The 69,236-nt window shown below is 48.2% G+C and overlaps 14 protein-coding genes across 14 annotated transcripts in view; 4 read left to right on the top strand and 10 right to left on the bottom strand.

Annotated features, from left to right (window-relative positions):
* Nucleotides 1-148, top strand: part of HOO65_060641 (retrovirus polyprotein) — a gene marked incomplete at both ends in the record, with an annotated part of 3,699 nt that extends 3,551 nt beyond the window's left edge. Inside the window, one exon of the mRNA XM_071001180.1 lies at nucleotides 1-148. This exon is cut by the window's left edge and continues 3,551 nt beyond it. Within this exon, the coding sequence (XP_070857991.1) occupies nucleotides 1-148 (148 nt within the window).
* A 1,636-nt stretch (nucleotides 149-1,784) lies between these two features.
* Nucleotides 1,785-2,488, bottom strand: HOO65_060640 (uncharacterized protein; the record flags this gene model as incomplete). Its single annotated transcript, XM_071004059.1, has 2 exons — nucleotides 1,785-2,356; nucleotides 2,434-2,488. The coding sequence occupies 2 exons, from the start codon at nucleotides 2,486-2,488 to the stop codon at nucleotides 1,785-1,787; spliced, it is 627 nt and encodes a 208-aa protein (XP_070857990.1).
* Nucleotides 2,489-14,557: 12,069 nt separating this feature from the next.
* HOO65_060639 (uncharacterized protein) lies at nucleotides 14,558-14,844 on the bottom strand (the record flags this gene model as incomplete). The annotated part of the gene is made up of 2 exons (XM_071004102.1): nucleotides 14,558-14,649; nucleotides 14,700-14,844. The coding sequence occupies 2 exons, from the start codon at nucleotides 14,842-14,844 to the stop codon at nucleotides 14,558-14,560; spliced, it is 237 nt and encodes a 78-aa protein (XP_070857989.1).
* A 6,640-nt stretch (nucleotides 14,845-21,484) lies between these two features.
* On the bottom strand, nucleotides 21,485-23,284 carry HOO65_060638 (uncharacterized protein; the record flags this gene model as incomplete). The annotated part of the gene is made up of 2 exons (XM_071003804.1): nucleotides 21,485-22,599; nucleotides 22,672-23,284. 2 exons carry the CDS (start codon nucleotides 23,282-23,284, stop codon nucleotides 21,485-21,487), a joined length of 1,728 nt encoding a protein of 575 aa, XP_070857988.1.
* A 2,724-nt stretch (nucleotides 23,285-26,008) lies between these two features.
* On the bottom strand, nucleotides 26,009-27,025 carry HOO65_060637 (putative phosphatase YNL010W; the record flags this gene model as incomplete). Its single annotated transcript, XM_071003987.1, has 2 exons — nucleotides 26,009-26,294; nucleotides 26,544-27,025. 2 exons carry the CDS (start codon nucleotides 27,023-27,025, stop codon nucleotides 26,009-26,011), a joined length of 768 nt encoding a protein of 255 aa, XP_070857987.1.
* A 3,174-nt stretch (nucleotides 27,026-30,199) lies between these two features.
* On the top strand, nucleotides 30,200-31,726 carry HOO65_060636 (Sensitive to high expression protein 9 -like protein, mitochondrial; the record flags this gene model as incomplete). The annotated part of the gene is made up of 1 exon (XM_071001179.1): nucleotides 30,200-31,726. The coding sequence occupies one exon, from the start codon at nucleotides 30,200-30,202 to the stop codon at nucleotides 31,724-31,726; it is 1,527 nt and encodes a 508-aa protein (XP_070857986.1).
* Nucleotides 31,727-35,623: 3,897 nt separating this feature from the next.
* Nucleotides 35,624-39,649, bottom strand: HOO65_060635 (Protein kinase C-like; the record flags this gene model as incomplete). The annotated part of the gene is made up of 7 exons (XM_071003623.1): nucleotides 35,624-35,685; nucleotides 35,754-36,159; nucleotides 36,249-36,450; nucleotides 36,527-37,694; nucleotides 37,773-38,765; nucleotides 38,894-39,160; nucleotides 39,265-39,649. The coding sequence occupies 7 exons, from the start codon at nucleotides 39,647-39,649 to the stop codon at nucleotides 35,624-35,626; spliced, it is 3,483 nt and encodes a 1,160-aa protein (XP_070857985.1).
* A 2,244-nt stretch (nucleotides 39,650-41,893) lies between these two features.
* Nucleotides 41,894-43,783, bottom strand: HOO65_060634 (Zinc finger protein 497; the record flags this gene model as incomplete). The annotated part of the gene is made up of 3 exons (XM_071003792.1): nucleotides 41,894-43,122; nucleotides 43,287-43,368; nucleotides 43,526-43,783. The coding sequence occupies 3 exons, from the start codon at nucleotides 43,781-43,783 to the stop codon at nucleotides 41,894-41,896; spliced, it is 1,569 nt and encodes a 522-aa protein (XP_070857984.1).
* A 697-nt stretch (nucleotides 43,784-44,480) lies between these two features.
* Nucleotides 44,481-46,010, bottom strand: HOO65_060633 (Early growth response protein 1; the record flags this gene model as incomplete). The annotated part of the gene is made up of 1 exon (XM_071001178.1): nucleotides 44,481-46,010. One exon carries the CDS (start codon nucleotides 46,008-46,010, stop codon nucleotides 44,481-44,483), a length of 1,530 nt encoding a protein of 509 aa, XP_070857983.1.
* Nucleotides 46,011-53,653: 7,643 nt separating this feature from the next.
* On the top strand, nucleotides 53,654-58,365 carry HOO65_060632 (C2 domain-containing protein; the record flags this gene model as incomplete). The annotated part of the gene is made up of 2 exons (XM_071003606.1): nucleotides 53,654-53,833; nucleotides 54,130-58,365. The coding sequence occupies 2 exons, from the start codon at nucleotides 53,654-53,656 to the stop codon at nucleotides 58,363-58,365; spliced, it is 4,416 nt and encodes a 1,471-aa protein (XP_070857982.1).
* Nucleotides 58,366-59,118: 753 nt separating this feature from the next.
* On the top strand, nucleotides 59,119-60,134 carry HOO65_060631 (Proteasome subunit beta type-5; the record flags this gene model as incomplete). Its single annotated transcript, XM_071003988.1, has 2 exons — nucleotides 59,119-59,262; nucleotides 59,415-60,134. 2 exons carry the CDS (start codon nucleotides 59,119-59,121, stop codon nucleotides 60,132-60,134), a joined length of 864 nt encoding a protein of 287 aa, XP_070857981.1.
* Nucleotides 60,135-60,412: 278 nt separating this feature from the next.
* HOO65_060630 (glycoprotease pgp1) lies at nucleotides 60,413-61,879 on the bottom strand (the record flags this gene model as incomplete). Its single annotated transcript, XM_071001177.1, has 1 exon — nucleotides 60,413-61,879. One exon carries the CDS (start codon nucleotides 61,877-61,879, stop codon nucleotides 60,413-60,415), a length of 1,467 nt encoding a protein of 488 aa, XP_070857980.1.
* Nucleotides 61,880-62,451: 572 nt separating this feature from the next.
* On the bottom strand, nucleotides 62,452-64,796 carry HOO65_060629 (uncharacterized protein; the record flags this gene model as incomplete). Its single annotated transcript, XM_071003723.1, has 2 exons — nucleotides 62,452-63,147; nucleotides 63,576-64,796. The coding sequence occupies 2 exons, from the start codon at nucleotides 64,794-64,796 to the stop codon at nucleotides 62,452-62,454; spliced, it is 1,917 nt and encodes a 638-aa protein (XP_070857979.1).
* A 1,175-nt stretch (nucleotides 64,797-65,971) lies between these two features.
* HOO65_060628 (Succinate--hydroxymethylglutarate CoA-transferase) lies at nucleotides 65,972-67,715 on the bottom strand (the record flags this gene model as incomplete). The annotated part of the gene is made up of 5 exons (XM_071003816.1): nucleotides 65,972-66,477; nucleotides 66,579-67,083; nucleotides 67,165-67,289; nucleotides 67,349-67,358; nucleotides 67,473-67,715. 5 exons carry the CDS (start codon nucleotides 67,713-67,715, stop codon nucleotides 65,972-65,974), a joined length of 1,389 nt encoding a protein of 462 aa, XP_070857978.1.
* Between the last annotated feature and the right edge of the window lie 1,521 nt (nucleotides 67,716-69,236).

Genomic DNA, 69,236 nt, shown 5'->3' with positions numbered 1-69,236 from the left:
AGAAGCCCTACACAGTTGGGAAGTGAAATGGGGACCAATAACCAAAAACGATGGACCCAAAGAAACTTACCTCACACCGACAGGCCGACTGAAGAGCAAGTGGAAGAAGAAGGAAGGGGAGGAGAAGGAGAATGATATTGCAGTTTAGTACTGAATATGGAAGGCGGTGAAGGTGGGCAGAAACGCGGGGGGTAAGTGAAGTATTTCACCCTGCTCACCAGCACAACCTTCTAGATAGACTCCTTTCCCTCCCCATCAATCAATAAAGATCTTATACGAATCATAGCATTGCGCCTCACCCGTAACAGTTTAGATCAAACACATGCGCCTCGAAAGAAGACTCTTTGTCTGTTATTAACCCTAACGTTTGGGCGAACTGGATCAGGGTCAGCAATCCTGGTCATCCTGACACAGGCCACTGACATGACTCTCGTCTTGGCCCAAGTCCACCATTTTCGATTGGGAGGTAGTTGACGATGACGCTGCAATCAATTCTGCTTTCGACGTCAAAGTAGAAACGACTCTCTGCGAAGGCTGTATCTGAATAGATCTGGAACGTCGAGGCTAGTGTCCTTTGACTCTATTACTAAAAAGCCATCTTTGGGTTGCTGTACATATTCCGGTATGACAAGCAACGGCGCTCAATGTATTTGGTCTAGGCTCGCTGCATATTACAAGGCAATAATGACATGGAATTTCAAATCTGGTCTTGCCTTATTACCGAGCCAAGGAAGCTCTCCCAGAAGTTGCTGATATTTGTTCTTGAGTCTGAGATCACCATTCATCGGCTGAGTTCCTTTAGAGCTGATGATTTCGCATACCCTTTCGTCAAGCAAAAAGAAAATTACACCACCAAAACTCAGCTCTTTCATTTACACAGAATCAAACCAAAATAAAAGTTGTTTGTAAATTTTAAACTCATTTGAGTTTGCCATTGATATATCTATTGAAGCTTAGGTCTTTTGGCTCGTGTCGCAGACCGAGTGGTTCGCTGAGGTGGTATGCTTTCCTCTCTAACTTCAACAACTGAAGCAGCCTCTGATTCTAGCCCTGACTCCTTTGACGAGCTGTCATTCACCACAACAAGCTTCTTTTCGCTTTATTTTTTTGGAAAGGCTTTCTCCAGCCACTAGACCTTCACTTAGAGTCATGAAACGCTTATTGGGATTAGTTAATGCCTTCCTCTTCTTCCCTCTTTTCAGACAGGCCAGTTGCTCCTCTAGACCAGCAATCCTCATAGCATACGCCGTCAACGTCTGCTGCTGCACTTCAAACCCTTTGGCTATCATGTTATACTGTCTCCGCGTCTTTGGTGTTCTATTAAGCCCAAGGTCACGAATGTGGGGGCTAGACTTTGGTGTATCATCTGACCCGAAATATGTCGCCGGCTCTGGAGTTGTCTTCGAACTGTTGCATGACCCCCATGGCCATCTGGAATGGTTAATCTGGAATCAGACTCGTCATTGGGCTTGGTTTGAGGCAAATAGACCCTTTCAAGACATTCAACTCCAATGTGGTCATCAGTCCACCTATTTGGTGAAGTTATGAAATGCCAGTCAGCAATCTTCCTGAATTCGTCAAGAAACCACTGTCTCTGGAGTTCTTTACCATTGAATATTATTCCAAGAGTCAAGGCATGACCATCAGCAGTGATAGCTTCGATGAATGAGGTCCAATTGCGAGTTTGTGGTCCCTTGAGAAGAGCCTTCTACTTCAAGTTCGCGCTTCCGACCACAAGGCTATCTACTCCTAACAAAGAGAGTCCAGTTAGTCAAATTTCAAAATTATAGTGAAAATAGAGTTAGATACTTGCCATAACTAATCATGATGCCTCCTTCATCAACGTTAATAGTGTTCTCAGGCCGGATCCAGCCATACAGGCCCTCCCTGATATCGAAGTACCAGTGAACTGCTTTAGGTGTGGAAGAGTCAAACCTATTGGCTTTCTGACGTCTAGCAATCTTGGTCTTGAGGTCTGAGCGGCGGTGAATTAATCTGGCTACCCAGTTGCGTCCTAATTCCAGTTGGTCGCCTTGTTGTCTTAGCAGGCCCATAACGCAAGCCCGAATCTGGTTGTGGGATGGGGCGTACCCCAGGGACTGTTGGCGAGGGATCCAGAAAGCCAGTTTGTCTTCCTGATTCTTGGATAACCGTTGACTAGGCTGGATTTGCTTTTTCACAGCCGCCTGGCCGTTAAGTCTGTCGATTAGGGTCGTTCGAGGTACCCCCCGTCGCTGAGACGCCTGGGAGGGTGAAAAGCCATTATCGGTGACATCCAATATAGCCTCAGCCATGTCATCTTCTGTATATTTCCAACGAGGCCGAGATAAATGCATTCCGATGGTGCTGTGAGAGGCTATCAGGAATAGTATCGGAAAAGAGTGGCGAGGAAATTAGGGATTGAAGTGGTAATATTTCCTTGCTACTACCCACATATATCGGGTTCCCAACTTCGCAGTTTGAGAATAGAATTAGGAACTCCAATCATTTCGATACTTGATAGAGGAAACTGCCTTTAAATAATCTTTATTCACGTCGAGATGTGTGTGAATGAAAGTGTTGAGTTTTGGTGGGCGACTTTTTTTTTTGAGTGTTCCTATTCGCACCATAACAATTTCCTACTCGCACCTGAAAATTTAATGCCCCACATGACACCAAGTAGCTGAACCAATAACATGCCTAAATTAACAAAAGTCCAGCCAATAATATAGTCGTACTAGCCCCACTTTACAACATCCCTTTCCTCCTCAATTCAAGAAAGTCTATTCTAGGCCTCTTGTGCTGAGTGTTGTATGTAGCCTTGGTCCCTCCTGCAGTGCCTCCTGTGATACCTTCTGTGGTTGAGGCAGTTGTATGGCAGTAGCTTTGGTCAGGAATCGACTGTATAACAGGGGATGGTTATGGGATGATTGTTTGACTTTCGTAGACAGACTGAGATAATGGAAAGACACTTAATTCATCTTCACTAAAGGTTGCAGTGTCAAGTTTGGTTCCACTTTAAAAAGACATATGACTATTTTATTGGGTAGATTATTGTCAAATTGGTTATGTGATTGGTGGTGGGGCATTAAATTTTCAGGTGCGAGTAGGAAATTGTTAAGGTGCGAATAGTAACACTCTTTTTTTTTGCCTGACGAAAGGGTGGGGTTGTGGAAAGGTTGGTGGTGCATGGTAGGACATGTGTCAGTAACCTAAGCTAGGGTTACCAGGATTGCAGACCTGATCCAGCTCGCACAAACGTTAGGGTTAGTATCATCAGACGTAAAGGGTCTTCTTCCAAGGCCACTGTGCTTGATCTAGACATGGTAGTGATGGATATATAAACCGGCTGAGATCCGCTCTTTAGGCAAAGCACGGATATACATAGAACAACTTCAACAATAACTTATTCCTTCTTCTCCTTCTTCATAGGACATTCAGTACGCCTTCCTATTGTCTACTGTTAACATGTCGCTATACGTCTTTTCCGATTTTGTAGATAGATTCTCCAGTTGTTGAATAACGTCCCAATATGTGCATATTGATTTGCTGTGATTCTCCGTTCGAACATATTCTACTTCGAGGTACAACGATAAGGGCCTGCCTTCTGTGAATTCGACGACCAAGCGGATCGCGGCGACCCGGATCGTGACGGCTTGTTCTGTAGCCACCCCGATTGACTCTAGGTCTTTGGCGTGAATTTCTAACTAGCCACCCACCCATACTACAATAAATTGGTTTCCATCCGGACTTGCAAATAGACAGTGGTCTTCCGGTACTGGCTTTAAGCACGTCAATTCCTTAATAATTTTTTTTGAAGAGGGCATCCCATACTGATGGACTTTCTCTGAGGCCAAAGATCGCCTTCTTTATCCAGAGAATGCGATCCTTATGCCCAACGGCATGCATTTTCATGTACATGAGCCTTGGGAGTGTCGGATTCATAAAGGCGTTGGATAGATCCCACTAGATCACACTCTTGTTCTTCTTGAGGGCCAGGACCAGCATCATGTGCGATGATACTATTGACAGTGTAGCGGTGTGTAGTACCGTTTATGGATCTTTCGGTTGTTGGTCGCCTCAAATCGTAAGTCTTGTCTTGCAGCACTTTAAATGCCGTCCCAATTCGTCTGTCTTGTAGGGAAAGGCTAATTTTCTATCAAGGCCCTTTTTCCGCCTGCAGCCTCCTGCTGAGTCAATCTCATGTCATGAGTTCACCTTGGCGTGTGCTCACAGGTGTGCTTCTCATACTCCCGTCCATTCATCTGCCATCTGGCAAGTTGGGAATTCCTTGTAGTGGATGACATTTCTGACATAGGGATCGGATGGGTGTGTTAGTTTCGCCATCTTCCCTTCAAGATCCCCCCTTCCAGTGTCTTGGGGCTAGGGAAAGTCTTTCTCTTTGCCACTTTCTTCGCTTTCTGTGGCTACCACTTGACTGCTGCCATAAGAAAAGGGCTATTCATACTGTTGTTACACACTGCCGTATTTTGTATTCAAATTTCACCCAATTACTGGGTGTCTGATTGAGTGTTAGAAGATGTGCAGTTAGTCCTTCAGCATCGCACATGCTATTTAGTGGCTGGCTGCCTGGAGGGTTGGTGGATGGAGTTGATGCAGCCCGCTGGAAAGGGCTTAGGCGTATATAGATATAGCTAGAGATGATTGGCCTAGTGTGTACAAAAGCCTTTGCTGCAAGACGATGGCAATTATTCTATTGCGGCTTAGATACACTACAGTTCCCATCATCGTTGCTATCCGCAGAGCACTAGTTTGTTCCTAGTAATTCTTGCATGGGACTAGCAATGCGACTTGATTCACCACCTTCTCTTACGGTGGCTACATAAGTAGTTCAAATCTAGACATACTACCGACAAAGAACAGTCGAAGCTTTATTAATAGTTGCAACTATTTCCTGCATTGATCCCGAGGGCCATGGCAATGCATGCCGGTAGTTAGATTTGAGCAAGTGATGCCAGTCAGTGTGAGTGTAGGTGTATCTGGTTATGTTAGGGTCGAGATAGCTAGATGGCTTTATCAAGGAAATGCTTAGTAACAGGGGGGTTTGGCGCAGCAAATCTAAACTAACCTACCGCTCCAGTGTCTCTACGTGAAAGATATATAGTGGCATGCAGCTGCTCGTAGTGAGTCTCTATATAAAAGTAGGGCAAGTTGGTCCAAGACTTGGCCTTTGACATAGTCTTTGGCTGGGACAGTCTACATGGAGCAACAAATGCTGGAAAGAAGCAGCAGTGTTGTGTTTAGTTTTTGCACAAATTTAAATTAGGCTGAGATATTGGCTCTATAATACGGGAGACACCAATTGTTCCACGCCGTGATTTCTTTGGTATTGTGATAACTACTATCTGATGCTACTCTTACTTCCCCTCCATGTCAGCAGCAATGCATACTTATTTACCCTAGATACCAGCAGTATTTTCAGTTAGGAGAGGAATAAAAGACCAAAGATCGATCCAATTATATGAGATTATATTCAGGTTAGAGCAGAAACTAGCTAAAACGCAGTATTCTCCTGATGCGAGAAATTGATATAAAACAACGAATGTCGAGTTGATAGCACCTGCCTGTCCGGCTATCTCAATTGACAGACACCTTCCGGTAGTAAGCATCGCAGTTGTTTTTAGATTCCCGTTCTTCGACGATTACTGGCTCTTTTCGGAGCAAAATTCCTTTTTAGCCACGACACGATTGCCTCTCACGTTGGTACACATGCACACATCAGTGCCGCAATACCAGTCGCAGTCACGATAGCCCGGATTCTCACCCATGTCCATGTCCATGTCGTCCATGTCTACTGCGGGCGACGGAGCTGCCATGACGGCATTCGCTGCGAAAGCGAGAAGTACGCTTGCTGTCCAGAACTTCATGGCTAAAGTGCTTTGGCGGTGGGTGCTGAAGGAGCAAAAATGAGTTTGAAAGGAGGGAGCGGGCGGCTCACGACAATGATGGCGAGTTCGAGGTGAGAGTAGAGTGACTAAAAGATGGAAAGAGGATGACCAGAATGTCAAGCTATACAGAATGAAGGAAGCTGATGTGAGTGTGAAGATGAAAAACCCAAGACCAATCCTCAGCTGGGAGAACTAGTCCTTATATACTATTGTAAATAATCTATCAGATAGCTCAATTTGCTACATTCCCCATGGACTCCAGCTAAAATCAAAAGAATAAGCCGCCATATACAATCGGGGAATCAGGTTTTCCGTCTCTCACAACAGTGCTATGATAACTCATGGAGAATAGCAACATCTACCATAGTGTCAAGGCACGTTAACATGCCAAGATCAAATGGATTTGACCTTGATTTAGAGTTCAAGGCTCAACAGACACATGGAAGCTCTTCCTACGGCGGCCAGATAATTCACCGCTCTATCCATGTGAATTCCATTGTATCGAAAAGTTGCTGCTGTAGAAATGGTTAGCTACTAGGATTCGATGTAGCTTTTCAAGAGCTGCTAAAGTGGGCTTTAGTTTGTCAAGCTCCGTGTTTCTTCCGTGACAAGGGTAGTTCTCATGTATTAGCCCGAAGTCTACAGACCGGTACTGTAGGAGCCAAAAACCCCGATTCTTTGGTAATCAAGGCAGGACTTAAATGAAGACTAGATGGGACCAAAGAAACCACATATTGCGTCCTATTTTATGACCAGCGTCTACTGAACAGTACTCGGCCAACTCTTCAACATCCTCCAAACGTTTGGCAAAGAAGACTTCTCCTAACTCTAGTAGCCTTCGCGTCCATTAACTATCTTGTTCCCTACATTGCAAGTTGGAATAAGGAACTAATATTTGTAGCTAGAGCTCGGTCAAGGCAAAGAAAGACGACATCTACACTACGCATTAGCTGTCCCTCTTGTGATTACACATGGAGACTAGAAAGTGAGGGTTTCAGGCGTCAGAAGACTTGACCGATGTTAGCATAGGGCTCCATCTTGTGTGTGTGGCTGGTGGTATTCTATTCCATGGTTTGACGGCACGCAGACTCGCATCTCTGCAAGGGTTCATCTGCCGATTAGCGTTCCGCTTCTTGTGTCTCTTTAGCTCTTCTAGTATGGCGGCACAAGACACAGTTGCAGGGATACTTGTTTCCGCTATTTTGCGGTATATGGTTTCGCACAAGCATGGAGATCTAACGACTAATCGATTGGCTGACAAAAGATTCACTCTATATTTAACACAAAGGTACAGTTGAATGATATCGGCCTGCACATAGACCTACATTCCATTGCCACTGATGCATAACAGCTCGAGCACGCCTGTACTCGATTTTGCATTTGCACCTATATAGCACATGCATATCGAAATAGCCCCCAACGCAACTGAAACTGCTCTCGGTGCACTGGAATACCATTATTCATCAGAATGGGCTAGTCTAGCCTTGTTCCTTGCCACATTTAGACAATGCACATAAAAACTCGACATAGGGTCAAGGCACATGTGTACATTTTTACGGATCATAATCCTGTCCTTTATTTGTACTGCACATCGCATACGACAAGCATGTCTGTCACACTTTGCTCTAAAGAAGAACGGGATGGCATAACAGATTCACTACTATCATTTGAGGTAGCGCTTGTCTTTTTTCCCACCCGAGATCAAGTAGTTGTCTTTCTTGTGCAAACGACGAGGAGCACAGCACATCAAACGAAAGGCAATATCACGATTACGGAAAGCTACCTAGCCTAGCAGGTGCACTGTGCTACATGACGCAGAAGGTCTGTTCAGGTTGCTGTGTGTAATGCTATCAGTGCTGTACTACAAAAAGAATGGATGTCAGCCACCCTGACCGCCTTTTGTAGAATAGATCTTAAATGTTGAATCAGTTGGTTTATTAAGGGGTTTAAGTCTATGCTACGTCCTGGAACTATTCCTTTTGTATTGTGGTGCCAATCATGTCACGTGATCAGCCACAATAGGTTCTGTTGTGGAGATTCCAGCTCCACTCGGAATAACGTCGGGTAAACATGTTATGTAGATACGTGGCGCACGATGTTGTGAAGAGATTTAGAACTTAGTCCTCAATCAATTCGAATGAAATAGACATATGTCACAACAGGTTCGGATAAGTGGGGCACGTATGGGACGCCACTTAACATATGTACCGCGCCACGCAACACCTTTGGCCATTGAAAAAGTCAGACCAATCAACTAACAGTATTTGTCTCATTTGAATAACATCTACAGCCACATCAGCCACACCGACACAATGTGGCTCAGGACCCACAAAATGGTCACCATGAAGCCACTGAGATGTGAGTGACAAAACTTGGCTTTGGCTATGAAGGAAAAGGGAATGAATAAGTGGCAGTTCGGTTAACTGAGGCTTATCACTGAGCTCGGGAATACCTCCTGGGTTTAAGGTTGATAAAAGAAAGCTGAGGCGTGCTGATTTGTGATGCTCCAAGTGTGGCACTTTTCGATTTTCCTCAGCATGCTATTTGTGAACAGGACGCAGGACTTGGCAAGGAGTCACATCAAGCTCCTAGTTGCTTGTACGGTACGAGCCATCCCAGATATCTTTCTTTAAGGCTTCTGGTGTCTTTGATTGGCAGGGCTTGAACTTTCCATGCATCTTCCATTGGATGATGTATGGCATGTCGGAAGCAATGTCCGATAGAAGCGATGATGCGATTTGGGACTGGATTGGATGTCCTAGCCTACTAATGAGCTAGGTAGCTCCCTCAAGTGCGAGTGTAATACACTAGCAGAAGTGCCCACGACAACAAGGGTTTGTCTTATTTACCCTATTTTTGTGTATGAGTCTACATTGATCACAGCCAAATGCCCCTGACTTTTTCTCAGGCTAGAGCCTACTGCCACTATTGCAGTGTTCTGTTTTCCAATCAAAACTCACTCGCTTTTTTTAGCCCCTGAGCGATGGACACAGCGATCATTGCCTAGATCGTAGACCTGGCTTGAGCATTCAAATGTATTGGTTCGTGAATCATACGGGGAGGGCAAGGACTAGACACAGTAAAATTGCAAGAGCCTGATTAATTCTGGGAGGATGTATAGTCCTTTGGCAACACACCAACGATCCGGTGACTACATTCCTGCAGAGCTGGCCAATGATTGCGAAGTATGGCTCAATGGAAAGAGCCGAGAAAGGACCTGGGAGTGCATGGGCATAGCCAGATATAGCGACTCTACTGTGTGTGAAAACTCTTGCTCCAAGACGGTGATGATGGCTCGATCTATCGGGCTTTATCTATAGCATAGTCCTGGCATTAACTTTATCCACAGAGCGCTATTTTGTCTAGTGCAATCGCTCAGTTCCTCAGGCCTAGAATCAGGAGTAGTATCAGTGAAGGGAGACAACAGCAAGTCAAAGCCTGTGCTAAGTGCGCAAGACTATATTTAGGCTGGGCAAGGAACAAGCTCAAACGCAGCATCCCCGCGATGGTAAGTATCGTCTTTTAAAACAACAAAGAATCAGCTAGCTTTAAAGCGCCGGGCCAGCTATCTTGATTGTCAGCCAGCTGTGGATGTAAAGCATCATGGTGTTCCTGGGATGCTATTTTTCCGATTTTTCCTTATCCAGAAAGTGGCAGCAACTATCGTTAGCTACGACACGAAAGTTTCTTTCGTTATATCACCAGCACTGATTGGCCAGCCGATGGCAATGAGCTGCGGAGCTGCCATAATGGCATTCGCTGTGAACGAGAAATACGCTAGCCGTCCCGAACCGCGAGGAAGCGAGAGCGCAGCGACTGGGACATGGCAAGGAGATGGCTGAAACGCGAAGCTAGGCAGGATGCAGCTTTATGGTGGGATTGCGAAGATGAAGAAACTATGCTCAAGGCGACTTACATTCCACATTCATTTCACAACCTTGGTTTCTAGAACACATGGAAGCTGTTGCTACAGCGTCTGGACGACTCGCCCTTGCATCCAAATACATTACATTTGACTAACAAGCAGTAGTGACAGTAGTTGGCTGCTGCGATGTTGTGTGGCTATATAGCAGCTGTTAAAGTGAACTTTAGTTTTGCCGACTCCGCGTTTCCTCTATACGGTGATAGCTTTCAATTAGCCCGAAGTCCGCAGACTGCCCTTGTGAGATACATAAAAAGAATGCCTCCCAGAGGAACAGGAGGGTTAAAGCTAATAGAAGTACAGGAAGCCAAATACCTGTCTTCTGCCTTATCAGGCGCCCTGGACGTGCCGTAGATGAACTGTTGATCGTTCTCTGGCCTTGCGGAACGCAAAATATTTGCTAACTTTAGAAACTTTAGTCTATTAACTATTCCCCCCTATAAATGAGGAATTGACAAATAGAAATCGCACCTGTAGCCCGAGCTTCGACAACGTGACTAAGTGTGAGCTCCACGCTTTATATTGTTGGTCCCCATTATGTCATTGGCCATGAAGACAACCTCAAGATGTGGGAATATAACAGCATGTAAAGCAAGTCCCCAGCAGCTCACAGTCTGGAGTGCCATAGAAGTACTTGTTTCCACTACATTAGGGTCCATTATTGTGCACAAGCACCGCGATATATCGACGCTACGATCAACTGACAAAGATTCGTTCCATCTTTGTAAGCATAGATGCCATTGAATAACAACGACAAGAATGAACACATTCCTCCTGGTAGTCCCGTCCCAGCCCATCCCATGGCAGCTTCAGTAAAATAGCCTAGCTTTCTATGCACGTTTGTATAATGCATCCATATTCAAACCGCCCCCAACGTAAGCAAAATTACACACCGTGCGCCAAGAAAATATTATCTATCGAATTACACCGGCTCCGTTCTTCCTACATTCATGGTTTTGCATGCAATTCTAGTAAAAACTATATAATAGTGAAAAGGTAGATTGGTTTGAGCACATGGAGGAATACAAGGCTTAACCTTTATTGGCGCTGGTGCTGCATACGATAGCTACGCCTGCTATAGTTGGCCTCGAAGACGAAGAGAATAAGACTCGCCATGACCATTTGAAGTAGTGCATGGTTTTTCTTTTTTTTCGCATCCAAGATCAAAAAGCAGCTTGTCTCATCGGAATGATACCCCGGGAATGAATACTAATATTGGAAAAAGGAAGAGAACAGTATAATGAGCCGGAAGATGTCGTCCTGATGGACGTGGCCAGAAGCGAAGAGACTCTGGGCTTTTCTCAGCTCCCTGTAGTGACGGAACACAATGCATCAAGCAACAAGCAAGCAAGCAATATTAAGGATACAGAAAGATAGATGCTAATCACGTGTGCTAAAGGCGTGTAATAGCTACACTGTACTGCATGGCACGCAAGATCTGTGGTGAAGTTCCCGAGTTACAGTGTGTGATGCTATTGGTGCTGTCAACTGCCCCTATTCTTCATAAAAAGAACGGATTCTAGCCATCTTAACAACAGCATTTGCCTCATCTGGATAACCATAACTAAATGGGTTTGTTGCGTGGCGCACACTAGAAGTGTAAGTTAGTCCTAGATCCAATGTGGTAGGTGTTCACCCGTAGCTATTCCGGCCGGATCGGGCGAGTATGTGATGTAGATGCGTAGCACACTGTGCTGTGAAGACACTTACGACTTAGCCCTTAACTAATTCGAATAACACAACATATGTCACAATGGGTACCTTGGAGCCTTTGGCTACTGCTGAAGCACCCTGGTTGTGCATTCTCAACTTGACAAGAGCTCCAATCACCAGCCACGTCTACATGCAGACACTCAAGTCCTCGCTTTGACCGACGGTGTCAGGCCATGGAAGTTAGACCATGAATAGTTCTTGTCTTGATTTAGGGCTTACATCGTGCAGTATCCAGCACGGCTTACAATCCATGTTGCGCAAGTGCACACTATGCGTAATGATTGTTGATGTGAGCGAAAGCGCGATAGCAGTCTGCCGTGGCCTTCAAAGATGATGTTACCGTGGATAATATGCCATGAAACACTCTTCCCCTCTCCGAGGCAGTCCATACAGTGGAGTCTTGATCGTTATTCAGAATAAAGGGAAGGTTTAGGTGCCGACTCGCAATGTATTTCATCAATACAGGCTGACTAAAGGCCTAAGTAAATTGACGATGAGAGATATATAGCAGGTCTTCAAACTTGATCAGGACATCCTAGCGGGCAGTTCGAAGGTGCCCCGACCCAAGAATTTCACACTTGAGGGACAAAGCTGGTAGGGGGTATATAGGAGGAAAAGCAATTCTCTGTTCTGTTAACCTGGCATTTCTGCAACTAGTATCTGCAAGGCTTTCACTAGCGTAGTGAGGCGAGCCAGCTTCTGTAATCAGCTTATCATGGAATTCCTGTTTGCCCCTTGCTTTCTTCTCTTCCCATACACGCTGAACAAGATGGTCGTTCTTCCAATACAATTTTTCATCCCCATGTCACATAGAGCGGTCCGCTGTTTAAAGTGAAGAGGCAGACTTCTCGGATTCTCAAGAGTGGTGAAGTCTGTGGATACGATCTCACGGTGGCACTGGCTACCGAATTGTCGGGCGGGTCTTTTGTTTCTTCTAGGCATACTAGCGTCTCGACCATAGTGCGTGGTGCTCCTTAAACACAGACTCCACCGAGGACCAAGCCAGCTACAGGGTCTACTTCTCCTCAGCCATTAAGGACTGAGGAGTCTGGAGCTTTAGAGAGGCGAGCCTGTGGATAGAGCCGGAGCCTCGGTCATAATGATAGTTCTCTAGAATTCTATACACCACTGACAGTGGGATGGACCTTGGATGACAGCTGAAAGTTGCTTAGTGAGGACCGAGTTTCTCGCCTCAGTGCCATCGGCACCGGTCTCGCCGGCTCGCAGCTATTTTCAAGGTGCCGCGATTATGGGTCAGTTTTTCACAGCTTCACAACTCTCTACACCTACACAATCATGAATAATACTCTGAATCAGCCTAAATTACTTGGGGCTCTATTTCTAGACACCGCTACTTCGATTTGATATGTTCGTGTGTTATGCCCTGTCTGTCCACAGGCCTTTGCTTCGTTTCTGCCCTCCGCTTCCGACCGCAATTGCAACAGCTGTCTTCTTCTAGCTGTACATTTACATCCTTCTGATCTTGCAAATGCTGCCCTTCAGCTACAGCGAGTCTCCCTCCGTCTCGCAATCGTTTCTTTTGGCCACGGCATCGACCAAGTATCTCATTCTCCTGCTGAAGAATCTAGTACTCCGACCTCAGCAACACCATCTGATGCATGACTCCTTGCATCCACCTTGCCAGTTTCTAGGCTGAGCTAATTTTGCATTGGAACGTCGTTCCGCACCTGCCACGACCATACCTGCCATGATAACTCCCATCATAAAGCCAGTCTCGCCAAACTTGTACATGTCCGACTCTACGATGCCATATTTGGCGATTATGTTCCGCACAAGCGTAAACCAGGCTCGGGTGGCCACTAGATCTTCGCATTTTACTCTTTGGTAGTCATATCTCAGAAAGCAGCGTGTCTTCAGCTTTGGTTCAGGTGGGGAATTGCCCGTATGCTTGTTTTGACCGCGCGCTTATCATGCACGCTACCGCCCCTGTACAGATGTTTAAATGTTTAATCCCTCTTTGCTTTGACTAGCTGTCGGGATCATGTCATTAAGCCAAGGAATACTCGGAGGTTTTGATAATCATGAGTGTTACACGCTGACGAGCTATCTAACCCACTATACCACGGGTTTGCCGTATTTTCTCGCGGTTTTAGAGGCCTAAGCTTGTTTTCACAACTGTCAGATCCCCCCCCCCCCCCTAGTCTAGTCTCCGACCAAAGGCTATTCAGACTGTTGTTACACTCTGTCGTATTTCGTATTCAAATTTCACCCAACTACTGGGTGTCTGATTGAGTGTTGGAAGATCTACAATTAGTCCGTCAGCATCGTACATGCTATTTAGTGACTGGCTGCCTAGAGGGTTGGTGGATGAAGCTAATGCAGCCCGCTGGAAAGGCCTTGGGCGTACATGGACATGGCTAGAGATGATTGGCCTAGCGTGTACGAAAGCCTTTGCTGCAAGACGATGGCAATTATTCTATTGCGGCTTACATACACCACAGTTCCCATCTTCGTCGCTATCCGCAGACCATGGCGATGTATGCCGGCAGCTGCATTTGAGAAAGTGATGTCAGTAGGCGTGAGTGTAGGTGTATCTGGCTATATTAGGGTCGAGCTAGCCAGATGGCTTTATCAAGGAAATGCTTCATAACAAGGGGGCTTGGCGCAGTAAATCTAAACTAACCTACCACTCCAGTGTCTCCACGTAAGCAGCAGTGTTGTGTTTAGTTGTTGCACAAATTTAAATTAGGCCGAGATATTGGCTCTATAATACGGGAGACACCGACTATTCCACGGTTCTGCATGAAGTTGTGCGGCCTTGATTTCTTTGGTATTGTGATAATTACTACTATCTGATACTGCTTTTACTTCTATATCACCAGTAATGCATACTCATTTACCCTAGATACCCGCAGAACTTTCAGTAAGGAGAAATAGAAGACCAAAGATCGATCCTATGATGTGAGATTATATTAAGGTTGGAACAGGCACTAGCTAAAACGGGGTATTCTCCTGATGCGAGAAATCGATATAAAACAACGAATGTCGAGCTGATAGCACCTGTCCGGCTATCTCAATTGACAGACAGCTTCATGTAGTAAGCATCGCGGTTGTTCTTAGATTGCAGTTCTTCGACGATTAGTCGCTCCTTTCGGAGCAAAACTCCTTGGCAACCGCGACACGATTGCCTCTCACATTGGTACACATGCACACACCAGTGTTATAGTACCAGCTGCAGTTATAGTAGCCAGGATTCTCGCCCATGTCGTCCATGTCGTCCATGTCTACTGCGGGCGACGGAGCTGCCATGACGGCATTCGCTGCGAAAGCGAGAAGTACGCTTGCTGTCCAGAACTGCATGGCTAAAGTGCTTTGGCGACGGGTTTTGAAAGAGAAAAAATGAGTTTGAAAGGAGGGAGCGGGAGGCTCGTGGCAATGATGGCGAGTTCGAGGTGAGAGTAGAGTGACTAAAAGATGGAAAGAGGATGACCAGAATGTCAAGCTATACAGAATGAAGGAAGCTGATGTGAGTGTGAAGATGAAAAGCCCAAGACCAATCCTCAGCTGGGAGAGCTGGTCCTTATATATTTCAGAAAACATCCCCTTGGCTAACTCAACCGTCTAAGCTAACCGCTTCTTCTAGCACAAAATAACAACAAGCTATTGTTCGTGAAAGTGTGTCAAGGTTTTCCTCTTCTCGACAAAGCGCTTTCATCTCATGGAAAATAGCAATGTCTACCCTAGTATCAAGGCACATAGCCATGCCCGAGTTGAGATAGTTCTAATCTTGATTTAGAATCCAAGACTTCCAAAAGCTTAACGGATACATGGAAGCTATTCCTACGGCACACAGACTATTCAACGCTGCACCCATATACATTCTTTCTCATCAACGGGCAGTAGTGGCAATAATTGGTTACTACGATGCCATTTAGCCTTCTAGAGCTATAGGAGCAATTAAAGCGAGCTCTATTTTTCCCAACTCCCTGATTCCTTTATGGCTGGGATAATTCTCATTTATTAGCCCGACTTTCCGTTCCGAAGCAAACTAAGACTTGCCCCCAATGGAAGCGTTGAAACTAGTAGGAATAAAAAACTACTTAACCTATCTTCCATTGGTTACCATCAATGTACTCTTGGACAGTGTCTTCGATCAATTTTTGATCATCTCCCAGGTTTTCGGCACAAAAGGTAGTTCCGGACTCCGGCAACCTTAATCCCTTGGACCTCCCTTTCCATGCACTTGAAGCTAAAACGAGTGGCTCGCGTGGGTATCTGCAGCTTGGCTAAAGTAACGAGGGGTGCCCTCTACACTGCGTGTTGCCTTTCTCCCTTATTTCGCCAGTCATGAAGACTTGCCAGTGAGGCTTTCCTCTACGAAGTGGAAGGTCTCATGTCAAAATAGAACTCCATCATGTGTAGCTGGTCACACTCTATGACATTGTTCGACCACAGGCAGATCCAAACCTTAGTAAGGGTTTACGTGACGACTAGCACCTTGGTCACACTCTATAACATTATCTAATCACAAGCAGGCTCAAATCTTAGTAAGGATCTACGGACGATTAACGCCTCGCTTCTTACATCTCTTCAAACCTCCCGATAAGGCAATATCGTATCATATAAGACACACCTATTACACGGACAACTGAATTGTGCCAGCCCTCCGAACGCCTTTCCCGTGTCAGTACTAGCCTATAGGTGCGTGCTTGGTTTTCTATTCACGCTTATATAGTCTATGCGTATTGAAATCGCCCCCAACCCAAGTAACTAACTACCCCTTGCACTCCAAAGGAACCTGTTATTCATCGAAAGAGGTTGGTCTTGCTCCCATCCACTCCCATCGTTCTACTCATAATGTAAATAAGAAGGCCTGGTGTAGTGTAAAAGCACACTCCTTCAAGGACACAGAGGATACGGGGCTTGGCCTTTGCTCGTACTGTATGCTTCACATGACAGTGACGCCTTTTATCCCTGGCCTCAAAGAAGAACATCATGCAAAAACAGAACTCACATCCGAAATTTGAGGTAGCACTCGGAGTTTCTCATTGCCCGGACCGGACGTAAGCGAAAGCTGTCGCCTATCTCATGGGAACGACATCCTAGACAAGAATACCAAGGCTAGAAAGACAAAATAAAAGCGCAAAGAGCCATACAACGCGCTCCTGAAAGAGGTGGTCACAAGAGAATCAACGCCAGAGATTTCTTAGCCCCTAGGAGAGAGACGAGGCACGTATTAAAGAGGAGGCGGTGTCATGGTTGCAGAAAGATAACCATTAGTCGTATGTGCCAAAGGCGCCTAACGGCTACGCTGTGCTACATAGCGCCTAAAATACGTAGTGCAGCTATGTAACAAACACTATTAGCGCTGTCAGCGCCCTGTCTGTCCTTCGTAATTCAAGGGCTTCAGGTATCTTTACCGCCTTTGGCGCTAAAAAGAGTTGGGCCAATCAACTAACAGCATTTGCCCCACAAAACTAAATGAGCTTACACCAGCTCCCCCGTGGCCCGTGGAGGCACTGGGGACAACTAAACAAGGCATGACTTGAATTGGTAAGCTAAGAGGATGGATGGTAAGTGGATTTGAGCCCCCAAGCTCTGCCCTTCTATACGGACACCGCACGGTCGACGTTTAAGTCTATGCTACGTCCTGGAACTATTCCTTTTGTGTAAAAATTGGTCCTTAAAGTTTATGTATTAAGTTAGGTAAAAAATCGTTTACCCCTCTCTCCATTTATCTTCGTCTCCTTTCCACAGATAAGAACCCAGTCTTATCTATTTACCCGAACTTTCTCCGGAGCACTCGTGGACGTTTTCTCAACATTTTGCATTGTGATCCTGAATTCATGATAGGGTGTCAATACTGTCACGTGTTCAGCCACAATAGGTTCGGATAAGTGGGGCACGGCACGTATGGGACGCCACTTAACATATATACCGCGCCACGCAACAACGGGTCCCTAAGAGCGAAGCGGGGCACGCCAGACTCGAAAATCCGATCAGAGATAATAAATACAGCAACATCAGCAACAACAGCAACAACAGCAACAAATAGCTCGACGCTCTGTACTTAAGTCGGCTGCTGCTGCTGAAGACCTGTAAACTAGCCATTGCCCTACCATGAAGCCCCTAACGGACATAGGAGTGATGAAACTTGGCCATGAGGGAAAAGCGGACATGGCACATTTCAATGCATTTGACACCTATGACAGGGCTCCGGATAGCCTCCTCAGTTTGTATGTAATAAAAGAAAGGCAAGCCAGCCATGTTGCTTCGTAGAGCTGCTATTATAACAAGATCGCAAAAGTGAAGACCGCTCCCTTGGGCGCTTCTCTCTTTTCTCTATCATTCCATTATGAACGGGACACAAATTGTGCTAAGCCAATGGATACAACTTGGAAGGGCTGCTCTCCGATTTGAAACTGGCTGCATTTACCCTACAACCATCTGGCTCTCTCTTGCTGCCATTGCAGTTCTCGAGGCTGGATATCTAAATATCTGATGAAGGGGGGATTGGCTTACTGGCATCAATCATGAGTCTACAACCTATTCCCTCGTTGTATCAATAAGGACTTAGCTTATGCAACATGATTAGCCTGGACGTTATGGGTGCATTATCCTCCCACAATCGAGAAAGTGCTACATCCCGCTCTGTCATTTTGTAAGTACTGCGGACATTTAATAGTCTTGGGCCAGATAACTATGCCATATAGGAATGGCACTTTGTTATCCGTAGCTCATAGTAGCCTCATGTGAGAAGACGTCTTGGCACTCAGATGTTCTAGTCTGGACCGTGATGTTTTGGCTGGGCATCTTTTTCCTGAAGCTAACAAACACTGCACATCTTCGACCAGCATCTCCATCTGATATATGATTCTTCCCCGCATTTGTGACGCCCGCGGACGTTCTCTATTCATGGCAGATATCTTTCCTGCGCTTGCAGAATACTGCGACAGCACCCATTTCAAAAGCGAAGAATACTACCGCGATATAGACTTACACAGCTACTATATACATCGGACAAAATAAAAAGAAGCTTGGTGATGATACTGATAGATCATAACCGCGGCAAACTAAGGTAACCCTAACATGTAGCGTGCTTCATGAGCGAGTGGGCCTTCTACCACTACTTATTGTGGAGAATCTACCCATATTAGCCGATGTTCTACCGAATAGGGGGGGGTAGATTCTCCACAACGTATCTCATAGTCGACATACTCGAGGCTTGACGAGGGAGAGAGTGAGGGAGGGAATATAAGCAATTCTACAGCACATTACAAAACTAAAAAGTAAGTATAATTGCATTGGACCCAGATGCCAGATGCATTACAAAATTATATAGTCTATTGTCAGGCACGTGCATTGTGGCCAGTCTTGCCGCAAACACCACTGCATCGCGCCTTCATGCGCCGCTTCTCAGCACAATCACTACTCCCCTGTGTTACCTCCGTTTCTTGTTTGCCCGCAGACTTATGATGCATCAAGTCCTGTGGACCTTCCACAGTAAGTGATTCTCTCAGTTGCACCTGTGTTTTTTTAACTCTCTGGCGTTTGCCGAGAGCTTCATTGGGTTTTCGTAGCGAACCAATCTCTGCTTCCAACAGGGACTCTCGGTGCACTCTTGCCTTTGCGCTTTTCGCAAACTGGCTAACAGCGTGGAGCATATATGCGCTGTTTTGGTAGTTGGAGATACGAGTTTTAATCAACTCTGGCTGCGATTTGGCTTCCAAAGGGTTCTGTGGTGTCTTAGGGATCCAAAGGTCGACTAAAGTTGAGGGGGTCCTAGTAGGTGTTGGAGTCAGTATCCACACCTCTAGTTCAGAAAGAACCCTTTCTAGGTTGTATGGCACAAGTCCAGCTCCCATACATCCGGTGGCTGAAGGTATTGAGAAGAATGAAAAGGCATGCAAAGTGTAGCAATGTTGCGTTCTTTGCAGTAGAGCTCGGGTATAGCAGAATGGTGGCTCTCATGACCGCCAAACATCAACAGTCGATGGGTGCCTTCCATACGGCTCGCTGTATGCTTGTTGAAGTGCTTGATCCAATCTAGGCCTACTTTTTTGGTAGCCCAATCATTGTCAGTTGCTGTAATAACCCAATCTGTCGGAAGATTTCTCTCCGTGTACCAGCTGGCCAGATGGTACCGCTCAGCCAAGATGATGAATGGTGGGATAGCCCAGGCTCGAGCATTCACTCCTTGGATCACAGTTGTCTACTCTCGGTTGCCAGGCTGAGTCAATTTAGTCTTGCTATAGCCGTCTGAGATAGTGACCACTATACGTGCGAAGATGATTTCCATCATAAACCCAGTCTCGTCGAAGTTGCAGGCGTCCTCATGCAGTATGCCATACTAGGCTTTAATGTTCCGTATGAGCGCAAACTACCCATCGGTAACTTCTGGGTCTTCCCACTTTGCTCGCTGATGATCAAATTTGCAAGAAAAACGTGTGCGAAGTTCTGGCCGGCGCTTGACGAAGTTAGAAGACCAGTTCTTGCCAACAGCCGGCGCGTCGCGTGCATGTAGCAGTTGGTTGGTCATATCTTCCATACCACGCAATCTAGGTGGGAAAGATCGCCCACATAGCTCAAGTACGTACTGAACAACAGCTTCCTCGTCTCATTCGATCAGCTTACGCGAGTTTGGCAAGGTATCGGGTCGTGCAGTCCGGCCAGCGGAACGGCGGGATAGCATTGTACGAGTAACGTTGCAGATATTTACTGCGGCTCGAATGCTTAGCTTGCCGTCATTTTTCATAGCTTTGAGGGCTAAAATAACCCTAGCTTCAGCTGGAAGCAAGTCCGCAGATTCATTTAGAGGAATTTGGTATTGAACACGAAAGACGCGTGATGGGACAGAAGTGGCCCGCTCGCTTATGAAGTACGTTATGTATATATGTAAATAGCATAGGCCTTGGCAAAACTGATTCATCCAATTCTTCAGCAGCACCGCGACACATGGGCTATATTTACTGCACTCCAAACAGAAAAGACTTGGAACTCATGTACTTCACACATAGTAACTATGCTTGCCCAGACAGATCATAGCTCATTGGCTGTAGTGAGCCTCCCCCCCATTACACAAGCATTCAACCTGCGGCAACACCGCCATATTGCAAAAACGAACTTACAGACAATAGGGAGTAGATGAGCTTTTGCCTCTGGCAGGATGAAACCATCCGGTCTTTTAATGAGCCCATGTGTAATGCGCTTTGTTAGAAATCCGCCTTCAAGCCACCGAGGTGCATGACTTTTACTTTTCAAGCAGGAGCCGGCGATGGTATGGCTTAAAAAGCAATAGTACTTGGGGACCACAACTGCGCATTCATACATTTATACAGCATTACTCTCAGATATCCGCCAAAACATTTCGGAGTCTGGTCTTGGCATCAAAGATAAGCTATTCAAAAAGCCCAGCCAGCCAGCATATCGATCTGCATGGTAAAGCGACTTCACAGCCCTTATCTAGCCAGGCGTGCCAAGTATCTAGATACTAGATGTAGCTGGCAACCAAGGCCGTGTTTCACTAGCCCTCTCCTAGCAGAGAGATGAGGTGTAAAAAGGCACTTAAATCATCGGCGGAGATAACCTCATGCATCGGTATACAGACAACCCTGGTGGCAGGCTAAATTCGATTAATAGTTCCAAAAGAAAAGATACGAAACATGCTGCACCCGCTTTCTCTTACAGATCTTCTCCTGCCTAGGGCTTGCATCACAGTCCTACCGACATTGTGAATCTTTACGCAAATCAATTGATTCCCTCATGATTTCACATTTCCTCAGCTCGTTTTTCTTTATCAATACACTTAAAGCGAACCTAGCAGAATAGAGCTCAGAGTGGTGTCAGAGGTTGATTAAATGAAACTTGGGGAGCATGGCTGCTCTTCATTAATAGGCAAAGCCTAGATAATCATCTATAAAAGTTCCCGTACGTTAAGGTATCACTTTCCCGCCTGGTATCATTTCGTCTATTTTTCACCCCCCCCCCCCCCCACACAAGTCTATCTCTCCCCCTCGCCATCGCCCAATCCCATGGGAGTGACACTGGATGATGACATCTCCGCAGTTAGGTGGGGCGCGAGGGGCGCTGAAAGCTGTGCGAGGCTCTGTTCAGAGTCAGAACTGCATTGATCAAAGCACTCGATCTGCCTGTCTTCCTCTTCCTCCTTCTTCTCCTCCGGCTGCTGCTGCTGCTGTTGCGGATGCTGCTCGCCACCCTCCCCTTCCATCTCTTCTTCCTCCTCCTGCTGCTGCTGCTGCTGCTGCTGTTGCTGCTGCAGCTGCTGCCTCTCCTCCCACTCTCCCTCATCCCCATGTTGTAGGTACTCCCCCTCACCCTCATCCTCTTCCTCCCACTCTCCCACCTCCTCCTCCTCCTCCTCCCACTCTCCCACCTCCTCCTCCTCCCGCTCCTCCCCCTCTTCATCCCATCTTTCATTCTCCTCCCACTCCTCCCCCTCTTCATACTGTTCCCCCCACTCCACCGACTCGTCTTTCTCCCCCTCTTTGACCTCTTCCATAACCCCCGTCTCGTCTCCCCCGTCAGTATAGCTACCCTCCTTTGACGTACTCCAACTCTGATCTGTGTACTCTTCGTAGCTGCTCTCCTGCTTCTCATCAGTGCATGCGTCGCTGCAACTGTCGTGTTTAATGTTATTTTCGAAATCATCGTCAACGTAATCTTCATCGTTATACTGATCCTCATCTTCAATAACGCCGTTACCACGCATAGACTTGCAGTTATTGGGGTACAGATGGCAAACACGCACAGCGTCTGTGACAGAAGGGAACAGGGAGGTGTAATTGGGGAGCTCAATTCCTCCCTTAGGGATGAGAGGGTTGCCGTCCGCGGCCGGGTCTTTGTAGGCGTTGGGACTGATTTGCATGACCGAGTAAAAGTCATACGAGCCCTCGGTTAGTAGGCCTAAGTCTGTAGGGTCAAGGGGAGTGAAGTTGCAACCATAGCCTGTGCAGGTTTCAGGGTCACAGTTGGCAGGCTGATAACCAGCAACCTGCCCATCGGCATCCACGACTGTGGTAGGTTTAATGCGATCGCAGAAAAGATCAAAGTTTTCGTTTCTGTCAAGGCGCTGGTGCTCATGAGTAAGACCGAGAACTGTGTTGAAAAGGTAGAGTTAGTAAAGAAAGATGACAACCGGCCATCGACTTGGGGGAGGGTGAATATTACCGTGTCCAATCTGGTGAACATAATCGAGAAGATTGTCGGTCTCGCCCAGAAGCAAGTAGTTGCCCTCCGGCCGGGCGGAGTGGCCAATGCTGCTAGCGGAAAGCTTCCCGGGAACGGCCTTGATAGTCAAAGGACCAAGTCCCCAGCTGCCCTTTCTATAGCCTCTCTTGATGAACTTCAGCCAAGGCAGTTTAGATTGCCAGATCTCAATAGCATCATTGAGCATTCTGCCTCTAGCTCTCTCGCTCTCCCTATCATACCAGAAGAAGTATATCTTGCCGTTAGGCCATAGGCTGTGCTTTCCCTTTTCAACTGATAGAGAACGACTCTCATGTTTGCCTTCGACGATTGCAGCCTTCATATTTTTCATGCTGTCATAGATCTCGTCACCGTTAATTATGGCACGACCGTCATACTCGAAGTATGCGACGCGGCGGTAGGCCGTGTAGCTGGGCTGGTTGTTCAGCTCGAACGGGTTAAGAATGTATTTCATTGTGACAGTTTCAGCAAATTCCGAGGGGTCCAGAGACCGGTCGTCACTGGGGAAAGCAGCCGCATTAGCCTTAGCCTTAGAAATGGCGGCAGCGACGGCAATCGCATACGTGAGTAGCATCGGGAGGCGAGAGTTTGTAAGTGAAGCTTCAAGATAGTATTACGATTCATATATGGTTTTATAAGCCCGCAGCGCTCGGCCTGGCAAGGGCCAGACAAATTAAAATGAATAATGAATAGAAAAAAAGGGGGAAAAAAAAGCAAGTGAGCCGATAGAGATGCCAGAGGAAACGGGGAGAAGACGAAGAAGCGCAGACGCAGATTCAGAAGTGGTGGCAGACGGAGTAGCGTGACAAACAATGGCTCAACCATTATATAAGTATAGCATGAGTCCATAAGCCACCGTCATCCAAGACCCTGCTCGCATCAAGTCGCCATGCCGAATACATGGCCTTTCCCAGAAATCAAAGAACAGCGGCTTTCGAGAGTCGGGAAATAAGTGCACGGTGGTCTTCATAAGTGCACCGATGAAGTGCAATGTGCCCTTGTCGGCCAGAGCCTAAGGTTCTGCTGACATATAACCCTTGTCTAGTGAGCAGTTTGCTATTTTGATACAACACCCATGCCCTATTATTACGCTTTACCATGTTATTTGTAGAGCAAAACGTTTTATGGCATTGCCGAAAGCGTTGACGAGTACTAACACTAACTAGAGGGGAAGGAGAAGATGCAGTCAAGTCCCGAAGAAGAACACAGCAAGAATATCACGAAGCCCATCGCGTCATTACCGCGAAGGAGGAAAAACAAAAAGAAGACAGTAAAAAAGACAAGAGCAAAAACAAAAACGAATACCTCAGTCACGCAACCAACCTTGTTTCAGCGCCTGGTGGGAAAACCCCAAAGTGGTCGACCGACCCAAGTCGCCAGGGAGAGGAAGAAAGGCCCTCCCTCTATCTTAGCCCACGATCCTAACCAACTGCCGTCTACTTATTATAACTCACTCTGCTTTAGTTTAACCCATGTTTATTCTGGGATAGCATTTTAGAGATCATCCTACACTCTCGTGAACGTCGTACTAGCTAGTCGGCTAGCAGTTACCAAGACTCATATTGGACCTAGCAATGCCACAGCATAAGCAGCGGACTGAACAAGAGACCAGTGGACCCGAAATCGGGTTTGGTTCAAATTCCGCAGCACAAGAGATGGGATCCAAGGTGCCAAAGCTATGTCAAAACTTAAAATTTCTATGGGACTTTGGTGTTTTCGGCCGTCTTCTGCCGACAGGACTTCCAGATGAAGCCAGGATCGTTCAAGAACACGGGTACCGAGAACGGCACTTTGGAAAGAACTTGTTTGCGCGTTTCTACTCGCTTATTTAAAGAACTCGCGGCACAAGAAAACGTGGGAGGTGTCAGAGTTAGAGAGCAGAACCCAGATAACTGGAATCTAGGGTTAGGATATCTGTGGGTTAGGGAGCCAAGGTTTTATTTTATTATCACTATAGAGCAAGGATGGTACAGTATATATTAAATACCAATTAGGCAGCTGCACACTGGTATTTACTGATCTTGGCACTTGCTATTTAGATGGATGACCGCCTACCACAGGCAGGACAAAGAAGGAGCCAATCAGGCAACACGCAGCCTTATCTTAGACCATTTCTCACAGCGGACAAAGTATACACAATGGCAGTTAAGTTGCGTCTTGCTGGGCAGCGTCCTTGGCAAGCGCAGAGACATGGGCGACTCTAGCGACAGCCCTCGCCAAGTTACGTATTGATATTTCCGATGAAAAAGTTCATGCTTGGGAATGCCAAGAGACACAGCAAATCCTCAAGAGCCTTATCTTTGATTTCATGTCAAATGCAGCACAGCTCGCTCGCCTACCTTGCATTTATCCAAGTCAGCCCAAATTCCTCCTAGGCCAAAAAGGTAGTTGCAAGCTCGATCGTGTAGTAGACGTAATAAATCAAATCAAAGCTCGATGGCAGGCACCTAGCGAGTTGGTTATGAGTGGGGCAATCAGTATTCTTTGATTGGCCAGCTGTCTTACTAACCAGAGGCGGTGAAAGCTGTCTAAATAGTAAAAATCTGGGCCCAAATTGGTAATAATAGGGCCTGGCGAAAAATAAAATTCTGATTCGAATAATTAGTAACTATTATTAACCACAAGACACCATGGTGCAAAATACAAGCAACACCCGATGGATTGGCTATGCATCCACGCTGTTGCAACCAGGCTCTTTCTAGGGAGATGCAAACACTTGCACACGATGGGGTATTGGTTCTACGATACACTGGCCTTCTGTAGGAGCCTGGAATGGATATTGGGCGCTCTCTAGCTCACCCTGTACTGATAGATGCCGCCTTTGACGATGGTGGCTTCACCCGACACTAGAGCCACCCAATCTCTTCTCATCACATCATATCCACACAAATAGCAACACGAGAATATTTGTTATTTTTGAAGAAAAGGTTCCATTTTCGTTATTCGGCGCCCGTTTTCGCCTTTGAAAAATGCCAGCAAATTGTTCCTGGCTTTTTTCTTTTTCGTATGCGCATGCACTATGCTAATCTATACGAAGCTCTAAAACCAAAATTGAAAAAGAAGGAAAGAAAAAGAAGAAGAAGAAAAAAAAAAAGGGACGAAGGGAAACACAATAGGCAGGAAACCCCCATGATGGATGTGGAGGTTGATGAGGAAGTTCAAGTGGTATCATCAACAATGTGTCAACAGGCCTGTGTGAGATGGGGAGAAAGCAAAAGGAGAAGAAGAAAAAAAACAAAACAAAAAAACAAAAGAGCTAGAGCTGCACTACATGAAATCCACGGCCATGTGTGCAGATTTAGTAGATGCGGCCCTTGGCCTCAAGCTTGACGTTGGTCTTGCCCTCCAGGACCTTCTGGACAGTGGCTTGGATATCAGCCCAGTCACGGAAGTTGACAAAGGGAATCTGCTCACGCTCGCAGTAAGTAACCAGATCTCTGTCGATCTTGGCGAACAGTAGGTCGGTCTCGCGGGCAGCGCACTGGTCAGAGACACCGTCGCCAGCGTACATCATGATGGGGCGCTGATCAGCGGGGATGGAGTTGTACTTGCGCAGCTCAATGCTCTTGTCGTGACCCTCGATGCTGCAAAAAGCTAGTGTTAGTGCATGTGGCCGATTAAAGTTGCATGGAGGGGCGGATAATTTCGCGCGACAAAGGGCTCGGAGCCCAATGCAGAAGCGAGCGACGAAGGAGGAGGGGGTGCCAGGCGAAGGCAGACAAAACGTGGGGGGAGGGGGAAGGGAAAGGAAGAGGTGGTGGGGGAGGATCGTGACGTTTAGACCCATTGTTGGGCAAGGGGCCGAGGGAAATAAGTTTATCGTCTTAGCTTACCTGTCGTCGCGGAACTTCAGCGACCAGCCATCGGCATCGTTGATGTTGCAGCCGGGCTTGGCCTGGATGTCGTTGGAGATGATCTCAATCTCATCGACAAACTCCTCGCCAATGGCCTTGGCCAGCAGAGCGCGGATAATGGGCTTCATGCCGCCGGACAGGACAACAACGGGAACGTTGTTGGCACGAGCCCAGCGGAAGAAGACGGGGAACTGAGGGTCCAGCTTGGTGTTGTCTAGCAACCACTGCTGAGCCTCAGAGAAGGGGGTCTGGACGCTGTCCATCATCTCGTTGAAGGCGTCGCGGAACGAGCGCTCGCCGTTGAGAACGGCATCGTTGGCAGCACAGCGCTTCTCCTTTCCGTAACCGATGGCATCGCACATCATGTAGTTGGAGTCAGAGGTGGTGACAGTGCCGTCAAAGTCAGTGAAGAAGATAACCTTGGGGTCGGTCTTCATAGCGGGGGGGATGATGATAGCCATTGTGACGGTGTAGGAGAGCAAATTTGCAAAGATGTATGTATGTGTGAAGTTGGTTGGACTAGTCTGAGCTGCAAAGACAAATATAAAAAGGAGAGGGGAGAGTTAACAACAGAAGTCAGGGCAGGATGTAGATGGGGCGGTTGCAATGATAGAGAAGTAGGAGAAAAACAAAAGATCAGAAGAGAAGAAGACTCATGCTCTTATACTCCACTGGCTTCATGTCGAGCTGGCTTGTTTTGCTGACTACAAGATCAACGTATAGCAAAAAAAGCAAAGCCCGCGCCACTCCCTCCTTCTCTTCACCATGCCAGATGAAATGGGGGTTGGTTGATGTTACCAAACAAAGGACACACCGGGACCAAGCGTTAAACTCGGACTCCTCCCAGCCAGTGTGCCTGGTCACCAAGCGCTGGGTACATGGAAATATGGTGTAGATCTATCTATCCACCTTTCAACTTGTCTATTCTTGCTGCTTTGCTGGCTTAGCTGTAACGCCGGAAGATCCAATCCAATCCAAAAAAAGAGAAAAAAAGAAAAAAAAAGTGTCAAAAGTGTGGACGCACTTCCGAGGTTGACAAGTTACAAGTTGCTTCCTTCGCGCTGATTTAGCTTCATGGCCCACCCGAAAAGCTGGCAGAAGCGCAGGAGTGGACCCCTGTGATGCGGCTCCGAGAGAGCCCCGCCCCTCTTCGGCGCAACTCTAGCCCAGTATTAATGTGCCTACATGGTTGCGTGTTTGTGCCAGCCAGTGCAGACGCAGAATGGGTGCGGTGCGGTGCTGTAGGGACAGGCATGCGATAAGCAGCGTGCACATATACACGTATGTAGGTATGTATGTGTGTACGCATGTAGGCATGTATGCACCTATCTCTACTCCCTAAATAGTATAGCATGTGTATATGTGTATAGACACACCGCCGAGAGATGGCCACACCAGGACATGAACACCAGGGTGCAAAGTCCAGAGCATGAGCACGTTCTCAAGCAAAAGACATCACATCATCATGACAATGCAAACTGTACGCAGCCTGCTAGAAGGAATCAAAGAGGAAGTGAACTGAGCCAGCCCGTTGCGCCTATAACGTCATACCGCCCCACCCACGCCTGCCGCTGCCCTGTAAATAGCAGCACAAAAGTTTTCAGCGTCCGCACTATCTGGCTTCCCTTTCCTCCTCCTCCTCCTTCTTCTCCTCTCCTCCTCCTCCTTCCCCTCCTCTGTCTCCTGCCCCTTTGTCTTGCTACGCACAACTAAAAACCCCCGAGTCTGGGCTCGGATTCTTCTGGTGAAGCAGAGCTGCGGCTGCTCTAGTAAAGGCCCTATGAAGTAAGTGCATGAAGGGATTTATCTGAGGCTCCATTGAGGCTCCATTGAGGCTCCATTGAGGCTCCATGAGGCTCCAGTAATAGACCCACTTAGCGCATCCTTCAGCACACAACCCACAGCCAACGACGGGAAAAAGGAATTTACAAATTTTATAAAAAAATATGCTACGCTATAGGGCGAAACACGCAAACTTGGCAACTACTAACGCGGGCTTTCCTGGTCCCAAACAGCACCTTCCACAGACCCGGGCTGCTGTGCCCAGCATAACGTTTTAAGGGGAGAAGGGAGAAGAGGAGAGCCAGGAGAGGCCGGAGGAGCACCGATCGCAATTCAGGGTTGTTCTCTTTCTCTCGTTTCCATCGACAACCTGATGCGCCCCCGTTCTAGTGCGCCCGTCTTGTTTGATACCACAGGATACGGGAAAGGGCTCTCGGACACCTTGGCGAGATATCTGCAGGCGCGTTTGAGTTCTTTTGACAACTCCCCCCTCCCCAGCCTCCGCTTAGCTACTTTTCATTTTACATCTCCTTTATTCGCCAGAGACCGCCATAACACCATCCACACAACACACGCGGCATCATCACACTACGCACACATGAACACAAACAAACAAACAACCCCGTTGGTATATACTCGCTCTTTTTGTCTCCCTTCCCCCTTCTTTTGCACGTAAAACACTGGGGCCAATGACGTTGCTTCCATACCCCCCCCCCTGGAAGAAGGCTGTTTGCTGCTCAGATGAGGATGTCGAAGCCGGCGCAACTAAGTGGGGACTTGTGCATAGAGCTAAGATAGAGCCGCAAGATAAGGGTCCTCTTCAGGAACGTGCTGAACTTAGGGTCTTACACTAGGCAGGTGGCAAAAAACCTCGCTAATTAATACTGCACTTTTACTACTTAGCCCGCTTAATTCAGGAGTGTGAAAATTTTAGAAAAAAAGGTGGAAAACTCTGCTTCCTATGGCAATCGTCAACGAAAAGCCATGGCTGGACTACCACTATGACATATATCAAAATACACTTCTAGAAAAGAATATGAAGCAGCTAGTCGCTCCGCGAGACAAAAAAAGAACAGGAAGTTAAAAGTTAAAAAAAAAACTTGAACCGTTAGTCTAGAAGCCAAAAAAGAAACACCAAAAAAAAGGTGCCCTCACTAATATCCGGCCGAGACAGTGGGGTGGGGGCTCCTGACAAAAAGTCGATCATGTCGGGATCTTGAGCTTGTTTTGAGCCGCATTTGCAAGATAAGATAAGCACAAGACTGCAACCATAGGCGGCAAGTTCGGCGCCGCTACTAGGGTTTCGCTGCATCAAGGGTTTGACAGTCGACGAAGGAAACTATCCCAATGCGCTTAACCCTAACATAAACTCTCAGCCTCAAAGGCGGTGCAGCGGGTTCTCCTGTCCACCTTTACAAGCTGGCAGAACACACAGGCGGTGGCAGATTTTAGAGAACCCCAAAAGCGGGGCCATCAATGTTTACAAGCCGGCAGAACACAAAGGCGGTGGCAGATTTTAGAGAAACCCAAAAGCGGGGCCATCAATGCTGCTACCATTCATTGCAGTATCAAGCAAAGCCGAGTCTGCCCGCAAAACTGAGGAGCTATGCCATAGCTCTGACAGAACAACCAAGGCTGTTGTTTTGGCACTGGAAAGCCACTGCAAGCTGCTAAGCAACATCTTGATTTGTACCAAAGGGGACTCCAACGTAAACAGCCTTGGTGCTTGGCCCTGTGTCACCCGCACCCTCAACAGCGGGATTCGCCACTAGAGTCTGGAGAAACTTCCAGATCCCCAGCTACCTTGATCTTCCATTTCCTACCTACTCCAGATCTACTTACGTCTTTGCCTGATGCACGCACTGCTGAGGCCGGGCTTCCGGCTTTCCCTCGGTGCCATCCGGGCTGCCAATGGGAGCAGCGGCATGCAGCCCAGCCGCATAGCTTCCTCGGCAACCCGAGCCCAGCTGGCTCGATCGGCTCTTTGCATGCGGTTGTACTCTAGCCAAAAGCCACCGTCAGACTCGGACTTTGATATTGAAAATTCCCCATTTGCTCATTTGCTGAAGAAGCCTGCAAAGTCGCCAGCCTCCTCCGAGACGCCTGCAACACCCCCCGCAACACCCACAGACGCCGCTACCGCCGATAATTCGAACCCAAAGGCGACGGCTTCATCGCAGCCCACGACATCCTATGAGCCCCAAAACGCATCTTCGCCAACCCCTTCTTCCTCATCTACTGCCTCCAGCTCTGATGACTCGACCTCTCTACCCTTCAATAAGGATCAGATCCACAGGAACCTCCAAGATACACGCAAGGTTCTTTCTGAGCGCTTTAGCGTTTTTATGGACAATGTCCAAAGCCGCGTGGTACATGCTAGCGAAACCCTGAATGTCCTCACGGGGTACACGCCGATCGAAGCTATAAAAATGGCTAATGCCCAGCTAGAAAAGTCGCTTGCTGAGGCGCAGAGCCAGGTGCGTGCCTGCCGCACCCAGTACAAAACCATGCATGCCCGGCGGGCTGCCACCCAGCGCGAAGTCACCACCCTCCTTGCCCGAAAAGACGCCTGGTCACCGACGGACCTTGAACGCTTCACTCAACTCTACCGGACAGACCACGAGATGGAGAGCCAGGTTTCCCAGGCTTCTGAAAGCCTGACTGAGGCTGAGGCCGAGGAACAAAGCCTTAGCACAAGACTCAACCAGGGCATCCTGCGCCGCTATCATGAAGAGCAGATTTGGAGCGATCGTATCCGCCGTGCAAGTACCTGGGGCACCTGGGGTCTGATGGGTGTCAACATCCTGCTCTTCCTTGGGCTTCAATTCATTGCTGAGCCATGGAAGCGCAACCGTCTCGTTAAGGGCGTTGTGGCAGAGGAAAAGGCTGTTCTTGAAGAGGTCCGTGACCGACTCGACCACGTTATGAAGACCATGGAGGAAAACCTGGCGACTGCGCATGCTCTCGCATATCCCCCCACGCCTGCTCCCGTCGCGGAGGCCGTGCCAGAGGCTGCGCCGGAACGGGCAACTCTTGCCCAAGAGTCTAATGGCGATGATACCGTGATAGCCGATGAACCAAGCGAGAATCAACGCCCCCTATCGCCGTCGTACACTACTAGCGGGCCGATCCAGCTCTATTTCCCCATGCCCGCCAATGTCGACTGGTCCTGGGAAGAATTCCTTAGATCGCCAAAACTGTGGCGCAACCTGGCGGAAGACTTTTATTCTGACCGCAGGATTGACATGCGCATGCGGGATTCTGCCACACTGGTTCTTGAAGGAATGGCCGTTGGAACCGTGATTACGGCCGCCGTCACAGCACTAGTAATGGGTGCCGGCACCGGCTTCCCCTGGAACCTGCTTGCTGTATTCACCTAGCCTGTCCCTGCGAGCTGTGTTTATTACAGGCCGCTCTTGGTCTTGCGCAATTTATCCATTATTGTATCAAGTGGCATTATGTTCGTTCTTTCTTCATCTCTTCATGGGCTGTCTTCTTTTCTTTTTCTCATTTGTTCCTCGCGGCATGGCTTGGTTAGGCTGTATTATGTTACATGGCTACTTCATTTCCATTTACTTTTTTGCTTTATTTATTTTACATTTCTTTCCCCTTTTCTTTTCGCCAGTGCATGGTAGGTGGTGCTGTGCCATGCTGTTGTTTCGTTCAGTCTTGCGCCAAGCATGACAGCACTTTGCTTGTTTTATTTCTCCTTCTTTTTCTTTCTTTCTATAAGCCCGATTTAACTTATAGATTCCCATTGTTGTATGTATGGCATAGGGGCATCTCATCTGTGCCACCATCTCGTTTGTAGTCTATTTGCCCATTTATCATCTTCTCCTCATGATGTTCATTGTATAGGTTTCCTCGTCGTGTCAAAGCCCTCCTCTCAACTCACATCCCAGGATGCTGCCCAATTCGCTTGATTCCGTTTAAAACGCTCGTCTGCATTCTACCATTTTAGCCACGAAAATGAAACGATCTATTCGCTCCTCCGCTTGCTTGATTTATTTCGTCTCTATCCAGCACAGTGCACTTCGTCAAAGTTGGGAAACCGTGCTGCTTTTTGTATAACTTATGTGGCGATGCTCTTGGTGTATTCCTAATGGCGCTGACTAATCATCACAGAGTTTGTAGTAGGATGGAAGTCTGAGAACAGAAAGGCCGATGAAACGAGGCCCTGACTTAGCCCTAATTGAATTAACCGCAAAAGATTTAGCAGTTTAAATATTAACAGTCTGTATAAAATAGGCCAGAGAGGTGCTTTAGAGTTATCACGCTACTAGTCTAAGCCAAGTTCTTACGAACCATGGGCATGTAACGGACTAGCACATTTTATATTTAGACATCCTTCATCACAGCCCATAAGAAACGTCAGTCTATACAATATTATTACTATAGGGTTGTTACAAAGAAGAGATGGCGGAGCTACTCTATAATAGACCGAGAAATACAAGTCTAGGGCACACCAGAGACGATGTGGTTACACAGGCGTGCTTACCCAAGCCATCTTATATGATCATGCATGACAATAACTGCCATATATCGTTCATAATCTTGAAATCAGTAAATGACGAGATACAACGAATTGTGGGAACAGGTGTTTACGGCTCTTTGGCGAGTGTCTCCTGCGAATTTCTGCAATAGCCGCCCCGTGTCCTGATCCATATATCCCAGCATTGTCCCATAGAAAGCGAGCATAAGCATTCCGATGGAATAAAAGGATATGCAGTGATGGTCGGTGACAATTCGAGATAGGAAACTTCCATTAGGCAGGATTAGATGATAATGCATCAGCGGTATTTTACCGCAAGTAAAAGCAAAAAATAACACAGGCGCAAACTAGGGTAGTAGCAAGCAGGCTAACTAATGACTGGACAGCAAGATCAAGGGGCTGTATATATTAGGGTCTCCAAAAAGAGACTTTTTTAGTAGCCAGCATGGTTTACTACTAGATGAGCGTAAGGGGTTGGCGAGTAATGGGTGAAGACAGAGAGAGACACAGAGCAAATGCGCCTCCACAACAAAAGAGCCCAATAGCGTGGTTTTGCTATGGAAGAGACCACTTGTCTGCTCACATCACCCTACTTATGTGATATCCGAAGTCTTGGTGCTGTGCTATCAACATAATCATGCATGCTTTAGTTGACTTGGGCTAGCAGCCATGCCTACAGAAGAACAGAAACACTGCGCAAGCCAACAGTGATGGAAAAAAGTGAGAGGAGGGGTGGTGCCCTGTAGTCCCCAAATAAAGGAGTGTTCTAAAAGTGACTCAACCTAAACCTCGAATCTGTTGTATCTAGTAGCGGAAGTCTTACTAGCCGGACGGCAGATATAAAACAGCTCGAAAGCCAGGTGACTTCATGCAAACGTACAATCCCGGGTATCTCACGATGTCTACACATCGGGAGGTGACAGGTTGATATATTAAAAGCACGAAGTGAGCTCAGTGGAAAGTAGTTACAAAACAATCACAACAACAGTTTCAAGGTCAGTCTCCTGAAGTATATTCATTGTTTTGCTACTTGTTGAGTTATGTGTATGATTATTCTGACATTATTTCAAAGAAGCTGCAGTCTTTCTTGGGCTCAAAAGGCCCAAGTTTGTATTCCCGGTCCGGCAATAATTGCTGGCTGGCTATCAGGGCCTCAACATTGAAAGAATTAAGAACTGGCGTCCTATTGTCCTAAACTCTTAGGCCTTTACCAAAGGCGGAACGGAACGTTCGTCTTCTCTTGATGAAATGTCGGTCCAGAACTGCACGTGTGTAGCTCAGAGGGATGCTTGGGAGAAAGCCTTTAGAATCTACCCAGGATTGCTAAAGACGTCGGAAATGTCGGCCCGGGGGCCTTCCTGGCTCCTTGCCAAAGGCACATGATGTGCTCCCCTAAGAGGGTTTAAAGTAGTTTGCTCGAATGACCTTCCTGTTTTTGATTATTCTTTGTCAGATGTTGCTATATCTGATGTCCATTCTTATCCCTAGCTATCAAATGATCACTATCAAAACGCCGTACGAGGTCCGGCAACAAGTACTAATTAGCAGTCATTCTTCATCCAGACTTGCCTCTGCCCTGAAACCTTTTGTCACTAGAACAGCAAGTCTAGTCGTATTTCTCGGGTTCTCCACGTTCCATAGCGTAGTTGTACAAGCATGCTGTAGCATGTCTTTTCTCGTAGCTGGTGGACAAAGGGACCACTTGTACAGCTCTTCATAGAATCCTTTCTGACACCAAGCTTCCCATCCAGTTATCACCGGCCCTTCTAACTCCCCCCCCCCCCCCCCCGTTCGCCCTGAATTCATTAATTTTCACTCGAAGAGTCTACCTACTCTTGCTTTTCTCTAGCTTCTAGGTTGCCCCAGGGCGTCACCCACCCGTATTTCAGCGGAGCTCAAGGGGGGGCGCTCTGAGCAAGACCTAGGCGGTTTTGGCGCGGACTCAAACCATTGTCTCTCCTAGAAGAACTTGAGATCGTTCTTGACATAGCACACTAATGACAGGAAGCGTTGCGTGTGTACTTTTAGAAACCTATTCGCGAGCCTCTAACTACATGGCCTCAGCACAAGTGAGCCGTTTCATTTTCATCAACTGCAGAACACGGCCGGCTCAGTAGGGACACCAACTTCGAGCGGACGGTATCCTATCCTTTCTAATACTTCTACCATTTCCTCATAGTTGAGGATCAAACGACGCCGTACTGGCTACAGAATTAATCCTCTGCAAGGTTCACTATAGAGTTTCCCCCCCACATGTCCCAGCCTTATATACGCGCTTAAGTCGACATTTCTTCCGTCAATACTTGAATTGGGGCAATGGCGCAGTTGGGAGCGCGTTAGACTGAAGCGCAACTTCAGTGGTTCTGTTATCTAAAGGTCACTGGTTCAATCCCGGTTTGCCCCAATCCGGCTGAGTCGGCCCCGCACGGCTCAGTAACCCTTGGTCTTGTGGTCTAGTGGTATGATTCTCGCTTAGGGTTAACCCTACAGCATCGCTTGCGAGAGGTCCCGTGTTCGATCCACGGCAAGACCCTTTCCTTTTTTCTACCGTTTTGCCCATGATCGTCACAAAATACGGGACAAGTTCTTTGTTAGCTAACGTCCGCACTAAAAATATAAACATGGTATAGAAAGCAACACCCAGAAAGCTAGACAACAAGAAAACAAGCAAGGGAAAATAACATTATGACAGTCAAGCATCAAATCTGCGATAAAAGCAATAGACGCCCAAGCACCCAAGAGCCATAGCACAGTTTCTTTTTTGAAATTAAGAACATAAAAGAGATTAGTCGAAGTCCGCGGTGTACGAGAAGCCACGGAATTCCTCCTGCATAGCCTGGGAGAGCACTGTACGAGATATAATGCGTTAGTATATGATGGCTTGCAACGATAAGTATATTCAGACCATGGCTTACCAGACTGTACGGGTGTAAGGACAGGTGTGACGCTTGTAAATTCGGAATCGAAATTGCTGGTATCCGTTGCACTCTTGATCTGCGGAATGAATGGGGGAGGGACACGTTTGTGGTAAATGTCATCCCAGTTAATAGAGCGGAAGAATGGCTGGCTCATAATTTCCTGGGCATCAGTTGGGCCACTACCCAAACGTTGGTCAGGCTCACGGGTGAGTAGCTTCTGCAGGATGGATACCGAATCGCGAGGCATCTGTACAGGATAAAGAGGCTCGTCGGACAGAATAGCGTCGTAGATTTCGTCTTCATCCTCACCGCGGAAGGGACTCTGCTGAAGAAGCATTTGGTAAATCAAAACGCCAAAAGCCCACCAATCAACGGCCCGGCCGTACTTCTTATCCAACAAGATCTGTTTTTTTTTTTCGAAAAGAGAATAGTTAGAGATAAGTATGAGGACAATAAGGGGGGAATCAATAGTTAGATGGGGGTAAAACAAACCTCGGGAGCCATGAACTCAGGGGTACCACAGAAAGTGCTGGTGGTCGAACCGTACCACATGTCTTCTTTGCAAAGACCATAATCGGCAATCTTAACATGACCATCTAGAGACAGCAAAATGTTGTCTAGCTTCAGATCACGGTAGATAACGCCATTTTCATGGAAGTACTTAAGGGCTAGGCAGACCTCCGCGGCATAGAACCTATCAATTATGTTAGTTAGAGAGCCCCTAATGATTTATTAAGATAATAAAAAAAAATGGGACAGTAGAAACTTACTGAGCACGTTTGGTACCAAACTGAGTACGTTGAATGTGTAACATCAAATCACCACCACTAACGTATTCCATGACAAAGTACACACGCGTTTCAGTCTGGAAACAGGCATGCAGATTGGTCAAGAAGGGATGTCTTTCGCGGTTGGCAATCAAGAATACACGCTTCTCCGATCGAATACTCTCCACTTCGTCGTTTTCGATGATGAACTCTTTCTTGAGCACCTTGATAGCATATAGACGCTTGGAGCGTTTTGTCTCAGCCAACATAACTTTACCAAAGTTACCCTTACCCAAGACTGCTAAGAAATTGAAATGGTCTAGACCAATACGCTGGCCAGTGCCAGGGTCGGTAGCAGAAGGCAAAGGCTTGCGCTGATGCACGGGGATTCCGCTTGCTCCGGCAACAGCAGATGGGGAGATAGCACCGTGCTGGTGTTCGGGCTTGACCATTTGCTGCTGCAAGGGCTGGTTTCCATAGCCACTGGACATATCAGGAGACGGTTGCTGGTGAGGCTGGATAAGAGGAGCCTGCTGCGAGATTTGGGGTAGATGTTGCTGAGAGGGAGCATGCATAGGGTGGTGTTGCTGTTGCTGTTGTTGTTGTTGCTGCTGGTGGTGCTGCTGGTGGTGCTGCTGCTGCTGCTGAGGTGCGGGGCGGTTCCCATAGGCGTCAATATTGGCATAATCGGCAGGGTTGTACTTGGCTTGGGTAGGTTGCTGGACGGGTAGTTGTTGATGCTGATGCTGGTGCTGATGCTGTTGGTGTTGATGCTGGTGCGAACCACCATACTGGCTATAAGGATCATCAGGTGTCTGGACAGAGTATCCAGGATCAGCGCCACCAGGATAGCCACCGTAGCCTTGCTGAGGGCGTTGCTGTTGTTGGCCAATAGATGTGAGAGAAGCTGCAGAGCTAGAAGATGGTACTGTTGTTGACACCGGGCGCTTTTGCGGCTGAGGAGATTGGGGAGAAGCAAGTCCATAGGCAGAAGATGAGGAGCTTCTTAGATCCGTTGACTGAGAGGGCCTATGTGTCTTCTCGCCGATAACGGAAGTCTTCTTCTTCTGCGTCCGAATGCTGTCCAGAATCTGGTTGGCAACAGCCATTGACATACCGCAGAAATCGGGCACGAGATGCTGGCACTGTGCGTGGCAGTAAAGCCCACATTCTATAGAGACGGAACATAGTTAGTATAGATGCACACATAGATAGATCCAAGCCAGATGGATATTAAATCTGCGCTTACCCGCACATCTCCGGCTGTTCTTCTTGCTACCAAAGGGCAGGATGTAACCACAATGGCAGCACCAAGCTCCCGTCATGTTGGAGAAGGGCTGGAAGCGATGGGGAATGCGATGGTTGATCTTCTCCTCATCGGGATCAGTCTCGGCATTACTCTTGCTAATACACTTGGTGACCACGTTGGTGTAGCATTTGGTGTGGCAAAAGTACTTGCAATCTTCGCACTGCATGCCAGTTGAGTACTTGACGTAGTCGCCGCAAAGAGCGCAGCGCATGACGCTGTAAAAGTTCTGCTGCACAAACTTGTGACCATGCATTTCATGCACCTCCTCCTTGCGTTGACGGACGGCGGCTCTTCTGCCCAGACCAGCAAAGTCGGCAGGGCGTCTGTTCTGCTTGACAAAGCTAAGCTCCAGCTGTATTTCACCGCTAGGCTCAAGGATGAACCAGTCGGTGATGGGCTGATTAGCTATCTGGGGCTGGGGCTGGCCACTGGTGTTTTGGCCAGGGCCTCCTCCATGAGGGCCGCCAACCAGGCTACCCATAGAAGACGAAGTGTTGAATTGCCCCTGGGAGTCCATGGGGAATTGAGAAGGAGGCTGGTTGTTATGTTGGCCCATCCGGTCAGCAGAAACCCAGCCAGCGTTGTACAGTTCGGCCTCGTTTCTTTTGCGACGCATTTCTTCGACGATGTCAGACAGACGAACCCACAGCATAGCAATGGGCATGGGGTATTCTCCAGATTTGTCATAAACGGTCAGTTCGACCTCGTTAGCGTTGTCGATATCAACGACGTGGTGTTCAGCCTCCCATCGATCGTTTCTGGAGCTTCGGGTTCTGACGACAACGGAATCCTCGATCTTGACAGCCACAAAAGTTTCAGGGCCACGGGAAAATCGAGCGGTGGTTGTATGGGTAACGTCACGAACAGCCATGACCTTGATCGAGAGTTGGCCGGACAGAGGCTTGCGCATGTTGGTAGCATTGATGGATTCATCTAGTAGTAAGATGTTAGTCAACTTTCTTTGGTTTTAGATACCGCTATGTAGGGAAGAAAGGAAAGTAGTGGGACAGAGAAACGCAGGTAGTTAGCTGCAGGGTAGTTTTTTTTTTTTTTATCCTTACCATCGTGAGCATCAGCAGCTTCGGAGTCGATGTTGAGCTCTTCATACCGCTTGAAAGCTTGCTTTAGCAATATCATTTTCTGCTTGCTTTCTACGCGCCGCGCCGCAGCATCTGCCCTGCTCTTGCGATCGCCATCCATGCTATAAAGCTGGACCATCTTCTCGACACCCTTGAGGTACTGCTCCTCAACGTATAGCTTGAACTGCAGCTGCCCAAGCATCATCTGGATGCGGGGACCGAGGTAAGGATTGTCATATTTGATGATGTCTAGAACGAAGAAACGCGGCATAACAAATTAGCAGATAGATACATAAGTGTGTTTAAGTGGGACCAATATGGGTGTGATGTAGTGCGAGTGAGGGCGATATTACCCAGTTTGCTGAAGTTCTGTCTGGCCTTTGGCTGAGCCTGGTTAGAACTGGGAGATGTCGAGTAATCTTGGCCAGCAGCTGCAGAATGATCGCCAGAGGGCCATGAGCTATCCTTGGGCGGGGGAGCCGGGAGGTTATGGTCAGAACTGAGAGGGCGATTGGGCGAAGACAGGCTCATGTTCTCTACGCCCCGACGGGCTTCAAGCTCCATGAGCTTGTCCTGGAAAAACTGAACATTTCTGCGGGCATCGCGAATCTGCGAGTCCAGACGTGAACGAACAGCTTCGTTGGTTGTCTGTGCCCGCATGGCATTAGCGGCGTTGATCAGGGCATTTTCGCGCTGGATCTTGGCTTGAATCGATTGGATCTTGTCTTCGTCGTTCATGATTGAGGGATGTTGAGAAGCGATCGCCGCGAGGCTGCGCTGTTGTCAAGTGATCGAATGTAAATGGCTGCTCCAGCGACGTGGTACGTAGAGACGTGGAATTTTTAGAGAGGGGGAGGGGGAGAGGATTCGATGAAGCGAGAAGGGCTCGAACACCGCGGCCTCAGTTCGTCGAAATGGCTGATTGGATGCAGATTGGGGGATAAAAAGATAAAGAACAATAAAAGATGGATGGTATATAAGGTTGTGTTTTTGCAGGATAGGAAGAAAACAGAGGAGACCAAAAAGCTCGAAGCCTTGTGTTATGTAGCGAAGGAAGCACACAAACTCTCAATTCGCAACACACAAAAGCAGCCGCACAGGCAAATGCACAAGTGCGAGCAAAGCAAAGCACGTACACCTCTGCAGGTAGAGCAAAGGACAGAAAAATGCGGGTTGAGCGACAAGTAAAATGGGAGCTGAACGAGAGAAAGAGAGGGGAGAGTGAAGTGAGGAGGGAGGGGTCCGATTTTGGGCAAGGTCAAGTCGATAATGGAGGGGTTTGTTCCTATTTTTTTCCTTGTACCTTGCTATATACAATAAAAAGAAGAAAAAACAAAGCAGCAAAGAGAAAGAAAAAGCAATCAAAAGACCAAGCGCAGTTTTATGATACTTGTCTCCTCTGACACCCAGCAGGCCTAGAATAAATAAAGGAAAGAAAAAAAGAAAAAAAGAAAAAAAAGCAAAATACAAGCCGAAGAGATAGAGAACAAGGTTTTTTGGTGGAGGCGGGCAGAGAAGAAGGAGGGGAAACAGAGGAAGGAGCAGGCAAAGGAGAGGAAAGAAAGCGGGAAAATCCCCAGGCCCCAGTACTGCACTGCTACCTGTTATGGAGGGGAAGGTACCGATTGTCTTGGCTTTCAGTGCTGGGAAAGAACAAGAGAAAATAGCTTGCAAACAAACTAACCCGAGCACTGCAATTATGGAGGGAAGGGCCGCTATTTCTCGCAAGAATGGGCAGGATCTAGCTTTTAATCTAGAGTAGTTGCGTCGCGCCTTGCTGCGCTTCTTTCCTCGGCTCAGACATCAGAAAAGAGGCAAGCCCAGACAAGGCAACGAGGACAAGGCTGTGAATCCATCCATACAAAAGCCAGCCAGCCAAATAGACAGCTTATCTAGACGGGGCAGAACATACAACATCTCAAGATTCAATTCAGGCCTCAATAAGTGCTTGGGCATTAGTTATATGCAATTGCACCAGCCACTAATCTGCGGACATACTCTCACACGGATGGCTACTTAGTTGGTACGTAGTAACCCTTCTCCACCGAAACCACAATCAACAGTGCACATACGCTGTGCTATGTATTAATGATGTGAATTTTCTTCCATACAACAGCCCCAAGACCGTTTTACATTATCGCATGTTACCTTCAATCCTTAGCTTTTGGTTTCTTTTTTTTTACGTCAACCTTGCGGGGTAGCAGTATAGCATAGGTCTGATATGTACACATCATATCAACCCTTTTCCATCTTCGTCTTTTCTCAGGAACAGACGCCCCCTACTATCTAGTTATGTGTATGTACTACTACTAAAGCCGAGTCACAAAAAACCGCACAACCTGCAAATAGTGTGCCAAACACCGTTTCCTTTGTTTTTGTTGTTCGGAATGCTATTCCTAGAGAGGGGCGCGCAATCTAGCCAGCCAAGCACACAATCTTATCCTCATAGGTCTGCCTTAGCTAAGACAAGGCAATGGAAAGAGGAGGGAACGAAAACAAAGAGTCTTCTTTTTCATAGCTGCATGGAACTTTTTTTTTTCCTCATGTTGAAAAGAGCCCGGCTGCCAGTCCCCCTTGTTCTCCTTCTCCTTCTCTTCCCTCCCCATAACTGACGCGAGACTTGGACTTGGTGTGTACGTGTTTAAGCTGGCTAATGTGGTGAAAAATCCACGCCCTTCCCCAGCGACCTGTTGTGGATTTTCGTTTGAAACGCAAGGCATGTCGGCGGATGTGTCAGAATCTGTCATTGTTCACATGGTGAGGCAGAAGAATGTCACAAGGTTTGGGGAAGCTTGGTGAGACGAGGCAATGCATGGCCCCGTTGCAACATTTGGCCTGGGTTCTTCGCTATTCATTCTATTTTACATTTGCAAATATAGCCCGTCATGAGAGACACAAAAAAAATGAGCTTGCCACTAAATCGTATTATATCTTCGCCCTTCTTCTGCCAGTGTGCCCATTTGTATCATCTCTCATTGCTCGTTAAGAGTGCACCCGGGCTGCGATAGCACTCAATCGCTTCATCATGTTGGTCATATTATACACCAGCAGCGGCACCTTTCCAACATCCCACCCAAAATTATCCATCATTATGTTGTATAACAGGCCTACGCAGGCACACGGATCCTCGGGTGATGCCTGTAACATAGCATTGCTGTTACTGTCACCGCCGCCTGGGTTCCGTGGGGCTGGTCCGCGGATAAACGGCTGGCCTTGTCCCATACTCAGGTACCGCATAACCGCCGTGTTGTTCTCGCCATCCAGGAAAAGCGGCTCATTCACGTAGCAGCCCGGGATGTGAGGCACAAAGTTATCCCGAATTCCCATGTCACGATCTTCCAGATGGACAGCGCTATTGCTGCCAGTGTGATTTTCTTGCGGCTTCTTAGATGCTTTAGTAATAATACCATGCACCCAAAATGCCAAGGCAGCCTGAACGATCGCAATGCACCAAAAGTCTTTCATGGTCCCAGGAGGTAGCATTTTTGCGTAACGCAGCGTTTGTCCTGCATGCCATAGGGCTTCACGAGCTTCAGGGCTTCTAGTCCATTGTCGCAGAATAACGTACGAGTTCCGGACCTGATCTTCTCCCTCCCGGCCAGTGAACAGATACACATCGTTTATTGATACATGCAGTTGCATCAGCTGCAAATGGAGCATTACTTTCTGCTGTATCAGGAGGGCATTCTGGGGGCCCCATTGAAATGGCATTTGTTGGAAATCCCGAAGCTCTTTGCAGAGCTCTTGGTGTCTTTCGTTCAGCAAGTTGTGAGACCTCCCGGCAAGGTTCCGGGTCACAAACGGGCGGCTACACTGGATGCCACTTAATTGGTGATACTGGTGACTCAAGGTTGCTGAACCAGAAAGATATATAGACATAGAGAGCTGTACATCTAACCGGTCAATGTGGTTTGTAAGCAAAGACACATCTTTCAGGAGATCAACTGCAGAAGGCAGCTTGCTTGTTTGACCGCTCCAGCATTTAAGATAAAGTTCTTTCCATTCGGTCGCGGTTTTGGCAAGCCATAGATCTTTTGACTCGGGTAGTGGAAGATTCAACTCTTCATATGACACCCGAGGGGTCGTCGTAGCCATGAGCGAAACTTCGGCATCTTTGATGACATAATGATACACAAGTCTCTTCCAAGACTCCTGCTGTGACCATTGCCTCCATTTGCCCTCGAGGACCTTGCCATGGTCATCAGGATGCACTAAAATTATGGGGTACGATAGGCGCTGGTACTTCCTTTGGTAGCGCAGAATCTTTGTTGCATGTCAATGTTAGTTGGGGGTAAAGGACAATGGGTTTTACAGTAACATACAGAAACAGGAAAGGTAATATGTGACTCAGCTGCCGACATTTTAGCCCGATTACCGCTCCACATTCCGAGGTCCTGAAGGATAACTGTAGCCTGGAATAAGTCGAGATCAAGAGATTTGTTAATTTTGCTTTCGACCTAGAACATATTGTTAGTAACGGAATAGAGGCTGCATACACTAATACTAAGCTACAGGCCTGGACCATGAGCTATACCAAGACAAATAAATAAGACAACAAGCCGTGACTTTAGTTTGGCAAGTTCGTTAAGGACATTTTAGAAAAGAAAGACTCACCAATATTCCGTTAGTGATACGAACAGACTCTTGGACTGCAAAGCCGAACCGTCTAATTGTTGGCAACGGTGTAAGCACTGCCCCATAAGCAATGATAGAAGCTATCCAGTGTGGAGATTGGGAGCTGAACTTGAGCGTCGGGAAGTGAATGAAGTTAGATAGTGAATGAAGACATTCGGCTAGATATATATAGGCAAAGCCCTCTAGAGCTTCGAGAGATGGGAATGATGTGGACATCTTCCGAAAGGTATCTTGCATCTTGTGACCCTGGGAAAGCAAGGACATAACTGCATCTCGACATTCTGATGATATTTTATCAGAAAAGACAGAACCAAGTTTCTTGCGGCTTTCTTCAACTAAGAGTAGAGAGTTATTATTCTGGCATCTCTGGTCCAGCTGGGACGGATCATCTCCCCAACAACTATGTCCTGGGTCAGAACAATTTCCAGAAAAGTCACAGGACCATAAAAAGTTGAATTCATGGCGAAATTTGATGAGATTAAGGCCCTCTTCTTGCGAGCAGGAATTTTCGTTATTCGGCACAGATTCCATATCGAAATTTAAAGAATTAATAAGACCGTAGTCTGTTTCGCTAAGGTCAAGATTAATATCGCTGTAAAAGTCGAGGGCTGGGAAAACAGAAGAGTCTATTGCATTGTGCATGTCCATCTGGGATTCGTATATCATATCTCGCAGGAAGTCAGAAAATGACGTATGGGCGACGTCGGATATAGACTGAGAGATACCAGACTCTGCCATTTCTTGGGATACATCCATTTGACAAGACAATCTGGGCATTGATGTAATTTCATCCGGGGGTACACTCGACTGAGGCATGACCATGGTACTTGACGATAGAACTGAAGCCGCCATAGCGAATCATTAGGTTGTTAGCAAAGGGTGGCCAACATTCCAGCACGCAAGGGATCAAAGCGAGGGCAAGGAAAATAAACTTCTAGACCACTATCTCCTTACCTTGTGATTGGAAATCTTGAGCGCTTTGTGTTAAAAACTCGCTTGGACTCTGCTGAATTGGATGGGCTCTTTGGTATGAAGGTGCACTTGCATAGCCTAATTCAAGTCTAGATTCAAGTGATGCCACTTGGGTGCCAGGTATCTCTCTCGTGTTGGCATTATTACTAGCTTCGGGACAGTAAAAGTCTGACCCTGGAAGGTTCATGCTAGAAAAGGGCATTTCAGGTTGTCTGAGTTGAAATAACACAGAGTCGGACGGTTGCGCTAGGTTTTGCTGCTGTTGTTGTTGAGCTTGTTTCTGGGACTGTTGCTGGGCCTGCTGCTGCGAATTTGCAAGCGGGATGGAGTTTTCTAGAGTTTCTACAGGTATTGGGAGTAGTCTACCTGATGGGTTTTCTAACCCATCGGGGGCTCGCATTGGCGATACCGACGAAGACGCCTGAGCACCAGGCTTAAGTGTAGATTTGGAACCAGAAATAAGCTCAGGCATGGATCGAGGTGCAGGTTCCAATGTAGATTCTTCAATTTCGCCTTCACGCTCCCCTGCCAACGGCTGCCTGAGTGAGGACCTGGCCGTAGTCGCAAGGCCACCGGGGGTTGAAGCTTTAAGATGTGGATTGTAGAGAGCTAACGCAGCTTCATTCGCATTGTATTCGCAAGTCAGATTACGGAGTCGACAACGTGTGCACGGTTTAGCTTCCTCGCACTTGACACGAGCCGTGGAGCATTGCTTGCAGGCATGAGAAACGCGGCCAGCTCTGGGAGCGCCTGCGCCAGTCCGGCGTCTCTTAGAGCCATCCTCATTTTTGTGGCTCTGTGCATGTCGCCGTAGCAAGTCTGTTCGTGCAAATGCCTTGCCACAGTCGGGACACTGGAAGCGCTTGCCAAGCGTGTGTGACTGGATGTGGCGAGCAAGATGTTCCGATCGTGAGTATTGGCGTTGGCAGTCCGGGCACACGTGGGGCCCGGAACTAGTAGGGGCGCGAGCATCGGTTTTGCTTCTAGTAGTTGAATGTCGGCCAGGAGACGGAGTAAAGCTAGTAGGGGGGGTAGGGGAGACCGCAACCGTTGTTGAGAAGGCATTAGCTGTATCGCTAGCAGGGGCAGAAGATCCCCTCAAAGATGCAGCCAGAACACTATCATAGGAGACAGATGGAAATTCGACTGTGGATTTGGGTAGCACAGTGTCGATCATGGAATGCTGTGTGATCGAGATTGAGGCCGAGACTCTGGATTCGGATTGGGGCCCAGGACCGTGGGGTTGATTTTGCAGTTGCGATTTTGGCTGTGACTGTGACTGTGACTGTGACTTCGATGGCAATGGCGATGGTGATTGCGATTGTGATTGCGATTGTGACCTGCGGTCTTGTGGCTGCTGCTGAGATTGGTCTTGCGTAAGGTTGGGTGTCGGTTCTTGGGATCTTTCTTTTTTTTGAGAGGTGCGGTCTAGGGGGTTGCTGGCGTCCAACAGGTTTAACGATAATGATGACGATGACGATAATTGGGGCATATTGAGATTCCCAAAACGGTCTATGGTGGGCTGTTGTTCGGCCTTTAGTTTGTCTCCGTTCCGTGTCTTCCGCAATCTCATCTTCTGGTTTTCTTTCCCCTTGTTGGCTGGCGTGCAAGCCTTGCGGGTTTGTTGTAGGCTTGGCCGCTTGAGTTTTATATAATTGTAGGTATGCTACGTGCTACATAATGCATTCAAGGGCGCGTGCGCAAAAAAAATAGGTCGGCGATCGTAGTATTAATAGCAATAAGGTAAAATCTAGCCTTGGCTAATGAAGATAGGAGTGGGAATGCAAATTACACATTATATCGCCACTAAGGTGAAGCTGGTTCCTCGAGAAGTTACAAACACTCACCACAACAGAGGGAGAAGGCCATGCTACTTTGCTCACAAGGCTTTCTTTCCTAGTGGGCGAAGCTATGGTTTTCAAGACAGTGCGTCATGGCGTCTAAAGAACAACAAAGCGAATGATCCATTCACAACGCTAAGTACGCACAGTACAGCGTTCATTCCAGTTGTTAGGTTTGTCGACGATTCGGGATCAGCTCTCTCCAGAGTATCACCATCAATCATAGTTCTTCGACAAGGGTCCCGGGTCCTGTAACTGTGAAGGTTCTTCTTCGTCTGGAAACCCAGAACGTTGGCGCTTCATAAGTGGAAGCATGGGCAGTCCAGGAGCTGGAGGATTGTTTATCGTGCAAGCATAAATTTTCTAGGCTTCTTCTGCTCTTCCTTCTCCCCTTTTCTTATTCCTCCTTAGTTAGATAGCGCATCACATGACCCCATCAATAGTAGTGCATTTTAGTGAATTAAGGGGTGTACGCCTGTCTGGAGCGGGGCCGGTTCTTATCAAGGGGTATGATAAGGCGATAAGGATAGCTCACCAAACCAAGATCAATGACGAATAGCCAACCACACGATCCAGCCTGGTTGGCTACAAAGGTTTCCACGAAGCAGAACAAGAATCAGTTTTTTCTCCTTCTCGGAGGGGCCTGCAGAATCCCCATCTTCATCCTTACCTCATACCTATCCATATCGATATCATTTCCGTGTTACCAGACAGATATTGATATTTTGGCTGCTGGACATTGTGGCTTCCTATCTCCACCCTGTGGCCAACGTCATGTGTAGCTCGCCCAAAACGAATCCCTTGTGAGAGAAATATTTCATCTTTGGTTTTGATCATCTGTACCAACTAAGGAATCTGCTTTGCGTTTTTGTCGTCTCTTTGTTTGAACTGCCGGCTAAGAAAGTCCGCATTTAAATGAACCGCTATCCTTCCTAGAATAATTGTGCGCTTTCCGGCCTCCACCTCCGCTCAGGCGCAGGTTCACACAAGCTATGGCGTCCGTCTCTGCATCCCAGCTTATATCCACCCCTCTTGATATACATACAGCAGTCTCTGGAACGACGCCCATTGGACATACTGAATCTTTCCCAATCCCGAGTGATCCCGAAACCCCAACGGGTGGCTCTGAGAGCCCGGCTCCCCATGAACAAAATCCAGAAGATCACCCTGATAGCCGGGCTTTAGGCTCTTCTAATTGTCTACTTGATTCCACATCTTGCCCTCAAACAAGCAATCAAAATGGATCAGATGGTGATGAAGCAGGGCCATCTGTCGAGCGAGTAGCAAGCATACCTGCTGCCACAGAGGTTGTGCAACGAATAACCAAAGACCAAAGTACGCAGCCAATCGTTGGCCAGACCACTTCGATTACTCCGTCATCCCCTCCTAATACTAGTTCTGCGGGGTCTTCTGCTTCCCCCATGCCTATAAATGAACCTTTAGACGCAACATCAGATCAAACATCGACAGAGGTACCTGAAATACCCTCCCCAAACCGGCTAGCCAACATTTCGACGACTGAACCATCTACATCTCTGCAACCTGAACTGCGGGTCTCGACACTCCCGAGTCACCCCAGGCGTGCAGCACCAGCTTCTTCCAGTGACCCAGCCTCAGGTGCTATGTCGCGACAACAGGTTATACCAACTTGGGAAGCTCCGAACGATGAACCCTCGGCCTCAGATGCACCCCTCGCTATCGAGTCTTTGCAGTCGCCCGAATCGACTCCGACTCGTTGGCAACCAGACGCCGAGGCAACATACTGTCCCATTTGTTCCGGCCAGTTTAATATATTTGTCCGGAAACACCATTGCAGGTTCGTCGCGCTAACAGCCTGAATAGCAGATTTATAAGATGTATATAGTAGCTGACGACTATGCTGTGTCCCGATAGAAAATGTGGGCGGGTTGTATGCAATTCTTGTTCGCCACATCGGATAATCATTCCACACCAGTACATTGTACGACCCCCAGGCCAAGCCGCGCCGCTCTGGGGCCCGAGTGATTTATCGCCTGTTATCCACGGAGGGGAACGCGTGCGTTTGTGCAACCCTTGCGTGCCGGACCCGAACACAGCACCACCTCTGCCCGCGCCCCAGTCGCCAAACCAACTGTCGCCCCGAACACACCATCGTTCATACAGCGGAGCTGGCGGCAGTAGGGTTTATTCTCCGGGGCCTTCTGGAATCGAAGGCTCTCGTAGTCGTAGTGCCACTATGGTGAGTTTTCTCGCCGCCTTTCACTGGGTGAACAAGGCGGAGCGATATAATCACCGACAGACCAACTTAGTAACTCTGCCTGCATCATAGCATACGCCCCAAAGAGACGCTATTCCGTCCCGCCCTTACCCATCCTATGGCTCCTCCTACCAGTCCACCTCCACGATGCATTCTTCCCGCAGATACCAGTCTCTCATTGACAGTAGCGGCCCTTCATCCTCATTCGCGTCGCACTATCACCATCGCAGCTTACCACCTCCCCCACCTCTTGCCGAAGAAGACGAATGTCCAGTATGCCATCTTGAGCTCCCCTCTCGCCATCTTGCTAATTTTGAGTCCTTGCGCGAGGCACACATCACGCAATGCATAATATCACACAGTGCTTCTCGCAGCTCACCATCCACCGGTCCTGGTGTGAATTCAGGTACTGGAAGTGTTGGTACAGACGGCAGCCAGACATCTGCCAATACAAGCGGGCACTCGAGAATAATCCGCCGTACTGGTATGTTTCCGTACTTTGCTACAGAAAAGGACTGTGTTGATTCTGCAGAGTGCACGATTTGTTTGGAGGAATTCGAGACTGGCGAGCAGATGGCTCGACTAGAGTGCCTGTGCCGATTCCATCTACGGTGTATTCGAGCATGGTTCCAAAAGCATCCGGGCCGTTGTCCAGTACATCAACACGATAGTTTTGGTTACTAGGGTTAGTTGCTGCGGGTGCAAAAGAACGCGAGTGATAGCCACATCGGCCTACATGGAAGTAATGTTTGTCCGCCGTATCCCATGACAACATTCGACTTTCTACATGCACCCTTTCTTTTTCTCGTACCTGTTGCTCTGGGCGTCATTATGTTTTCTGAAATAACTGCTCTCTTTTAGTTTCCGTCCCCTGCTGTTTTGCTTTAGTAGCCTTTCTATACCCGCCTGATTTCCTATGGCCTTTGTCTTGTTGATTTTCCGTACGCATCGCCACCCAAGAATCACGCGGCTGAAGGATTTTTGTAGTTTCCGTAGTTGTATCTCTAGTTCATTCTTTAAATAGTGCAGTATTTTTTGCGCTTTGGTGAGGACCATAGGTGACATGGTGAAAATGGCCGCCGTTCTTTATACATATTACACTGAAGTATAGGCAGTTTGCATGGAGTGTAAAGATTGTCACCTCAGTTTCAAACCCTTTTCTTTTTTGGGAAGGGGTGTCTGTGATGTCATTCATTTTATTGCTGATCGAAGAAAGACGCTGGCTATTATCCCAGGTGGCTGTGCTTTGTTGTATTGGCCATTTATTAGCATAAGGCCCTTGACTTTACCAAGTTGCTGCTACTACATAGCTACGCTACGCTACATAGGCCTTCCCTGAAGAGCTGAAGGGCCGGTTCGCTAACCTATTCTTGGCTGCCTCTCGATCCGCATCGCATATCTGGCTTGCCAGTAATTACCATTTCGTATCGCTCACTTCGTCTCTACACGTACATACATGCATGCGTCGTCTGCTTGTAAATCATCCCATTGCCGACTTGCAGTACACACTTGCAAACTACGCATCAGATTAAAAAATTTTCGCCTTTGCCACTTTAGCGCTCACAGGCGCGTCTTTCATGTAAGCAGGCTGACGCGTTCATGAAAGGGTCAGGCTAGGCGGAACACTAAGCTAATACAAAGAGGTTCAAGGGATCAGACTACAGCGTACTGCATACAAGGTGACGCGATGAAAGGGCCTTATTCAGTAGTCCAATAGAGCAAGCCCTACCATGGAGGGAACTTTGAGAGGGCTGTTGAGACAACTAGGAGGCAAACATGAAAGGCAACCCCTCGCTGACTTTCATTATTGGGGTAAAACAAGGCGCGAGTATAATACGTGATCTACAAAATATTAGTAGGCTGCTCACTCTTTCATCCTTGGATAAGACATGGGAAATATTTGAGCCCTTCCAGCTCGTCTTGTATTTCACGTGTAACATAGTCAACCCCTCAATGAAATGAGTGGTCTTGAAACTTTGGAATAGGGAGCTGGACAGCACAAGCCACTTTGATTTCTGGGGTTTCTTGCTTCTACAGCATGGCCAGGATAGATCCTGCTGAATGTTTTGCATCCGCATCTAAAGCGCCGTGAGCAATCTAGGAGCCGAGGATGCAGAGCGAGGAGCAGAACAGAAATAAGACCAAATCCACGCACGAGACAGAGCGGCACGCTGCTTGAAAAACATATAGGCAGAGCGAGACACACAGCCATACGCTGAGAAAAACAAGAACAAAGAAAGAAGGCAAGGTTTAAATGCGGCAAGGTCAAGCATCCCTGCCCACCTGAACTATGGAGCCCTGCAGCCCAGCCCATCCTAGCTTCGTGAATTCACGAAATGTGACGATCTGGGGCAGAGATTGGAGGGTAGAGAGAGAAGAGAAGAGGGTATAAAACCCTACTATGTGCATTGAGACTCCATGCAATAAGCCCGTCAGATACTGCAGAGTCCTCGCACTTGGCGAGCTAGCCTGAGGCAATTGCTACCTAAAGATGCAAAACCAGCAACTCAAGCATACATACATCCTCTTGTATAACTGCATGAATCATACATACAGGACACACGAGCCACTTCACACCGCTAGCGCGTCAGTATGGTCTTGCACACTATATGGCTTGCAAACGTAGCGTAGGGTTGTTATTATTGCCAGGATGTTGGGCGACTTACATCAGTAATTTGATAACCTAGAGAGACTTAAAACAAGTACCGCACACTGGCCTGTATAGCAAATTACAGGTTATCGAAAGAGGCCGCCTGGCGAAGATTGAAATAATCCATCCAGAAGTTGGACGAGCCACAGAAGGAGCATTGATATTGGAAGACAGGTGGAACAGGAAATGTGGTATTACCTGATGTGTGAGGTCCTCGTCTAACATTCCTCGCGGTCCTTGGGCTTGAAAGGGATTGGCATTTAGACTCTAGCATGCGTCTTCAGAATACCAGGCCCGTCTGTGGCTGACCAGTGTGTAGATCGGCTGGTGATGCACAACATGTTTGTCTGTATTGCGTTTTGCACTTTGTCTCATATTCCTAAACTATGATCTGTCATCATCAACATGTTCAGGAGTAAGAAGCAAGTGCTCAACAGTAAAACAAAATAAAAAGCGCAAAATTTATGGGAGAGAGAGAGGATGTCAATCTGAATCAACATCAGTCCGCATATCAGCATCGTCCCGGCCACGGGCTAGCCAGTAACATATATCAACTTTAGGCGCCTGTTAAATGCCCGTTCAGCTGGTATCCCGTTGCGAGTTGGGGGTACCGGCAAGCACGGCACGAGATAAGACGCACGCCATGCGCCTGCTGATCTTGACAAATGGGCTTCCTGTGCCCGGCGTGTTTGTTCGAATGCCGACACCTGTCGCTTTGGCCTGGCCGATAAACGAGGATAGACTCACACGTATGTACTTACATATATGTACGCACAATACACACTTGCAGCAGCCACACCAGCACATCATTAGCTGGCCTGCGCGCCTCGCCTCCCCTTTCTTTCTCGATCCATCTCTAGCCTTCCCTGTCCTTTTTCTCACGGGTTTCCTTTTTCGTTCCACGGTCTCGTGTGTTGTAGCGCTGTGCGAAGGAGCAGGAAGAAGGGAAGAAAAGGCAGGGTGCTTGTTTGTGTACGTTATTTTCGTCTTTGATGTTGTCGCCGCTGTCGTCTGCCTGCCCTTTTTTCAGGCCTTCCTTGCAAGATCTCCATCCCAAGCCAAGTATGCCCGTTGCAGGAAGGCCTTGCTGGATTTGTCTTGCGCCGCATCCACTAACTATCAAGCCAGCCGCCAATATAGCACAGCTCCTGATTTCATTTTCCAACTCCTGTGGCTCGGGCTATCGTTCTCGTAGCCCGGGCTCATTACCAGGAGGGATGCCCTAACGACTAGGCCAGCTGGATAGATGCAGGAAGTCTATTCTTGACTTGGGGAGGAAAATTTTGTAGTTGGATAAAATGGGAAAACCAAGCCCTTTAGTAGCCTCTACTAAATACTTGGCTTCCTTGATTTCACCGCCAGCGTAGCTAGCGTGCAACTGGGACCGGGTCATCCCATCTCATCCCCCATCCCACAGCCATTCCCGCCTGGGAGCTTGACGGGGTGGGGCAGGCGTTAGGCTTCGACTTGGGGGGCTTTGGGCCTATCTGTGGCTTGCTGTGTATTGCTGTTGTCCTTCAGCTTTCTCGACTGACTAGTAAAAAAATAAGAAATAAAAAAAGAAAAGGAACATTGACATGGACATGGACATGAAAATAAAAATTCTGTGCTTGCCTTCTTTGAGTTCTTGCCTTGGTTAATGTCCATTTACATCTTTTGGCAGTTTCCTTTATTTGATAAACTACCCCATCCCCCGCCGTAACTTGTCATCTTCCTGCCTTCTTTCTCTTTCTTTTCCCTTCTTGCTCTCCTCCCCTTCCTGTATTAATTTTTTTTTCCCTTCGTTGATCTTGGTTCTGCCTTTTGTCGCCCAAGGCTTGCTCTGTTTTGCTTTGCTGCTTGTTGCTTGTTGCCTGTTGCTGTTCTCCATTCCAGGCCAAGCTTGACATTTGAGATTAAGCCTGCCTGAGCTGAACCTAGTTGACTGAGCTTCTTGTCTTGTTTCTGCATCCCTTCTGTGTCCCTCGCCTGCACTCATCCCCGTCTTGGAACGAAACAAAACGGCGCCAGTTAGCTTTATTTCCATGTCTTTCTTCTAATCATCAGCCTCTGCTGCTTGTCCTTTTTTCACCCATCCGCTTTGCAACTCGTCCCCGCCCAGCCATTGCTTTCGCTTTGCATGGTATCATCGCTTGGCCCAATCTCGACCTGCGGATACTGATATATTCGCGTGTCGTAATTCGATCCGTGGTCTGCATTATTCCACATCGTAATTTTTGCAACCCAGCCCGAAATCAATAGGGGCTCCTGACATCTGATTTGCTTTTCCTGCCTGGGCACTATCCTCGAGCATTGGTCCCATTCGACAACGTCTTCCAGACCGTGTTCATAAATCGCACGTCACTCGCAATACCCGAAAGAGGCATTACCTACACCATACGGCTCTTGGTTGAGCTTTATCGCCCACCATGGACCACCATGAAGCTCGGCAGCAGAATGCTATTCAGGCCGCTCAGAACCCCAACAGCAATGTCTCCGCTGATGATGCGCAAAAGGCTATCGTTGACGCTTCTACCAACGCGAACATCCCCGCCTTTAGCTTCGATCCCAATGCAAGCATAGAGGAAAAACGCGCCCAGGTTCAACAGGTATGTTGTGTTGATTCCCGATTACCGCCTTTTTTTTTTTTTTTTCGTTTCGTCTCCTTGATTTTCTGCGGTTCATTGCTTCTCTGCTTTGTCTCATTTCCCCCTCTCCCAAAATCGTGCAATGGGAACTTGAAAGCTCCAATCAAGCTCGACCCTTCAGCTTGTTCTCAGCTTCTGTAATGAGTTGGGTAAAAGATGGGCCGAATTGGACGTGCACCCCATATATACCCACTTTATATTATACCCACAGTCATCTTAACCACTACACGAAGGCTAACCCGTAGTGTAACCTCTAGGCTATCCCTGATGGTCTGAAGCGCAACAAAGGAACTGCGCTTGTGAGCGATGTGAATGACGATGGCTCTGCCCCAGTGGCAGATCTTCCCGAACCTACTACCGAGGGCGCCATTGAAAGCACGAAAGAAGAGACTGAGGCTGAGGAGCCCTATACCCGCACTGGCTGGGCACCTCGCTTTGGCTGGCCCTCGGATAATGGAGAGGAGGACGACCTCCTTGATCACCAGACCTTGCTTGAAAGCCATCTAGATGATAAATACTACGGCGACTGGTACTATAATGCCGCTGTAATCATCTTCGCCTGCCTTAGCTCGTGGGTTGTTGCTGTTCTGGGAGGCAGCATTGGATGGGTCCTGATTATTATGGCTATCTGCTCTACGTACTATCGGACATCGGTTCGCCGCGTGCGTCGCAACTTCCGCGACGACATCGTTCGTGAGATGGCTTTGAAGCGTCTTGAGACTGATACCGAATCTCTTGAGTGGATCAACTCGTTTCTCGTCAAGTTTTGGCCCATATACCAACCCGTCCTGGCCCAGACCATCATCAACTCTGTCGATCAGGTTCTCAGTTCCGCCACTCCTGCGTTCCTTGACAGCCTTAAGCTAAAGACCTTCACCCTAGGATCCAAACCCCCTCGTATGGAACACGTCAAAACTTATCCCAAGGTCGAAGATGACCTGGTCATTATGGACTGGCGCTTTAGCTTTACCCCCAATGATACCGCTGATATGACGGCTCGCCAGCTGAAGAACAAGACCAACCCCAAAGTTGTGCTTGAGATCCGTGTAGGCAAGGCCATGATCAGCAAGGGTCTTGATGTTATCGTTGAAGACATGGCTTTCTCGGGTATCATGCGTCTTAAGATCAAGCTCCAGCTCCCTTTCCCCCACGTTGAGAAAATTGAAATGTGCTTCCTGGAACGTCCTACTATCGACTATGTTTGCAAGCCTCTTGGTGGCGAGATGTTTGGTTTTGACATCAACTTTATCCCTGGTCTTGAGTCCTTTATCCTCGAACAGATCCACGGAAACCTGGCTCCTATGATGTACGCCCCCAATGTTTTCCCTATCGAAGTCGCCAAGATGCTCGCTGGTACTCCCGTCGATCAGGCTGTTGGTGTTGTTGCCATCACCTTGCACCGTGGCTTTGGGCTCAAAAACTCAGATAACTTTGGCGGCACTATGGACCCCTACTGTAGCATTAGCCTTAACAAACGCCAAGAGCTTGCTCGTACCAAGGTCGCTCACGATACCTCCGATCCCCGCTGGAATGAGACTCACTTCATCATCATCTCGTCCTTCAACGATTCGCTGGATGTGTCTATTTTCGACCACAACGATATCCGCAAGCACAAGCAGATCGGTACTGCTTCATTTGCCTTGGAAACTCTTCAGGAGCTGACTGTTCACGAAAACCAGCGCTTGGAGGTTCGCCACGATGGAAAGGCTCGTGGTGCTATCTCCTGTGACATCCGTTTCTTCCCCGTGCTCGAGCCGATCAAGAATGCTGAGGGCAAGGAAGAATATCCTGAGTCTACTCAGGGTATTTTGCGCTTCACCGTTGAACAAGCCAAGGAGCTGGATGGAACCAAGTCTTTAGTTGGTGCCCTGAACCCATACGCTGTTCTGCATCTCAATGGCCGTGATATCCACCAAACTAAGAAGCTGAAGCGTACCAACAACCCTATCTGGGACAATGGGTCCAAGGAAATCCTCATTACTGATCGCAAGCATGCTAAGATGGGACTGACTGTCAAGGACGAGCGTGATCTTTCGGGCGACCAGGTTCTAGGCAAATACCAGATCAAGCTAGACGATTTGCTCAAATGCATGGAAGAAGGCAAGGATTGGTTTCACCTCTCCGGCGCCCAAACCGGCCGTGTCAAGATTCGTGCTCAGTGGCGTCCTGTTCAAATTTCTGGCGTTCTTAGTGGTACTGGTGGTTACATGACTCCTATTGGTGTTATGCGTCTCCATTTCAAGCGTGCTACTGATCTTCGCAACTTCGAGGCTCTTGGTAAATCAGATCCCTATGTCCGTGTCCTACTCACTGGTATTGAAAGAGCTCGCACTGTTACCTTTCTTAATGACCTGAACCCTGAGTTCAACGAGATTCTATACGTCCCTGTTCACTCTGCCCGCGAGCGCCTGACTCTTGAGGTTATGGACGCTGAGAAAATGGGCAAGGATCGCAGCTTGGGCCTAGTTGAAATCAGCACTAGTGACTTTATTTCTCAGGATGAGTCTGGCGAATACCTGGTTCATGATCTCAAGCAGGAGGTTAGCGGCGGTTTGAAGTTGCACGGCAAGGGCATTGTCAAGGGTAACCTGATCTACACTGCTTCCTTTTTCCCTTGCCTCAACGTTGCTGACCCCGAGGAAGAGGAGGAGGAGGAGAAGAAGAAGCGTGCTGAGGCCCAAGCTGCAGAGGCCAATGGAGCTCCCACTAACGGTACTGAGGGCGCCATCAGCACCACCACCCTTGAGGTTGCTGTTCGTCCCTCTCTTGATGTATCTTCTCCAAACACACCCATGACTCCTACTTCGCCCGGCCGACCCGAGGGCCCTCCCAAGGTTCATCTCACTCCTCAGGAGCTCCTTCGGTACCAGTCCGGCCTGGTAATTTTCCGTCTTATGGATGCCGAGTTGCCTTGTGCCAACACACGCTTGCAAGTTTTCGTTGATGATATGGCATTTCCTTCGTACACTTCATCAACCGCACGCAGCAAGAGCATTACCTTTGAGGAAATCGGTGACTGTGTCGTGCGTGAGCTTGATTTTTCCCGCCTCACACTGCGCGTGATTGAGAAGAATGACACGGATGGGGAGGTTGACCACGAAGATACTTTATCTCAGCTCACTGGAAACACTATGGATACATTGAAGCAATGCCTCAACAACCCTACAACACTCAAGTTGAAGGATGAAGACGGCAAGATCAGTACTGTCCGTATCAGCCTCAAGTACATTCCCATCAAGATGGATCTAGACCCCCAAGAGAGCATCAACAATATGGGAACTATGCGTATCGATCTTGTCAGTGGTCACGACTTGCCTGCAGCTGATCGCAACGGCAAGAGCGATCCATTTGCTAAGTTTGAGATGAATGGCCTGGAGCTCTTCAAGAGCAAGACCATCAAGAAGACCCTGAACCCTGTTTGGAATGAGAACTTTGAGTGCAATGTGATGGACCGTATTGGCTGTGATTTTATCATCAACGTTTTCGATTACGACTTTGCAGACAAGCCTGACTTCCTGGGTGCGGGCAAAATTGACCTGTCTGATCTTGAGCCCTTCCGGCCGGCGCAGAAGAAGATCCTACTTGACGGCACTAAAGGTCATATTATCGTTCGGATTCTTTTCCGTCCCGCCTACATTACTCGTACCCGCCAGGGCACATCCACATTTGCGGGCACTATGATTGGTGCTCCCACTAGAATCCTTACTGGTGTTGGCGGTGTGCCCATCAAGGCTGTTGGAGCTGTTGGTAATGGCGTGGTCTCAGGAGTTGGAAAAGGCGCTTCCTTTATTAAACGTGGCTTCCGTTCAAAGCGCGAAGATGACTCCATGTCTAGCCAGCCTGGTATTCCTGACGTTCCTGCGCTTGTTATGCCTGGAGACGAGACACCTAGGGATTCCGGGAACACAACGGCAGCTACCTCTCGTGATACCTTAGAAAATGGACAGCGACCGGTTACCCCTGGTGGTAGCTTGGCTAAGAACGGCGCCTTGGGTCACACCCGTACTAAGAGTATTGGTGCAGCCTCTGTTGCCAGCACCATGCCTGCAGGTGCTGGACTCGCTACCTTCAACATCGTTTCAGCTTCTGGCTATGAGTCTGGCCAGGATGTGTACGTGACCATTGTGCAAACCAACTCTAAGAATAAGGTGGTTGGCAGAACTAAGCATCGTGCTCCTTCTGGCGGACTGATTAAATGGGACGAGTCTTTCAAGTTCTCATGTGCGCCTGACGCAGCCTTCCAGATCCAAGTCAAGGAACACCACACGTTTTCCTCTGATACCGATCTAGGTGAAGCTCTATACTTTGTTGACGAGACTAATTCGGACGTGGCGAAGGAAATTCCCGTTAAGAATGCTATTATCACAGTAAAGAGCAGCTTTGTTCCTAGTGAGCCTCCAGCTGAGTCACCTCGCTCACAGCTTCGCCGCAGTTTTCTGAGTAAGCGCAGTGTCTCTAGGCCAGGCACTAGCCGGGAGACAACCCCTGCCTGAGGGACATCTATGCACCAAAGCTATCGTTTGGGTATCTTTTCCTTTGTTTAGGGGTTTTTCATCTGCGATTGGATAACGTCATGATTTCTTTTTTTGTCATTTTGGCTGGGTTTTCTTTTGTCTTTCTTCTTCTCAATATTTTGTGTTTATACTACGTGCTTTTTCTTCCGTTTTCTATTCATGTTCTTTACAAACAGAGATATGGCCTGAGTCGTGTCTGGATGGATAATGCTTGATTTTGTGTCTTTGTGTCAGGAGGTCGAGGCTTCCAATAGCGACTTGTGAGTGCTTTTATAAGCTCATATAATATATACTGCGAGCTTGCTTCCTACAAGCGTATTCGACTACATGTGTTCTGCTGAAGGTTAATATCCACAAGCCCATAGGCGCCACACAGCCACCCCTATATTAACGCCACATACTGGCAAAAATAACCCCGCTATTTAGATGGAATCTAGTTACTAGGTGCTGTTTTTTAAACCTAAAGTCTAGGTAGTTTAGTCTAGCTGGGACGCGAAGGCAGAGCTGCCTGCCTTGTTAACTTGGGCTAAGCTCATGCATTGAACGTCAGCCTTTCAGCCTCCAAATCGAACCAAAGCTTGGAAGCTCAATCGAAAATCACTAAAAAGAAGCCATTGTTCTTCTCAACAACTGCAATAAACTACGTAATCTGCTCTTCTTTGCCTTCTTTCACTCCGCCCCATATTGCTCTTTGTCTCCCCATTCACGACACACCAATACATCGCATACATAATGGACGCCCTGGTGGCTAAATACAGCAAGCCCGCCGCTATGCGGGAGGACGACCTTCAGCTCGATGAGGACATGCAGTTGATGGAACTCGATGCTCCTGTTCCCGGCCTCTCGCTGAAGTTCGCAATGCCTCCTGTTGCTAACGTAAGTGTCTGTCTACTGATGGTATCTCTAATGGCCTAAAGATAGCAACCTTCGCCCCCTCCCCCTCATGCTCCGGGCCTTGTTGCTATCACACCACACACCAATTTCAAGACTTTATCTGGCTAACGTTTCTTATTCACCCTCTTCCGTAGCCTGATGCCTGGCTCCGTGCCATGACCGATGATCGCGCGAATCCCCAATGCCCTATTAAGATTGCTCACGGTACCACAACCCTTGCCTTCCGCTTCCAGGGTGGTATCATCGCAGCCACTGACTCGCGTGCTACTGCTGGAAACTGGATCGCCTCGCAGACGGTCAAGAAGGTCATTGAAATCAACAGCATGCTACTGGGAACGCTGGCTGGTGGTGCTGCCGATTGCCAGTACTGGCTGGCATGGCTGGGCATGCAGTGCCGACTGCACGAGCTCCGTCACAAGCGGCGCATCAGTGTAGCGGCTGCCTCCAAAATTCTGGCGAATCTTGTGTACTCATACAAGGGCATGGGGCTAAGTATGGGCACCATGTGCGCTGGAGTCACTAAGGAAGAGGGCCCTGCTCTGTACTATGTTGACTCGGACGGCACGCGTCTAGCGGGCAATCTGTTCTGTGTGGGCTCCGGCCAGACTTTTGCCTATGGTGTGCTCGATGCCGAGTACCGTTACGACCTGACGGAAGAGGAGGCTCTGGAGCTTGGTCGCCGCAGTATTTTGGCTGCTGGTCATCGTGATGCCTACTCGGGTGGTTACATCAACCTGTACCATATCAAGGAGACGGGCTGGGTCAAGCACGGATTCTCGGACATGAACCCTATCTTCTGGCAGACGAAGCTGGAGAAGGGCGAGTTTACCAATGTGACGGCGAATTTGGAGTAAAGGTGTGCGTATGTGTAACTAAGGGCTAAGAGACTGACTAGGGGAGAGGTTGTCGATGCTTGCTTTGTTCTTGATTGGTTTCTTTTCTTTTTTCCCGCTGCTAGAAATACCCGCAAACGAACGGGTCTAGCTTCATGATATTGACGGAACATGCTTAATGTTAACATTCAAAAACTAGTACGAGGGTTTGAACGTAGTCCAAAATGTACTTGGCTATAATATGCCAATGCTTGTGTTATTTGTACAGTAATTCTACAGTAGGAGCCCGAAACTTAGTTTTACTGGGCTCCCTTGGCGATCCATCCATCGCGGCCTAGAATGCCACCGTCTATATCCGGATCAACAGCCCATTTCTTCAATGGCAAAATCGACAAGTCCGATTGGTAGCCAGCACAGAACATTTCGAGTCCCGTCCATGCAATCATGGCTGCGTTATCGGTACACAGCCAGATTGGCGGTACTACCAGCTCCAGTCCGGGGAATCCCCGGGCTGCCAGCATTTCACGTGCAATATGCAGCAAAAACTTGTTGCTCGCCACGCCACCCGAGATCACCAATGTACTCACCTGTGCTGCTAGTTGTGGGTCTGCTTCTAGAGCTAGCACGACCCGCCCAATCAAATGCTCAAACAGCAAACGCATGGTATCAATGGCGAGGGCGCGTCGGGCATCGTCACTACTGAGATCCGTCGAGCCCCGTGCCCGAAGAAGGTGGATGATCTGACTCTCGGCGTCCGAAAAGTTATACGCCATCCTTCGGCTCTGTGCAAGAAATGGGCGGAGTGTCCAACCTAGCTCATGTGGCCGGGGCGTGACCTCATCAACCCGCTTACGTGGGGGTTTGTACGCATGTGAATATGTGTTTGTGGAGGGCCGTACCTGGGTATTAGCAGATGTCTTATTCTCCTGAGGAAAGGCAAAGGCCTCAAGAGCACGGCCATACATGACATCTGGACAGTCAGCCAGCACAGCTGGCGGGAGGATATGACGCGCGCACTTGTCCAATGCATCGCCTAGAGCAATATTATCGGCATTTGCAATTATGCGATGCGTGGTGATGCTAGACGAGTGTACAAGCTGGGTGTGGCCTCCAGACACAAGGAGGGTAAGGAAAGGAAACTGGGGGCTAGGCTCGGTAGGTTCGCTGCTGGTGATGGAGGCTGTGCTGTTGATGGCAGCGCCACCATGATCGATAGATAGAGCACTAACTAGACGCGGCGTAAGTGCATGTGCTTGCATGTGGTTCACCCCAACAAGCGGCACGTCCCAGGCCACCGAAAGGCCCTTAGCGACGTTCAGACCCACAGCCAGATTGGCACTCATCCCGGGGCCGCGAGTCACAGCGATCAAATCAGGTTTTGACAAGACGCTTCTCCCATCTACTAGTCTGTGGGCCCCTTGACGCGACAGGGCCTCCTCGTCATCTTTAGCAAGTACTTTGAGTGCTCGCTGAAGCAAGGACCCAATTGCACGATCGTGACCCTCTAGTGCGAGAGGAGGGTTGACACCCTGAAAGGCGCGATTATCCGACGTAGTTTTGCCATGGAATACAAGGCGCGCTGAGGCTTGGTTGGGTGTGGTGCTGTTACTAGATAGGTTGTCATTGGTTTTGAGAATAGCCACACATGTATCGTCACAGGAAGATTCAATGGCCAGGGTTGTAAAGAAGCGGTGGCGTAGGATAGTGTTTGTGAAGAGCAGCGGCGGCGTACGTACGTTACGAGATACTCGCAGCGGCAAGGTCATTGTGTGCACGTGACTATAGATATAGCATTATCTTCGTCTCATTGAAGCTGGATAGAACGGCCCAAAAACAATGTTCTCGGTGAAAGCAAGCAGACTTGTTATCTTATCTTATCGATATAACACGTCTCGGTCAGGCTTCGGTATGGCCCCATATTTCTCAAGGATCATGGTCAGATCATGTTTGCAGCTGAATCTCGCAATGTGGATGTTGGATCTAGATGAAACATTACCGTTATTAACACTGTGGTTGATTTTTAAGCGCGCAATTTGCCACAGGTGATTTAGGGCAGTCAGTTGTAGGGGAAAAAAAAATACATTATATACGGTGAACGAGACATAGTAGATGATGTACAATAAACGATATACATGAGGAACGACAAACGATTAACGGTAAACGATAAACGAATATAGAGTAGTCACGAAGCTAGCCAACAAGCCAAGCCAAAGATGCACCAAAACGCAACAAGGGTATATATTATTAATAAACAGACATTAACCACCGTTTAAAATCACTTAGCAGTACACACAAGTCCTTACTCTACAGCTCTCCATGTCAGCCCTGTTATAGGCGGCTAGACTAAAGCTGCCACAGCCATCTTGGGCAGCAGCTTTCCCCTTTGGTCAATGGTAAAATGATGGAATGCAATGGTGTCATGTGGATCAAGCAAATGCTTGGCATCGACAGTCTCGGAGAGCAAGTTCGCATACATGCCATGGCCTGGCCTGGGCCAAGTTGACGGCAAGGCATCAACCTCATCATCCGTGGGGGTCGCACTCTTGGACGACGCTAGCGTCGGTGTAGCGGGAGTTTGTTGGGCTGACAGAGCCGCACGGTTATTCGCCGCTGATTCCCTCTTTTGTAAAGCTTCTAGGTCTCTACGTGGAATGTACACCCGGGTGTTGTTAGGTTTCCTAGAAAGGGCAACAGTATTGATAAGGTGTTTTTGCAAAGGCATGTGCAACCTTGCTCGCAGAGATCCTAGCAGCGGTGTTCGGACATTATTCGGCAACTCTGCACCAAGGACAGAGGCTACTATGTTGGAGGTAGAAGCAGTAGTGGTGGCAGCGGGTAGTGGAGTGGACAATGATGAGGACTGGTCAGAGACAATGCGGCAGGCCCAATCTGGTGAGCCGAAAAGAGCCAGGGCGGGATAGCGAGAGGAGACAGTAGCTAAGACTTCTGCCAAAAGATTTGGCTGGAGTTTATCACAAAAGCCGAGTAGTGCTAACTGGTCATAGCGATCAAGAGATGAAAAGTAGTCAAAGCGCTGAAAAGCCCAGAAAGTAGCAGTCAAATTTGGGTTAGTAAGAACAACCTACAGGCAAAAAAAAAAGCAAAAGATTCAAGCTTAATAAGGACAGAAAGAGGGAGCTGAAACTGTAAAATGGTGTGCGCTGTGTGTGCTGATGAGAACAAAGACAAGGGGAGTAAAAAGCCAAAATGGAGGGGGGGTATAGCTGGGGCCAAAGGGAAAGAATGGCTAGAATATTGTTCCAAAAGGGCTAACAAAGAGGAAGAGATGCGTTTTGCTGCAGGATGCAGCATGTGAGGTAGGAGGGAACGACAAGTAGGTGGACAAGGGGACCGAGGGGGAAAAAAAAGGTGACAAGGAAACAAGGAAAGCATGTAAAGAAGCGATACGGATGTGTAATCAAGATTGCAAGAGAAAAAGAAAAGAAAAGAAAAGGAACCTACCACATCTTCACTCGTCTCTCCGGGCCCAAAGCCCACGAGCTCTGGCGAGGGTATCGACACGCCAAGCGGCAGTGATTGGAAATATTTTTCCCGCAAAGCATCAACATCGGTTTGGCGGCGTGCCGAAGCCAGCATTTCTTGGCGTGCTTGATTATACCGCGCAAGTTCGTCCTCTTCAACAAGGCAAATAGAACACTCCCATCCGCTCGGCGCGCCAGCTGTCTCCTTACCAATCTCGGGGCTGTGGCATAACTGGTGCCACAATTCGTCGCAGCGAGAGCACCCTACAAGAGCATTATCCTGGGTGTAAGCCTGACGTTCGCACTTTGAACAACGCGAAATACCGTCCTGGAGTTTCTTTTTCCGTGGTACAGGCTTAGAAATCTTAGGGAGCGGCTGGAGAGCAGCGCCAGCAGTGACCCTATCACTCTCTTCATCGAGGTCAGCTCGCTTTCGCTTAGCCGGCACTGCAACAGTGACAGCTTCATTGCGACGGCGTGATTCTTCAAAGCGTGTGGACACAATATCTTTCAGGCCGTTTGAAGCATTGGCTCGGCTAAGAACGAGTCTTGCTGAAGCGTCCTTAAACTGGCGTCTGTAGGGCTTGGAAGATGGAGGCAGTTGCTCTTGGGCCGGCAATTTCAATGCCGACGGCGGCTCGGGACAGTAGACTAGCTTAGCGGAAGTAATGGAAGAAGTGCTGCTCATAGGAGGGGTTTCCTTCAAATCACGGAGAGCCATCATAGCTGCCACCTCGTCGCTAGTAGTCAGAGCGTGGGAATGGCTGTGTGATGGGGAGCCAGAGTTGGATCTAGGAAGCGAGGGTGGAGCCGACAATGGTGAAGTTATATCATGGCTTTGGTCATCATCTCGGCTCAACTCTTGAATAGTATTGGTGAATACTGCAGTGGTGTTTTCTCCTTGGTTAGGCCTTGGGGTTTGCACTGTATTGCTATAGACTTCAGACTCCCTGTGTAGCTGCTGGGTTTGAAATGACAGCGTTTCGGGGCGCAAATAGTTGAATTTTGCAGAGCAAGTTGGCCGCTGCGGTTGTGGTAGTTGATGGGGGGCAGCATGGTTCTGAGGGCTACGCAGTAGCTTAGGGGAGCCGATGGTGCCTAGGCTAGTAGTGATATTATCGCACTGCGTGATTGACCCCATGGTCGACCCAGTGTTAGAGACATGGTCCCTAGAAGCTTTTGTATCAACAGTTGCATCCATTGTATGTTTTTGGCTGTGAGAATGAGATGAAATAGGCATGGCGATGTGGTTATTCCAGATATTTATTGGTGGTGTTAGTGGCAATTGTCGTTGGCGATAGTACTGACGTTGACACTGCTGTTAGAGAGAGATGCAAGCATTGGCTGAAGAGTGCGAGACAAAGGGGTACACCAAGTACAAAGCAAGCACTTAGTAGGGCGAATCTGGGGTATGAAAAAAAAAAAAGCTGACAAAAAGGCCGCGGTTCTCCAATGCTTTAAGCCGTAGAGTTCTAGCGATGTACGTATATGAAGGATGTTCACGATACGAAAAGAAGATAGTGAGGAAAAAAAAAGGGAAGTTAAATCTTGGCCGGGAAAAAAAAATACAAGTCCCTTGTGTACAAAAAGTCAGACAAGGAAAAAGAAAGAAAGGAAGCTACTCAAAATGGATAAAGCTCGCTCCTTCTCAAAGATAAAAGCAGAAAAAAAAAAGGACCAGGAGGACTGAAGCAGGAGGCAGGCAGCAGAAAGAAAAGAAAAATAAAGGAAGGAAGAAGGCCAGCAAACGTGATGAAAAATTGATGTATGATCAAGTGTTTCCAAGATAGGAAAGCAGTTCAATGATCTGACGTTTTTTTTTCACATTGGGTCATGTCAATATGGTTAGCCGCACCTTCCTGACTCGTTGCGTCTAGGCCAAACGGCTTTCCCCCCCCCCTTCCCTCCCTTGTGCCTGCCTGAGCTGCCATGGAAGTGGGCTGATGATGGGCGAGTGTCGTTCGTTAAGAGCGCCAGCTTTGGCACTTACCATCTGTGAATGAGTGGGTTGTTGCACAACTTCTAACTCAGTCAACGCTCGGTATCCACTAACTCAACACTCAAAAGCAAGGGACCTCGAGTCTTAATATACCTTTATTAAGAGTGGGAAAAGAAAAAAAAAAAAAGGAGAAGTCAAGTCATTAAATGTGGCCAGCTATATGGTTGATTGAGAGGTTATCATGTTATCATGTTATTTTTTTTTCAGATGAGCAGTTTCTCAGTTTGAAAACAGAGCTTAAACATAAAACTTGACTCCAAGCACTGCCAACCAGCCGTCCGCCCTCCAAGTCACATACATATATAGCTATTGGCAGCTGGCGACAGCTGCATCGTCTCTTCGCTCGATTCTCGATCCCTCATAGGCCAGCGCGTTTTTCATCGAATAACTCCGCTAGCCTTCAACTCCGCAATCTCGTCCTCGGCCATGCCTAGAAATTCTTTCAGCACCTCGTCAGTGTGCTCGCCGAGAACAGGCGGGGGGGTTCTCGGCCCGGGCTGCATGTTGGAATACTTGACTGGCGAGTTAAGCACCTTGACCGGCCCGCAGTACTCGTGGTCCATTTCCACCACCATGTTGCGAGCCTTTGTGTGCGGGTGGTTTAGAGTAGTCTGGATGTCGTTGATGGCTGCATAAGGCAGCCCTGAGCCGTCAAATACGTCGAGCCAATGCGCTGTGGTTTGTGACCGAGTGATGGCTTCGATCTCCGACTCGAGATCGTCACGGTTAGCCACTCGCAGGGCGTTGGTTTTGTACCTGGCATCTTCTGGCCACTCAGGGCGGCCTATGCCGTTGCACATGATGCTGAATAGGCGATCATTGCCTCCCCCGAGGAGGATATCACCATCTTTGGTCTTGAAGGCGCGGTACGGCACAATTGACGCTGTTTTATTCCCTCGGGTTAGCAGGGCATATGAACATCATCGTGATCTCAACGCGTAGGCTGAGCATATGAGGCAACCCAGGGGATAAGGGCATACTTACGATGAGCCGTGCCCCACCGCCCTGAATCCGGCTTCCCACTAACCAGGGCGCTACTAGCAATGTTAGCCAAGGTGGCAGTTTGGCAGTCGCTCAGACACACATCAATCCACTGGCCCTCGCCTGTGGCATTGCGCTGAAGCAAGGCTGCCAGCACACTTTGGGATGCATATAGGCCCGTAGTGAGATCAGTCACGGCAACTCCAACCTTGACGGGCGGCCCATTCCGGGCACCGGTGATATGCATCAGTCCAAACTCTGCTTCCACCATGACGTCATAGCCAGCTCGTGCGGAGTAGGGCCCGGTCTGGCCATACCCAGTGATAGACACATATATGAGTTTGGGGTTGATCCTAGACAGCGTTTCGTAGTCAAGCTTGTATTTTTTCAGCGTGTTTGGAAGGTAGTTCTCAACCAAAACATCGCACCGTGCCACCAAGTCGTGGATGATCTTGACGCCTTGTTCGTCCTGGAACGACAATGCGATAGACTTTTTGTTGCGATTGACCTTGAAGCAATAGGGTTCAGTTTGTCAGCCAAAGATTTTTGAGTCCATGGCAGCACGGATGCCTTTCCCCAATTGACCTACTGTCAGGAAGTATGCCGACTCCCCATGGCCTTCCAGCCCAGCCTCAGGCTCGTACTGGGCATAAGGAGGGCCCCAGGCCCGCGTATCGTCGCCACGGACGGGGTGTTCAACTTTGATGACCTCGGCTCTGGCGCCATGTCAGGATGCTGTTAACTCAGGAAGAAGGAAATAGAAAGCAGCTTACCCAAGATCACCTAGCATTTGTGTGCAGTATGGCTAGAGATGGGGTTGATGTTTTTTTTTTTTCTCTTTTCAGCAAGACGTTCATTATAGATGATGGCACGGCCGGGAGCACAGCAGCGACTTACCCCAGCAAGCACTCTAGTCATGTCGAGAACACGGGTGCCCTGCAGTGGCAGCGCTTTATCCTTCTTGAGCTGCATTTTGGGCTGTATCACGGCTGCCCGGCTAGAGTGCAGGGCTCGCACAAAGCCTGAGCCTGCCACGACCACATTCTGGCGATGGGCCAGGGTCAAAGACGCCATAAAGAACGGCGATGCTCCGTGTATAGGAGACTTGCGTAAGAGCATAGCTCTAATAGCCGATGGCATGACGGAACGGTTGTAGGTGGGGCTTGTTCCGGGAGAGGGTTACGGGATGTCGAAAGACAGAATGCGACAAGATGAAGCGGGTGGCCGGGTTTTACGGACACTGTATACCTTGGAGCAATTCCGAGGCAAATGGCAGTTTACGGCTGCAATTTGACACGGTGAGGTCCTGTGACCGACTATAACCCTGGATGTGCAACTAACCCTATTATCGCTTGGCACCGTCAAGGTTGGCTGACGCGGACGGACGCAGCACAGCTTACTCAGCAGATGATGACCTTAGAGCGAGTGCCACATCAAGAGTTGTGATTAAACCGAGACATTTAGCCAAGCCCAACGATGTGTCTATAGGACCTTCCGACCCCCGTACGGGTCTTTTTTTTTTTTTTTTTTTTTTTTTTCAATTTCTTCATTTCACTAAGAGAGCGGAGGAAGCTCAAAGAGGAGACATGCAAGGAACACAGCAGGCCAATGCGCATTTAGGCCGAGCCAAGAGAAGGATATTGAGCGAGTTTGCGAGTTTGCGCGTTTGGATGTGTCTACGTACGTACGTCTGTTATGTACTGTATGTACATGTGTGATCTGGTTTGAAGATTTGAAAGGAAGCGTGGGAGCCGGCTGGCTTATCAGCCGGATAACGCGAGGCAAGCATAGGAGGGGAAGGAGAGTAAGGCAGAAGACAAGACAACTGGATGCAGGCAAGCAGGGTGCATGGCACATGCGATCCGCTCAGTCACTGTGGGAGGAAGGGGTACAAGAGAGGTATGGTACAAAACACACACACAAAGCCTCGATGCTACAGCGACTGTTACGGTGACTGTTACGGTGACGGCTGGCTATTGCAACATACTACAGGGCTTCCATTTTTCATTTTTGCATTGGTCTCGACATCAGCTCAACAAACGTCCAAGAAACGGAACGGAGCAGCAGATACCATGGCTACACAAAGCTGTGAAGAAAATGGGGATGGTGGTTTATTGAGACTGTCTTGAAAGGGGAGGGGAGGAGAGACGAACAAGAAGAAGGGGAAGGGAAGAAGCGGACGGTTTGTCTTGGAGGAGTCTCAGGAAAAGACCGAACAAAAAACAGAAGGCAAAAAAGAAGCGAGAAAGACTGCACAGACTCACGAGCAAAGCCATCAAGCTGATCTCAGCACCCGGCATAGTACAGCACCTGAGCCCAGCCAGGCCAAACCCTTGACAACACGATTCTTCAGGGTTTCAGGCCAGCAAGAAAAGGGAATGCATGAATTGAGGATTTAAACAAGTTTCTAAATTGTCAGTTGGGAATTTTCAAGGAAACACATGCATGACAAGGGACAAGGAAAAGGGAGGGGAGGGAGGACAAGACCGGCAAGAGAGCTTGTCGCCGATTAGCGAGCAGGTAGGGAAGAGATTTGGGGACTTGACGACAATGAAGGAATGCGGCGGCTCTACGAAGAAGGGGAAGAAGATCAAGGGAAATGCGGAGATGCAGAGATGCAGAGGTCAGCCCCGTGTTCATCGTCATCTGCCTTCTACTCTA

The sequence above is a fragment of the Ceratocystis lukuohia genome, assembly GCF_044167205.1.
Source record: "Ceratocystis lukuohia strain C4212 chromosome Unknown Supercontig6_pilon, whole genome shotgun sequence".
In the NCBI taxonomy this organism is placed as follows: Eukaryota; Fungi; Ascomycota; class Sordariomycetes; order Microascales; family Ceratocystidaceae; genus Ceratocystis; species Ceratocystis lukuohia.
This window is presented reverse-complemented; position numbering and strand designations above follow the sequence as displayed.